This window comes from Lactuca serriola, chromosome 3 (genome assembly GCF_051521515.1).
Source record: "Lactuca serriola cultivar US96UC23 chromosome 3, Lser_US96UC23_V15, whole genome shotgun sequence".
NCBI classification, from domain to species: domain Eukaryota; kingdom Viridiplantae; phylum Streptophyta; class Magnoliopsida; order Asterales; family Asteraceae; genus Lactuca; species Lactuca serriola.
The window spans coordinates 247,005,355-247,077,443 of NC_136410.1; the positions used below are offsets into that span (position 1 = coordinate 247,005,355).

The following is a 72,089-nucleotide window of genomic DNA, read 5'->3' on the forward strand; positions in this document are numbered from 1 at the left end:
TTTTAGCAAATTCCTGAAATCTGTCCAGCTCACCAGATGCACTATGACCACAAGGTTGTCACACTACGCCCATAAGTAGAATGATGTCTTCTGTTTTTTTTTTATTTTTACAAAATTTATGCTATTAACTAAAACCATTTCCGCTTTGATACCACTATTAGGGATTATTAACATCAAGTACCCAACATAAGGTAGCACGGACAATCAACAAGTTTACCTAAGTTCACATGTATCCTGGAATCTAGGTTTTACTAGTTATGGACAGATACTTTAAGAATCAACAAAATAAAGAAACTACTAACCTCTTTACGGCTAGATTGTGATCTCGTGACTTCCAGTTCGCTACAAAGATGAAGGATCCAGTGTAGCACCCTCTAATGGAATCAGATGCACAAAAACAAAAGCAAATAAAAGAAACCCAAAACTAGGTTTTATATGAAAATCACCAACCCTGGGAGAGATTTTGTGGTTTTTATCCAAGGAGAGAGAAACAGAGAGAAAGAGAGAGACTAGGGACGATTCTGTAAAATGAATAAGCAGCTCTATGGTTTACCCCGAACAGACTATTTATAGACTACATATAGAATCCTAAAAGGAATCAAACTCTATAGTTTATCCGTATTTGATTCAGATAAGCCTTATCCTTATCATAGGGAACATAAAACTGCACATCATGGAGCCCCTATAGGCTTCTGGAATATTCCAAATAGTCACTTTGATAAATTAATATTCAATCCTTTTAATTAATTAAAACATTTTAATTAATTATCTAAATAATTCCTAATTTTTTTTAATTCCTTAATAAATTAACAACTTATCTATCTCCATTTCCTTCTTCTATATGGGTCATGATGCCAACCCAAAAGGACCCTGATATTATTATAAATATTGTTAAAATAATTGATAAAGTTTGAAACTATTTCCAATAGTCACCCACTTAGACAAGTCCTTAACTTTTCAAGATCTAAATATTTCACTAACAGTCAATAGAGTGTTGTCATCCATTACAACTGTCAAATTATGATTAGAAATTGGTCCTTAGAGAAGTGATTAACTTATTCATTTGTTCTAGATACCTCTATGAACATGAGCCATGGATATGAGTCAATGATAATGTTCAAAATTTAGTTTCCCAATTAACGATTTCTAACATTACATTTGACTACCAAATTGAACGCATCAGTTTAGTTAGGGCTCGGACAAGCATTGTAGATGCCAGAACCAAATCATTGAGGGCTAATACGTATCGCTTCCTAATTATGATAAGGAACAAATAAACTTTGATTACATAGTTTCTACTTACTTGCCAAATCATACATGGAAATACCCTTTATAACTACAAGTTATGAATAGTGTTGGAGCACACCAATACACAACTGATTTTGCAGATAAAATCCTAATTATTTATCTTAGTTTGATGAATAAAATATATTTTCATCTTAGAATTACTTGTGACTATATCCATGCAACAATCTATATGTACGAGGTGTTCTAATACTTAAAATTTCTATTTTCAACTACTCAAATAGTGTTACTGCACTCTTTATGCAATGTCTAATCTCGTATAGTCCAATATACTAACATTCATGACATTCTTGAATCACCCACCCACTTCCTAGAGCTTGATCTACATTGGAAGTCTAAACATAATGAAAAATTCTAGAAGTAAGGTTTTAAACATGTAAAAACGAAACACATTATTTAAATTATTACAACCACGCTAGCATCAAAATCTCTTTATTAAAACTCTTTAAAATAAAGAAAAAAATGGTTATAAGTCATACTGTTATATGATTCATAATAATTCAAACTACTAACTAAAGTATTACATCAAATCACTATCAATTCTCATGCCAATGTTCCTTGATGACCATCATGTTTCTCTTTTGATAGTGGATTTATCAACAGATCAATTGAATTCTCCTCAGATGATACCCTATTCACGAAGATGCCCTGTCTTCAACTCTATGTCAAAGTAATCTTAGTTTCTTAGTATATGTCTTGAATTACCGTCGTATTTGATGCTTGGTACAACTAAAAGATCACCAATGAAGTTCTTTAAGCAAGTAGCCTGCTTTTCTATTTCACACACTATAAAATACCGAGACTTACATGTCGAGTCTGCCACCTTCTTTTATTAGGAAATTTTCCACATAATAGCTGCCCCATTCAACAAAAACACCTAACCTGACTTTGAGCACGAGTTATCCTTATCGGTTTGGAAACTTGCATCTGATACCATATAACTTGAAATTATTTTCTACCACCGTATACCAAGAATATATTCTTTTTTCTTTTTAGATACTTGAGCATGTTTATTAAAGATTTCTAATGACTAACACCGGTGTTTTCTTGATATCAACTCACAATGCTCAGAGCCTATGAGATGTCATGTCTAGTACATGTCATGACATATATGATCGATCCTATATTAGAAGCATATAAGACTCACCCATCCTTTCCAATTCCTCAGGTGTGTTAGGTGATTAATCCTTTCTCAAACTTATGTCGTTTTGCATGTGTAGATACCCTTTCTTAGAATCTTTCCTTTTAAATCTTTTCAAAACCTTCTCTAACTATCTAGTTTTGCTTAGTTAAATTAGAAGTTTAAATCTATCACCATATATCCTAATGCCCACTATATAAGCTGCCTCTCCTAAGACATTCATAGCGAAACATATTCCAACAACTTTTGACACAAGACAAGGTTGTCGTATTGTTTATTATATGGAGTATTTCATCAACACAAAATATTAGGAATACAAAATTACTCTCACTGGCTTTAACATATGCATAAGAGTCATCCTCACTTCTATAAAATCCGAACACTTTTACCATTGTATTAAAGCATAGATTCCAACTACGTGACAATTTTTTAAATCCATAAATAGACCTCTGAAGCTTGCACAATCTATTGGGATATTTTGGATCAATGAAGCACTCAGGTTGTTCCATGTAAGTAAAACCATAGGAAAGTTCCTAATGGGTCCCGAATGTTTGTTTTCATAAATCGCTTCTTACATGTAAAAGATGTACCCTTCAAGAAATGAGAATTTCAGTGTATAACAACTGCTTAAATTTTTCCGATAAGAATGTTTATCCTTTTATTTTATTATATTTTATATGGTGTGCCTATTTTGAATGTTTTTTTTACTTTCTAGTTATTTATTTGAATCACCTAAACTGATATAATACAAAAATTCTACTTATGAGAGTGATGTCAGAATAGTCAAATTGAGCTTGGTTGTTGGAGTTTTCCAAAGATTTTATACTAAAAGGATCATACCTCCTGACTGTCTTTAATGGACGTTTTTTATAGTCAACATATTATATTAAATCTTATTGACCGCTGACATGTTTTTAAAGGTTTATTTTATTTATTTAACTTTTTCTCGTCATCAAGATGATTCTTTTGCTCTTTTATATTTTTGCAGAATATTTTGACACTTAGTTAGAACCTGCAAAAACATCAATGATTTGGATGCATTTGGAAAACTCATAAAAGAGCAGAGGTCATGGAGAATATTTACAAAAAAATAGCGTGCAGTTGGCAACATATAAATGAATGCTTATTACTAGAAGAAAACTTACAAAGAAATGGAGGCACCCTTAAGTTTGGTTTGATTTTCTCTTTAATTTTAATCTATCACATGAAGATTAATCTATGATGAATTTATAAAGTTTGAAGGGTATTTTAAAAGTAAACATTAATGAAAGGAAGAAGGAAATCACAAAAGAAGGTGGATATGGAACTCATACATAAAATGGAAGAATTCACATTGAGAAAGACCACAAACTTTAGAAAATGAAATTCTATCGCAATTCGTGACACAAACGGTGGTGTGTCGAGTCGAGGTTTACAGTGTAACTAGGTTACATCTTCTGAAATTTCTCTGTTATTTTTCACCATTCTCTAATTCACCCTTACATCCTCACAAACATCTGTCCAAGTCAAAATTCATTGCATGCCTACTTCGCATCATCAAATGTATGATTATACAAAATCTCTTATACATCATTGATCATTTAATGAAGAAATGTTGATTTTCTCAAATATTTGGTAAAAGAATGATTTCTCATTAGTTTATTTTTTTGGCAAAAACAAGTTGATTTTAATGAAAAATTAAAAACCCTAATAAGCGGCGCTATTTTAAATTTTAATTTTTTAATCTATTGTTGGAACGTAAGTTGCACCACAACTATCGTCCAAAGTGCAACGATTTACAACCATATCAGATTTTAACATTTGATTTATTTGAGTTTAATACATAAAAATCTTACAAGATGTCTGATCATGACTTTCTAAAGTTTCCTGAAGAACACTCCACAAAATATTAGATATATTTACAGTATAAAGATTAGTAATCTTTCAAAAAGAGAAATTCTAGCTTTAAGGGTTTGGTCTGGGGTACATTGGCTTTACCAGGCATTGATCCTAAAGTTTCTTGCTACTTTACAAAATCCATTGTCTCATAAGAAGATGATATTCTATTTTTGTGGATTTCATGGTTAAGTATTTTTAAGCTAAAGGAAGTTATTTGTAAGGATCTAATTTAATAATTCTACTCAACTATGCAATTTGACTATGAAGTTTATGACTACCACAAATAAGATACAATTCATTTCAGGCTATGAGGAAAGAATATAAGTTGCACTATGCTTGAGCTAGCATTAATATGTAATGTATATGACATATAAGTAACAATAAGAAAAATATGTCTTATAACACCCAAGTTTAACTTGTTTGAGTTTTAAGATCTTATAATTCCCATGGATCACGACATACACACCATGAGTCACTCTACACAGGATGCGCCACTTGTCATGTTGTGATACCTTGCTTTAGCGTCGAGATGTCGCAAGGGACAAAAACCCCATATTTTATGCTTTAAGCCTGATTCGAAAGATGTCATGGCGAGGGTTTCCTCTACGATCAAACACCACCATCTTTAGAGAGACCTTATCTCTCCCCTCCTTGTAATATGACCCTCTTTGCTTGTTCCTGCACTTTAAAGGAGAAGTAAATGCATTGGCGATGAAAGGAAGCAATAAGCATGCCAAATCCAACCTTCTAGCACCTTCTAGACCTTTGTATGTTTTAAATCTTGAAGCTTTATGAGTTATTAGTGTATATATATTGTTTATTGCATGTTTTAGTAGTTTGGATGTGGTTTGGTTGGAGTTTGGAGAACTCTAGCCTTAAAAGTTACACTTTTATGGCCCTTGGACCCTTAGTGGTAAGAAACTAAGGAATCCATCTTATCATTTGGTCCATGCACAAGAATAAGAGCGTTTTAGTCCCATTTTGACCTATACTTTGATTTGTGGTGTTAAGTACATGCAAATGGATAAAGTTTGGAAACTTTATCCATTAAGACTTCACTTTTACATGATTTAGTATTTTAGGGCTTAGATCTTAAAGGATTAACTCCATGGAAGAAAGTTGGCTAATCCGCTAAGATTGTGTCGTGAGTTTTGATTTTAGCAACATGACTTTTGGGTAAATCATGACTATTGTTGCCCAGTGGTAGTGGTGCAACCCTGTGTTTTTCATGGCAAGATGATGTAGACTATTGAATTTTTGACAAAGTATGATTTTTGGTCAATTATGTAAGGCTTGGGTCTTGGAAGGGAAAAATGGTATTTTTCCCATATAATAGATTTATTTGGACTTAGACTCAATAAGGAGGTGTAAATAAATGTTTTACCTTAATTAAAAAAAGTAGGGTTATTTATTGTATAATTTGGGGAAAACCTAATACCTATAGCTTGGATTATTGATGTCATCTTGTCTTCCTTTCAAGTGAATTCTTAGAAACTTTGTTACTATATGGACTATGTGATTTTATTATGTACGACCATGAATAGCCTACTAGAAGTTAGTGTGGTGGGGATGATTGACCAAACTAGAGAATAGGCGCTTAGGGAAAGTTCTAATTGTGTCATGGTTGTCTGTATGATGACGCATAACCTCTTAAAGGGAAGTGTGATCGGATGATTTGTGTTTCTAGAGAATAGCATCTTCAAAGAAAGTTGTGGTCATAGTGGTTAGGAATACGCTAGCATATAATATTTGATACAGTACAAAATAATACGTGTTTTTTCTTGATATCATGTTTTGGATGTGTTTTGCATATGATCCATATAATAAGCAAGAATTGTGTTACTCAGTAAGCCTTAGGCTTATATATGCTACTTTATCTTTTTAGCTGCAGGCCCTTAAGGTTCGAAGCGCAAGAAGCTGACTTGATTAGGAGATTTGGACATTCTCGGGGGCGAGTAATCTATTTATGTTACCTTTTGTGTTTTCATATTTAAAACAAGACTTAGATTCCGCATTTTTATGATGATTCGATGATGAAACTTTGTTTTAATGTTATGTATGAAATCACATTTTAGTACCTCTACTCTTTGAGGTGTTTTAAAAGTTATGGCTAGTTTTTGCGAAGCTACAGGTTAGTATCAGAGCAATGGTTTCATAGAACTAAACATAGTCCCTTTTGTGTTTAGAAACAAACAACTGCTGATTTACAAAATAATTGTTTTAATAAACTAAATTAAGGGGACAAGTTTTGAAAATATAAGTAAAGAGAAATGTCACATGCCTCGAATAAGAGAATGCATATCTTCTAATCATTTGAGCCCTATGGTTAGTTAGTATGTAATGAGGTATGTTATATGATGTGAAATCGAGTTACATGCCTTATATGATGCGAGTATGCAAACAATATGTTCATATATGAGATGACGTAGTTACTTCCACTAGATAATTTGTAACATATAGATTACATCATGGTTACAGAAACCGGGATTAATCGGTGATTAATCGTGGATTAATCGTTTGGCGTTCTCCAACCGTCGAGGATTAGGGCATTAATCAGAAATTTAGGATTAATCGGGTTTAGCGGGATTAATCGGTCAACAAAAGTCAAAATAGTCGAAAAAAGTCAAAAAAAAAGATCAAAAATATTTTAAAAAATTCAAAAAACCAACTTTATTTTTTTACTCCAAAATTTTCAAATTTTCAAAATTTCAAATATTATACCAAAATGTTCATATTTTCGTATTTCCAAATTTCCAAAGTACAATTTTTCTTATTTTCTAATTTTGAAGTACTTGTTTTTCTTAAGATATATTAATATTTAATTAATTTTAATATTTTATTAATAATCTATAGTCCCCGATTAATTCTTAATTAATCCCCCCAAGACCGATTAATCCCTTAACACCAGTCGGCCGTCGAGCTACCTTCAAGCGATTTTTACAACCTTGGATTACATTTGTACATGATTAGCATTACATAGGCTCAAAAATCTTGATATGGACATATTTCCTTTTCCTTGTTTGGTTGTGGCCTTAAGGTAGAGTCAACCTTTCAAATACATATCTATTTTATATGATTATCTATAGTTGTATGTATCAACTATACTTTATCTGGTGTCATGATAAATCTCGATAGGAGAGGGTTGATACGGCTGTATGTAAGTAATAATTAACAAACATCTAGTAAATAGGGTTAAGTGGTTGGATCTGGAGGAATCGCGAAGGAGTCTGAAGTACTAGTGCAAGTTGGAAAATGATAAAATACAATCCAATAAAAGATAAGTAAGAAATAGTCATCCAAAATGATGCATAAAGAAAATTGTTTCCATATGGTTGCCACTAAAGAAGGATCCAAATCCCGTAGACCTGATGATGTTGAGACTCCTGATTTCATGACGTAGTGATCTTGATGTTTCAGAGGAAGCTCAACAACGTCATTCTAAGTTGTTGACTCAGATCATGACTGGGTTGTTGGAGACTATGACGTAGAGGATTGTTGAGGTTACTTCGGGAGCTAGGTTAGGGAATGCCTGAAAGACAGGATATTGAATTTCTTTTCATGCCATCCATTATAGTTTAAGGGGGAAGAAGGACCCTAATGCTAGCGTTAGGTGGATTTCTAATGTTAATGATACTTTTCATACCATCAACTGCCTTGATGAGGCCTAGGTTCAATATGATACATGCCTTCTCAGACACGAATAAAAGGATTGGTAGGAACTAGTGGTCAATGCCCATTTAGCTTAGGGGATTAAGGATATGACTTGGTTGATTTTTATGATCTATTAAGGGAGGATTTTTTTTCTAGCCTTTGAAGTTCAATAGCTCGATTAGGAGTTCATTACTTCGACTCAGACTATGGAGACTATGAATAAGATCAACGTATTGTTAATTGAGAAGTCAGTGTTCTATATTGATTAAAAGGATATAAAGGGTATGGATATGTCTAAGTATGGTACCATGTTAAGAACTGACATTCGAGAGGGTTTTGATGATCTAGGTTGCTCGCCTTCGGGAGATTGAGCTTAAAATACAGTCAAAGCTAAAGACGCCAACCCTAATAAACAGACAATCGGTCATCCATTGAAGAAGTTTAAGACATTTGATGGAAAGGGGGATGGTGGGAAGTCTACATCGAAGTACAATAAGTATAGGCAAAACCATGACTCTTTGTGTTACAGGTGTTGGAAGTTGGGGCGGATCAACAAGAATTGCAAGGAACCTTCAAGGTTGTACTTTGGATGTTACCAAGTTGGACACATCAAGTCAAAGGGTCATAATAGGACCAGAAATTAGGTTCAGGCCCCTACTACTGCCACACAGAGCATTATCGATAGTGGATAGAGGGAGCCCGAGGATGCGAGGCCTTGAGGTAGGATGTATCGGCTTTCTACCATAGAGGTTGTCTCCTCCCTATATTCCCTGACATGTAAATAGTATAACTTACACTCTACATAATTGTTTGAAGTTGTATGCTTATTATGTGTTAGCAAGAACATTTTGCTGTAAATTCCATGCTTGTACTTGTGATTTTTTACTCGGGAGTGAGTAGATATTTTGTGTCTCTTGTGTTTTGCAAGAATTTGAGCAGTACTCCAGGGACACTTGACTCACCGATGTTAGTTGAGATTGTTGATGACAAACTAGTGTGGGTGTGATCAATTTCATCATGGGTAAGGAGTGCTTGTATCCACATTATGTGTTGATAGATTGTAAACGGAAATTGGTTCGGGATCAAAGCCTGAGTGGGGGAGAACTAGTCACTTCTAGTGACAAAAAGAAAGAAATTATGGTTATTTGTTCTGCAACTAAGGCTCATAAGTACTTACAACACATATGCTCTAGATATTTGGCCTTTGTTGTTGATAGAGGATTAGATCAAAACCAGTTATCATTTGATGAGGTCCCTATAGTCAAAGTGTTCCCTGATGTGTTTCATGATATTCCTCCTGAGCAGTAGGTAGAGTTTTGGATTGATGTTATTCCAAGCACAACGTCCATTGCTAGAGCACCTTATCATTTGGAATCTCCAAGGATTCATTCGTCTCATCAGATCCTCTTAGGGAGTGCTCATCATGTTTTGTTCAAAAGAAGGATTGATCCCTCCATATGTGCATTGATTATCGAGATTTGAACAAGGTTACTATCAAGAACAAGTACCGTCTTCGAAAAATCAATGATTTGTTTTTCCATTTGCAGAGATCATCTTGGTTTTCTAAGATCGATCTATGCTTCGGGTATCACTAGATGAGAGTCAGAGAGGAGGATGTTTCCATGACTGCATTTTGTACACAATATGGGCATTATGAGTTCGTAGTGATAACCTTTGTCCTGAAAAACACCATGAAACATTTCTGGACTTGAAGAAAAGAGTATGTCGGCCTATGTTTGACAGATTGGTGATAGTGTTCGTAAACGACATCTTGGTACTTTAGAAACCCCGCAAAGAGCATTAGGGACATTTGAGCGAAGTACTGAAGACCCTATGGCATGAGAAATTATATGCCAAGTTCAAAAAGTGTGATTTCTAGTTGTTGTAAATTCAGATCCTTCGTAATCTCATCAATTAGCAAGGGATTTTGGTTAACCCGACCAAGTGGGCAGCCGTTTTAAGTTCGGGGCTTCCAAAACCTCCCACCAAGATTAGTATTTCCTTAGGATTAGCTGGATATTTACGCCGATTCATTCAATATTTTTCAAAGATATGAGTTCCTTTGAAGAAGTTGAAAAACAAGGTTATTGCTTTCGATTGGGGTGATGATCAACAACGAGCCTTTGAGACCTTGAGACAGTAACTATGCGAATCACTACTAGGCGTGCATGATATGACTATCCATTATAATGATTCTTTACTTTGTTTGTTAAGTTTTGTGTCGATAGACTACAATTCAAGTATAACAAATAAGAACAAAATTACTAAGCAATTAAAGAACAGAAAAGTAAATAACACAAAGGATTCACCAAATTGTCTTTCACCGAGAAAGGGGTTGTCAAAAAGACAGTCACCAATACGATTACGACAACAAGGCGTAGGTTACATTAGGGTTTCACCCTAATGTTGAATATATACTAATTCATACAAGCATATCCCTTAATTAAATGGATTGTATCTAATCTATACTTAGAATAACTATCATCACGATGACACTAATAGACTTGATATTCTGATGCAGATGGTGATTTAGAAGCTGACACTGAGAGATAGCGTGTAGAGTATTTGACTCATCAGATCATAAGGTGCGGCGTTACAATCTCCCCCCCCCTCCAATCTGATGATGTCAAAACTAAACTTCTTCTTCAGATTCATCAGAAGAACCATTGTAGAACTTGTTAGCTTCTTTTAAGATCTCAGGCATAACCCATATGAATTTATCAATTTGAAGCTCTTCCAATCTTTTACTAAGTTGCACAGAGATCAGCACATGACATCTTCTTTCAAGTTCAAAATGACTAAGTCCTTCCAAGCGAAGATGAAACAAATGTTCAGTGGAAGCAGTTGGAAGATGATCATTGCGTTGAAAGCACATGTGATTTTAACTATCAAGATAGAAAATACCATGCCGTAGTTCTCGAATGAATATATACTGAATTGGTTCAACACTGATGGTAGTTCTTTTTTGATGTACCTAGTGCCATAAGGAAGAAGAAAATTGGTATTATTGGACAGTCTAGGAGCACTTATTCTTCTTGAGAAGTATGGTATAGATGGACCAACTGACGACACAAGGTTCAACTTCCTGAATTTGTTGAGTAGTTGCTGAAATGCCAACTTCACCTCCTCGACATGAATATCCTTGTACTTTTCAATAATTTCTTGAATTTGAATCCACTTGCTACACCCAAATTTCACTACCTCATAATCAAATACAACATCAGTGTATTCATATTCAGTCTTCTTTCTAACCAAGTAAAGCTTTAGAGACTCGTTCCTTGGTTTGGTGCATATCACCCTGATAATGGGATCATGATATGCTCTATGAGTCAGAACGTCTCCAAACTTCTTTCTGTCGATCCGGTCATTCAGCACTGAAACCCTGTGTTGTTTCTCCATACTATTATTGAAGAGCTGAATTTTCATGACTTGATCATTCATGCTTTGAACATCATCACTTTTTTCAGTGGAAGCAAGAGATTAAACAAATTTGGCAGATAGACGTTCTTCTTTTCTATCTCTTTTATTCTCAAATTGGAGCATTATTCTCTGTCATGATTTCTCTCACTTCGTCAACAATTATAGCCCATACTTTAGCCACTTCATCCAAATAAAAAATGAGCTTTCTTTTCTTGGAAATAGGAGGTGCTGAAGGATCACTAGTAGAAGAACTTCCAGTTTTAGTGTTATGAGCCCCCCCCCCCCCCAGAGAATGAAGACTTACTTTTTTGTGGATTGAGATCTCCCTGAGGATTTAGCTCATCAGCATCAATGTCACTATTAGTTCCTTTAGGAATCTCCTCCTCAAAGTATGAGTCAAGGTAAATGACATTCAAAGGAACAACAAGAACAATAGGTGGTGGCATGAATCCTAGATAAGAAACCCTTCATATTCATCGTTCCTGAATGATCCCCAGAGTTTGGAATGGGACGATCATCAGTTGTTGCATCAATGTCTGGAATGTCGGCAACAACTATTTCCTTTTGAAGGTCAGCTTCACCTCTTCAAGATTCAGGCATCTTAGGTTGAGATGGATTGGTAAAATCACCACCATTTTCATTTGTTTATCATGACTCTATTGATTATTCACCCATTTTTGGCATCATCGAATTTGGGGAGGACAACCAAATGGTGGAAGAAGATTTGTAGATAATGGAGTTAAACTTGATGATAAGGGTGGATGTGGATTTGATGATGGTGGTGGAGGAGGAGGATTATCACCTAGAGAATTTGGTGGGGTGGTATCAATAACCATATCATCAGAATCATCATCTCCCAAAGGTATAAATCTATTCATATCAGCCACATCCTGTTCAACTTCAAACAATCTTTCTCCCATCAATTGAGTCATCTTCACTGAATAGGTGTTGATATAGGAGGAACATTCTCAGCTTGAGAAGAAGGAAACTATGGTCTTGGGGATACCTCATCTTGGATCAATGGCTCAGCAGTTACCACTAAAGATTGAATTGTTCAACATTTTGTAGCATCACCTTTAGATGGAGTGCATGAAGAAGTGGATGAGAATCAAGTGTGCTTGTTCATCCTTGGAGGAGAGTTTATTACCTAAATAAAGTATTATATGTCGGTGACAGGCTGATCTACATTAATCTCGGCGTCCTCCTCTTCATAATCAGTGCTTTCATCACCATCATCATTCTTATCCTCTTCTTCAGAGTCAGAGGATTCAACTGTTGGAATAGTGTCTAAGGCTACAACTATATTAGGCAAGTATATGACCCGGTTGAGCATGGTCCTTTTGGGTTGCCTTCACCATAGCAACTTGACAGGATGATTTATAATGAGAGAAGGAATATTATTAATATATTATAAGAATAATATAAGGAATAATAATATTATTATTTGATTAATATAAGTCATAAATTAATTAGGAATTAATTTGGTGACTTAAAGAGATTAATTAAATAAAAGGGTATAAATTGTCAATTGTTTGCTAGTTGCACTTTGGGCTATATATCCTTTATAGATAAGGGGTGGACGAGATCTAGGGCTAAGGATAGCCATAAAATCGTCCAAGGCTTATCATGGAAAGGATTTGGATTGCTTAGGGCTTAAGTTATCCAATTAGGGTTTAAGGGTGAAACCCTAGGAGCCTTACAAGTATAAATAGACCCCTAGGGATGAGGGAATTCGGTACTCTTGTCTCTAAGGAAACCCTGGCCGATTTTTTCCTCTTCTCTCCTCTCTCCTAAATCATCTTCTTGCTAGTTGGTGTTTGTAAGCCATTAGAGGAGTGACAATTGTGACTCTAAAGCCTCAAGGACAACAAGATCAAGCAAGTGATTCAAGGTAAACTTCTAATCTCTGATTTGATATTGTTGTTATTGTATATTAGCCATTAGAAGTCTTTGATTCAATGTATGATCAATTAGAGAAACCTAAATCCAAGCATTAGGGTTGCATGTGCACATAGGGATGTTCATATGGCTAAAACCCATCAGTGGAATCAGAGCCTAGATTGGTTTCTATTGAATTCATACTTTGATTGCTTGTTTGTTGCTGAAAAAATCATTTTTTTGTCCTCTGGCTTACGAACTCGGCGAGTCCCATGATGGTACTCGGCGAGTAGGCTCAACTCGGCGAGTCCATCTGTGTACTCGGCGAGTTCGAGCGTCAGAAAGAGGAAACGTCGGGATTTCTTGCTGTTTATCTTTGAGATACTTGCCTTAATCACATTAGATCAATATAAATCCGATTTTATGATATATATGAGTATATTCTTGACCTAATTGAAGATATTTATCAATTAATAAAATATTTTTTTTCCTTATGTGATAATTGATTAATTATTTTAATTTAATTGGTAAATTGTTTTGCAAGAAATCATTAAATAAATCTAATATGGATAATTATGGAATTAATTGTTAATTTAGATTATTTGTTATTTGATCCTCTATGTTTTAAAAGTTTAAAACTTGCCTTCAAGTTTTGAAATTTATGATTAAAAGTTTAATTTAGACAATTTAAATTTCAATCCCTAGAATTTTACAAGTTTAATATCCAACCCTATACTAATATAATATTACAAGATTAATACATATATGTATAATTAAAAATGCTAGTCTTACCGTTAGCAAGCCTCATTCACGAAGCCGGTCCATAAGGTGGGTATAAGGTTGCTGCCTATAAAATGGCGCTTAATGGGTGTACACTCACACCCACTGCTTGCTTGATCAGTGGAGGGTCGTTAGCCGAACGGGTAAGATAGGGTAACCTCATCTCTTCATTAAAAGTATAATATGAAATACAAAGTAACTACATGTTTTTCAAAAATTTCCCAATCTTAGTTACTTTAAGAAAAGTGAATTGATACAATCCCATGAAATTACACTTTGCACCCTTGCTAAGAAGTTAGTGGAGCGTGTGTGGTTTACCGGCACACTAGTTAGCTCTAAGCAAAGGTGGAAAAGGGTGATTCATTGTTAATCATAGTTCGATGGAGCATGTGTGGTTTACCGGCACATCGAATAGGTGATCGTTACAATGAAGGCACCATGTAAATTTGCATGGTAATTCACACCCACTTTGTGATCCTCGGTATCCCAGTCACAAACGAGAGGGGCATATCGAGATTTAAACATGACATTGAAAAGTTTCAATGCATCTCATCCAAACCTAGGAATTCTCAATACATTTAGAACTTATAGTTATGTTTTCATGGTGGAGAATTAGTGAATCGTCATTCACTTACCTTCAAATTGTTTGCATGTTAGATTACGGCATCCCTTTTCTAATATGTAAATATTGTTGTTGGATCCTAGCCCTAATTTTCTTATTGGGTGATAATTAGGGATTCAAATTCTAATCTATCTCTGTCCTTTCTATTTGTAGATGTCGAATGCGAACAACGCTGCTGCTAGTTCGTTCACATTGATGAGCCTTTGCCAAAAGGTGACTTTCGATGGAACGAACTTTAGCGAATGGATAAGATACATTCGCACAATTGCTCGCTATGAGGAGAAGGAGTATGTCCTCGATGAGAAGCTCAAGAAAATCAACCCTGAAATCGCTACTCCGGCGGAAATGACTACTTTTGAAACTCACGAGCGTGATGCAATGAAGGTACATTGCATCATGATAGCCACCATGAATGCCGAATTCCAAAAGTCCTATGAGGACATGTATCCGTATGAACCAAGACTTGTTGGAGAGATACCACCAGAACACGAGGCAAGAGCGTTACGTGATTTTCACTAACATGATTTCCGCTAAAATGGGTCATGCAGAATCTATTATCGTACACCTGCAAAAGATGCAAAGGTATGTCGATCGTCTTCGCAGGTTGAATGTTGACTTTGGGGAAGACTTGGCAATCGACATGGTGCTTCACTCTTTGCCTCCGTGTTACAATCAATTTAGGATGACCTACCACATGAACAAGGAAGAGATCTCCCTAAGCAAGCTCCAAGGTCTCCTTAGGGTTGCTGAAAGCAACCTAAAGGACAAGTCTGTTGCACCCACTCCCAATCCATCCACTGCTCCTGTTTTGGCCATTGGGCAAGGAAGAGGCAAGAAGAGGAAGGCTCCGTCTAAGAACCACCGCAAGGGAAAGTCCTGAGATGGTTCCTCTTCTAGTGGGACCAAAGTTGATCCTGATAAACCCTGTCCTAACCCTAAGGAGGCAGAGTGCCATCATTGCCATAAAATAGGGCATTAGAAGAGAAGCTGCCCAGACTACCTGCAAGCCATAAGGGATGGAAAGATCAAGCCATCTTTCGTAGTTATATACACAATTAAATCTAACTATTCATCTCATGCTATTTCTTGGGTCCTTGATACCGGTTGTGGTTACCATATTTGTTCTAAATTGTAGGGACTAAGAAGAAATAGGGATGTGGAGCATGGAAGAATAAATCTAATCATGGGGAACAGAAGATCGTCTCCTGTGACCAAGATTGGAGTGTACTCTTTAGTGCTTAGGAATGGTTTATCTTTAGATTTGAAAATTGTTGCTATTCGCCAGAAATGGCTAGAAATATCATTTCATTTCATGGTTTGTTTAGACAAGGTTTTAGATTTTCTTTTAATAATGAGAATGGTTCTATTCTTACTTATCTACACTACTAGAAAAACAGCCTTTTACGACGCTCATTGCGCGTCGTAAAAGGCTCAGACGACGCGCAAATGCGCGTCAAGGAAGGCCCTATCATAAAGAAAGACGACGCGATTTTGCGCGTCGTCTATAGACGACGCGCATTTACGACGCTCATTTACGACGCGCATTTACGACGCGCGTTTACGACACGCAATGCGTATCAAGGAAGGCCCTGTCATAAAGGAAGACGATACGCATTCACGTGTCGTAACCTTACGACGCGCGTGTTAATGACACGCAATGCGTATCAAGAAAGCCACTGTCAAGAAAGGCCATGTCATAAATGAAGATGACACACATTTTTGCGTATCATAATTTTAAATGTTCAAAAAAAAATATTATTTATAGATTTTCTAATTTTCAAATTAAATAATACATTAAAAATCTCATAATACAAAATAAAATACCATAAATAACAAAGATAATTCATTTCACTAATATGTCAAATACAAATAACTATTCCAGTAGTGAGTAAATGTTATAAAAAAAATAAACTCATTTATATACAATTGCATTATCTAGCTTCCTATGTGCCAAGAACTCTCTGTACAAAATGTTATCTTTGGTATGCATGTCTAAATACCTACTAACTCCTCCTATTCAAAAGATAGCCACCAATTTTCTCAGCAAAGTGTTGAAAAGGTACCTGCAATACAAAATCATTAACAAACATAATATATTTTAATTTTTTATTGAAGTATATGAAAATTGAAGTAGTTAGTTTAGTTAGCTACCTCATTTTCCTGTTTGATATCATGTGTAAAGAATTGTTACATATACATCCTATACAGAGTAATAAAGTAGGAGGTTATTTCCTGTAGTTTACCCATAAAAGAAAGGAAAAAAAAAACTTACAGGTTCTGTAATATAGACACGTGCCAGGTCCTTCAAAAGGTGAATTGAGAGAAACAAATACGTTTGCAGCATTCATGAGATTAATACTTAACCTCCTTCCCATAATTATTCTTTGCATTTCATTGTACAATCTGTTAATCAAATTTATATGTAAAAGGGTCATCAATTTGAACTCACGTTCCAACACCTTCTTTGAATAGATGACTATAATTTCTAGCCACAATTCAACTTATAAAAAGGAAAGAAAACAACAATCTAGCTTATAAAAGATTAATAAATAGAGGGCCTGAAATTGCTTAAAGCTCAACACCAGTAATCGCTAATCAATAAGATAATACTTTGTTTTTTTAACTTCTCCAACCATTAGTGGTTGTTGAGTTGACCCGACATCTTGTTGGAAAAATCAGGGCTTCCTTCAACTTCTCTCACTTTGTCCATAAGAAGGGATGATGGGCTTACTTCCTTCAAATCAACATTCAGATTCTTAAACAAAACCTAAAAGGCCACAATAACAATAGTGAATATAGTATATTATCGGAATTGATGTTATAAACTTTTTGATTATGATGTGTGTAATATGATGTGTGTGCAGAAGAGTAGGGATCTTGCTGGGTACCATAGTTTTCAGCATAAGTAACCTGAACAGGAAGGGTTTGTCCGCTTGCAGCCCCACCGTATGCATGGTACACATCCACCACACCATGTGTGGCTGCAACTGCAACTGGTTGTGCATACGAATCTTGACTGTTCACCATTGTCCTGCAACCTATATATATATATATATATATATATATATATATATATATATATATATATATATTACAACTGCAACTGGTAACACTGTAACTCCTAGGCACCAAGAAGGGTATTTTTGGAAATTGTAAAAGATCAAAAAGGGTATTTCAGGAAAGTGAAAAACCCAAAAGGGTATGTCTGGAAATTGAGATACCTGAACAAGCTCTTCATTTTCAGTAGCACAATTGGGTTTATCTTCATTTTCAATAGCACACTTGCAAAAATTTTAAACTTTTAAAACCCATCTTAGAAGGACTAAAGGTTAGAAAGGAGAAGTAATGAAGCTATGAGTTGAGAAAAGAGTAATCACAGCAAGGTCTCTAAAACAGACCTGCTGTTCAAAACAGATTTACTCCAAAATCTAAAACAGAAACATAGCTTTAACTAAATTTTATAGAAAACTATGATTGTTCAGGATTCCAGAACTATAAAGAAGTCCTTCTAACTCCAAAGGATGAATTAAATATGAATTTTACAAAAAGGTGTATCACTTTTATCTCCAACAAGACAGTCAAGTGAGGTTGGCCAATTCTACCCAACTTGTGAGTAGAATTCGTCCATACCAAAATTCAGAGAAGTAAAGGACATACAAATGAAAGTCTCAGAGTTGGAATTGAATGAAAAGCATTTCCCAAGCTCCGGATATAAAATTCACATTGTGGACAATCACAACACTAGTAAAAGCTGGTGACTGCCCACTGATCTGGAGTCTGGATCAATTCTAACCAATTTATAATCGGAAATAACACCCCATCTGCTCCAGATCTTAAATTCATAATATCAGGAACATATAGAAACTTGGAATCACTCTGGATCCTTTTCCAAGCCTTATAAATGATGAAAACAAAATGACATATCAGAACAGACCCGGATCAGACCTAACAGCAAAGATTCCATTCTTGCACATAGATAAAGTCCTTACCAGTGAAGTTTGGCTGCTTAAGAAAGTTAGCCAACTCAATTTGTGAACTTTGGGAACTGGTTTGGGGTCCGTTTGAGTTCTATAGCTCAAGGTATGATTTTTACAATATGACTATAGATCTGATGGAAAACAGAATCATAGCCACCCGTGATTCCTTTTTGGATTATCCATCCTTCTCCATTGTTAAAAAAAAGTTCTACTAAGAACTGATACAGATACAAGTTCGAACAAAATTACATTATTACCCTCATGCTAAAAGTAATGGGAATTTAATAGTGATTTATTAAAAGTAAAATTCCAACACTCCACCAATCAGCGGCCTTATCATGGCCCCTCCCTTGTACAATTTCAGGTGTCATACCTTATATTTAGTAAGGAATGGAATATGGGATATGGGAAATATACCTTATATTTAGTAAGGAATTGAATATGGGAAATCATTTCAAAATCTTCAGTGTCTGCAGCCATCACTACAAATTCAGAAAACCCCTATTCAGGTCCCTTGTAACTGTTTAAAAAAAAGAAAAAAGAAGAAGTTAGAACCAACATTAAGAACAAAATATCAAAAATAAATATCAAAACAAGTCAGAATAATATTCACAAATTTGATAAACTTTGGTTAAGAAAAAGAACAAGAAACATAGCCAATTTAGTTAGGCATTGAAACAAACCTGAATAATATCAAGCATTATGCAACTCTGGGAAAAGATAAGAACTTTATGGCCTTCCGGAATAAGATTACCCTGTAATTGAATAAAAAAATCACATTGTAAATTTGTACCTGATGTTATGAAACACACATTCAACTGATTAAGATTTTCACTGCTGTTATGAAAAATCTACATTTGTACCTGATGTTAAGAAAAATCACATTGTACATTTGGATGACCTAGAAGCAAAAGTTTTCACTTTATGTAGAACCATGAACTATATAACAGTGTATGGCATGACCAAGAGAAACTTTATGCTGCAAATCCTTCAAGGATGGTTGGCAACAATCATCTTTCATCTCATTATCAGACCGACTTCCAGCAGCAGCAGCTGGCAAGGAGCTCATTGATTTCTTCTAATAATGGGCATTGGAGTGAAGGTGAGAATGGAAATAATGATATGAGACTACTGTGACCAAGGGTATGATTGTCATTTTCTAACACAACATACCATTTTCTGTTTTCACCTGGAATTAATTTTCACAAAATAAAAAAAAAACATATAAGGTTTTCTCAAGTATCAACTATAAAAAATAAAAACCAATTTCCACTAATCTCGATTGATGTTACTGCTATTCAGATGAAAGAAGAAGAGGAGAGAAGTAAAATAGAGAAAGGAAAAGAAGGTGCTACTGTGGATCTTATGCAAGTGCTTCTTGCCAGCACTAAAGAAGTTAAGGAACAAAATGATGGGTTTGTTGATGTGGTGAAGAAAACCAAAGGAAATAATGGAAATTTGTTTTCAAAAGAAGCTACAGGGGGGGGAAAAACAGTTTTCGAGTCAGGGGCATCAAGGGAATTTCTCGAAAAATGAAGGTTCAGGGGTTTTTGCTGGAAACCGCAAGCAGGGGCAAAAAGGGAATTATCCGAAAATTGGAAATTCTGGGGCTTCTGCTGGAATTCGCTATCAAGGGTATGATGGGAATAATCAGGAAAATTTGGAATTTAGTTTTGATAGAGGTGGGAAGACAGGAGGTAAAAATGGGCAGGGGTATTATGGGAATATTCAGCTAATGAAAGGAATGTCTAATGATTCAAAGATTGAACAGGGGCAAAGTTGGAAAAGTAACAAGGTTATGGGAAAGAACAAGGATGGGGGTGATGTTTCGGAAGTCAAAGGATTTGTGGGGAATAGTTCTATTAGTCGGCCTGACCAGGAAGCTAAAAAATCAGAAGCAGGGGTAAATTTTAATGGTAACAGGCAGGGCTACATTCCGAAATCTGGGGCTCGATTTCAAAATCAATATTATGGCTTGCTTTTAAAATCGATTTCATTAATATTATATAAGAAGGGTACAGCTGACCTAATTTTATATAAGAACTCTAGACCTGATACGTACCTTTCTCTTTGATAATTTCTTTTAAGATGACTATTGTTTAGGGCTATCAACAACACCGTCATCTCCGCTACCATAGTGTAATAAACAAAGCACCTTTGAAGGCCCTTCGATGGGAGAGGAAATGAGTCGCCAATAAGAAATCTAAAATCATAAAATCAGATGGGAAGAAATCTGTGAAAAGAGTTGAAGTCGTTTGAGATACCGATGTAAATCCTTAGAAATCTCATTCGAGAAGAGAATGGAGAGCCGCTTCTTTTTTTGGCGCTGAATCGTTTCACCACCGGTCGATCACCACGGAAACAGGAGAACTGGAAGCTTAAAATAAAATAAAACCCTACACATATTTGTAATCTTCAATCGTCGGATCTAGGGCAGAAGTAGATGGATGATGGGAAGTAGAACAGATGTGAAAATAACCCTCAATCGCTAATAGGCTATGGAATCGTTAGCTTGTGAAAATTTTGTGAGGCAGTGGATGTGGGTGAGAGGTGGAGACGATGTAGGGTAGATATGAGAGTCATATGGAAATGAATGTAGGAGAAGAAGGCGGGTGTTTAAAAAATTTGGGGATTTCATTTTCCCTCTTAGAGACGCGCGTTTCTTAAAAAAAATATAAAACGACATTCACAGAGGACGCACGAGTGCCCTCCGTGTTTTTAATTTTTTTACATGAGACTATTTAAGGGCACGCAATAATGCGTGACCTAAATCCTTAAATTTTTTGAATAGACGACACTCTTTTAATGTCACTCTCCTTTGCGTAACATAAATCACCGAGTGTCGTGGTTTGCACGTCGTAAAAGGCTATTTTTCTTGTAGTGCTAAATGGTGTCTTATATTTTGAAGCTATACCATGTAATGGAATTTATGAGACTGTTATGATTGTAGATAACTTAGGAAATGATTTTTTTATGCATGGATTCTTTCAATGGTATGGATAGAGCATCCTTGTGGCATTGTCGTCTTGGACATGTCAACAACAAGCGCATAGCCCAACTCCAAAAGGATTGAGTGTTCGAGTCATTCGACCTTATGGAAGATGACACATGCGAGTCTTGTTTCCTTGGAAAGATGACTAAGTCACCCTTCACAAGTACGTGTGAAAGGGGTGAAGGTCTATTGGACCTAATACATACCGATATATGTGGACCGTTTAGATCAACCACGAAGGATGGGAACTGCTTCTATGTGACTTTTATCGATGACTATAGTAGATGTGGGTATATCTACTCAATCAAGCAAAAGTCAGAAACATTTGAAAAGTTCAAAGAGTTCAAGAATGAAGTGGAGAATCAATTGGGTAGGAAAATCAAGATGCTTCAATCCGATCGAGGAGGAGAGTACCCAAGTCTTGAATTCCACGATTAACTCAAGGAGTGTGGAATAGTTTCACAATTGATGCCACCTAGGATACCGCAGTTGAATGGTGTGGCAGAAAGGCGTAATCGAACCTTGTTAGACATGGTTCGTTCTATGATGAGTCGTGCTTCACTACCTATCTCTTTTTGGGGGTATGCCTTAGAGACATGCCGCCCATATCCTTAACCGAGTCGCTACTAAGAAGGTTGCCAAAACACCTCACGAGATGTGGATAGGGAAAGCTCCCTCGTTGGAACATATCAAGGTTTGGGGTTGCGAGGCTTTCGTAAGACGAGATACTCACGACAAGCTCGAACGTCATAGTGAGCGATGTATTTTCATCGGCTACCCGCAGAAATCTATTGGATATCTCTTCTATAGACCGAAGGACAATGTTGTCTTTGTTGCAAGGAGAGGAGTTTTCCGATAGCAAGAACTCATAAGCCAAGGAGACAGTGGGAGGCAAATCGAGCATGAAGAGATTCAAGAGTCGATAGATGAAGGAACCTCTACCGCTGGCACTCAACCCGAGGAGGAAACATCGGTTGAACCAATTGACGAGTCCTTACCTCTTAGACGTTCCGAAAGAGTTAGAGTTCAACCCCAGTTTTATGGTTTTCATATTACTACCGAAGGGGACACGTATATTAGTGATGGTACACTAATAAATCTAGATGAACCTAATAGCTATAAGGAAGCCATGGCAGGCCCGGAGTCTGTAAAATAGAAAGAGGCGATGGACAGCGAGATCCAGTCCATGTATGACAACCAAGTTTGGAATTTGGTTGATAATGTTCCCGGACGTAAGACTGTTGGGTGCAAAGGGATCTTCAAGAAGAAGACCGACGTGAATGGAAATGTACACACATATAAAGCGTGATTGGTTGCGAAGGGCTTTACTCAAACTCCCAGAGTTGACTATGATGAGACCTTCTCACCAGTTGCGAAGATAGAATCTATTAGAGTGATGCTAGCTATTGCCGCATTTCATGATTATGAGATTTGGCAAATGGATGTCAAAACTGCTTTCCTTAATGGGAAGTTGGCCGAGGATGTTTACATGGCTCAACCAGAGAGTCGATCTGAAGCATCCGAATAGAGTGTGTAAGCTTGAGAAGTCCATTTATGGACTTAAGCAAGCGTCTTGCAGATGGAATCTTTGCTTCGATGAGAAAGTCAAAGAGTTTGGATTTGTACGAAGCGAAGATGAATAATGTGTATATGTCAAAGTCAGTGGGAGTATAGTAAGCTTCCTCGTTCTGTATGTCGACGACATACTACTCATAGGAAACGACGTCCCGACTCTGCAGGAGGTTAAGTCCTGGCTCGGGAAGTGCTTCGCTATGAAGGACCTCGGAGAGGCTTCCTATATTTTGGGAATAGAGAGCGAAGTAAGAGACTAATAGGACTTAGTCAGAACACTTACTTAGATAAAGTACTAAAACGTTTTAGTATGGAAAACTCGAAGAATGGAGAATTACCGATACAAAGTAATGCCAAGTTGAGTAACACTCAAAGTCCGAGTACTGAAGCTGAAATAGCAGAAATGAGCCGAGTACCATACGCTTCCGCAGTTGGCTCTATCATGTACGCTATGACTTGTACTTGCCCTGATGTAGCCTTTGCTTTGAGCATGGTTAGCAGATATCAAGGGAATCCTGGCAGCGCCCATTGGATTGCGGTTAAGAATATCCTTAAGTACCTTCGGAGGACGAAGGAATGGTTCTTAGTCCTCGGAGGAGTGATGACTTGAAGGTGCGAGGGTATAGTGACGCCAGCTTTCAGACCGACAGGGACAACTACCGTTCGCAGTCGGGCTGGGTTTTTACCCTGAATGGAGGAGCAGTGACTTGGAAAAGTTCCAAGCAGGAAACCGTAGCTGATTCAACGTGCGAATCAGAGTACATTGCAGCGAGCGAAGCGTCAAAGGAGGCAATATGGTTAAAGATCTTCATCGGTGATCTTGGAGTTGTACCTGCCATAAAGGAGCCCATGGAGATTTTCTGTGATAATGAAGGAGCGGTTGCCTTGACCAAGGAGCTGAGGGATCATGGTAGATCTCGACATATCGACAGAAAATATCACTTGATTAGACATCATGTAGAAGAAGGACAACTCGTAGTGAAGAGGATATCATCAGAAGATAACCCAGCAGATCCGCTTACAAAGGGACTGAGTAGGGTTAAGCACTTGCAGCATGCTAGGAGTATTGGGCTGAAGGATGATATTAGTATAGATTAGATAGTAGTAGAAATGTGTAATAGATAAATTTAATTAACATTTGATGATTAAATAAAAGAGTATTATTTATGAGTAATGTTACTGTCTTATGTTAATTGTTTAACTATTGTTTCATTTTGCATGTTTTGACTTCCAGAATAATTGAGTTTATTAACAATAATCGAATTGTTCAAATTATCCACAATCGTTCATATGTTTGAAGTAGGTATGAATGAAGATTGTCATGAATTGGTGTGTAGATTGTCTAAATGGTATTAAACATAGCAAAAGTTTGTTGCAACGTTCATGAGTGCTTATGAACTAGTTTTGAGCATTGGAACAAACCCGCGCTTGCTGGAATCACCTTATGGAATATGATAAAAGGGTGATCGCAAGACGATAATATCATATAGTCTTAAAACCAAGATATATGGTTTGTTATTTGTTAATTGGTTCTACATTGATAATGCAAAAGCGCATCAGTAACTTGATGTTATAAAATGCATTGTTGAGTATAGTTGATTAATGAATAAGTAAATGCAGATAAGTCGAAGTTTATCTGTTATTTTATTCCAAGAGGGTCAAAGCGATATCTCGGCCGCTCGATGATTTGATTTGACTTATGTGTCAGGCCCGGTCAGAACTGAATTGATGTGTTCGCTTAAGTTCTATGTCAAATGAATCAGAGATCGAGAAACCAAATGCTAGACAAATTGTTCCATAGAATTGTCAACATGATATCTAAACAGAGGACTGTACGATCCCTTATCTGAAGGACAAGATTGATTAGATCGGACTTTGATAGCGTCTTTGAGAGCTACAATTGCTAATCGGAATATACTTGTATATATAGTTACTAGACTTATCCAAGCGGGAGACTGTTGGAATAGTGTCTAAGGCTGCAACTATATTAGGCAAGTATTTGACCCGGTTGAGCATGGTCCTTTTGGGTTGCCTTCACCATAGCAACTTGACAGGATGATTTTTTATGAGAGAAGGAATATTATTAATATATTATAAGAATAATATAAGGAATAATAATATTATTATTTGATTAATATAAGTCATAAATTAATTAGGAATTGATTTGGTGACTTAAAGAGATTAATTAAATAAAGGGGTATAAACTGTCAATTGTTTGATGGTTGCACTTTGGGCTATATATCCTTTATAGATAAGGGGTGGACGATTTCTAGGGCTAAGGATAGCCATAAAATATCTAATTAGGGTTTAAGGGTGAAACCCTAGGAGCCTTACAAGTATAAATAGACCCCTAGGGCTGAGGGAATTCGGTACTCTTGTCTCTAAGGAAACCCTGGCCGATTTCTTCCTCCTCTCTCCTCTCTCCTAAATCATCTTCTTGCTAGTTGGTGTTTGTAAGCCATTAGAAGAGTGACAATTGTGACTCTAAAGCCTCAAGGACAAAAAGATCAAGCATGTGATTCAAGGTAAACTTCTAATCTCTAATTTCTTATTGTTGTTATTGTATATTAGCCATTAGAAGTTTTGGATTCAATGTATGATCAATTAGAGAAACATAGATCCAAGCATTAGGGTTGCATGTGCACATAGGGATGTTCATATGGCTAAAACCCATCATCAACCACATATGGTTTGTCAATCCATCTTTGCATCCTTACAATAATATGCAAATCATCTTCAGTATGAGCAGAATTAATGATATTAGAGGAGAGAGCATGAATTAGAATGATAATCCCATGACTTTCAACATAGCCTTCCTTGCAAGCTAAAATTAGTCCAGGCCAACGAGGATAGGGAACATATACTGGTTTCTTGTTCTGAGTGATGCAATCAATCACCTACTCAAGAGAAAGCTGAGCAAAATCCAATATTTTGTTGTAAACAATATAAAAAAAAATCCTTTGTCAATCACCTACTTAATAGAAAGCTGAGCAAAATCCGATCTTTTGTTCTAAACAATATAAAACAAAATCCTTTGCTAAAAAAGATTTAGTTGATCCAAACTCCCAGTCTTGTGTCCAGGACATTTCCCAATAACCCTAGTTTAGCACTTCCATCCTACACCAAAACACTGACGAAGAGTGTATTTTTTCGGATCACAAGTGGTGCCCTTAAGATTAAATATGAAACCTAATCCTTCACGGACAGACTTGCACCTTTCTTTAGAGGGAGTTTCAGAATAATTTTCTAATCGAGGAAGTCGAAGAGCAATTCAAAAAGATTCTACATCAATAGTAACGCTATATTCAGCATCTTCAGTGGTTCCTGTAATGGTTTGAGTATCAGAATCAAAAGAGCATGAATAATAGAACTTACATACTTGTTTAGGGTACAATGGATCTACGAAATTACAAAAGGCATATTGAAGGGGACATCTCTTGATATAGTCGATGAAATCTTCAATTCCCGAGTTTGCTAACTGCTTTGGGATGTCATCAAATAACACCATATTGTTTGCTTGAATGATGATGGGAGAGTCAAGGTCATTCGGACTATTGATAACATTAGAGTTCGGGGAAAACTCGTACTGAGGCTTTGACATGGTCAAAGCTTGTGGAAGATGATAGTTGAGAGAGAGATAGAGAGGGAGAGGGGGGGGGGCAATTTCTTGACTAGCTTGTAAAAGTTACGTAGGATGGATAAATCCAAATTTAGACCAAAAAGATTCTTCCTTTTTACATAATCATGACTGAAAAGATCGTCGCCGAAAAAATCTCGTATCCCAAGATGTTGAAAGATATATATAATCATTTTACAAAATTTACCGTTGCGATAGGGAGGTTACATCAATGAGACATAGCATCATCGACAATGAACATCAGCGTAAGTGATAAGCAAATGGCTTGTGACGGTTACCTAGTAAGTTTGTGATGTCTCCTGATGGTGTAGGCTTAAACTATCATTCATTAAGATAGTATTTTGAGATCTCATGAGCATGTGGTTTCATACACTAACTCATCAATTAGTTTTATTAGAATAAAATGGCAAGAGTGGTATGATGCGTATAATACATTCCAGTATGAAATGTACCTATCGGCAAAGAGTGTTGAAGTTTTATCAGTATATGGCTAATACAATGAATTATTAACTTTTTAATAAAAGAATTGTTGGGAAAGAGTAGGTAGGTGCGTGTAATGTATCACAGACAATGATGTACCCATCGACACATATTTTTCGAATTTTAATTAGTGTGTGCTATCATACGGTGAATCATAAAATTATAAAGAAGAATTTATGGAAAGAATGGATTGTTTCAGTCATGTTGAGTCAGAATCAGCGTGAATCATCATTAATAATAACCCATTAGCAAGAGATGGTTCATTCCTTGCATCATAGAGTTATTTATAGTCTAGAATCAAAGATTCAACGTCAATTCATTATGATACCATGTCATACCTTAGATTAGGAGATCAGAGACATGAATAACCCTTTGTCTTAAAGGACCAGACAAGTAACATTTATGTTGATTACTATGCAATCACGGTAAGCCATTAGGTTATGCTCAACGTTTCAATAGAACAAGAGACTTGATGCATATGACAAGCATGCTTCCAGGGAAGAAGTCAGGTAAGAGACAATCAACTAAGAAAATAAAGACCCAAGACTTATAATTTTGTTTTATGATTGGGACTAGGCAATATCACTTTTGAAGGTTTAAACAATGCTAGACAATCAACGTTAGTGAGTGTGACAACCGTACAATTTGAGAGAGTTCTAGATTTGAATAAACTTAGTTGCACATATAGGAACGACACATACTAGACTTTGTAACTAGATGCTAAGTTATAACCTACTGAAAAGTAGGAAACAAGTAGAGTCGATGGATAGTGTACTTAGATTTCACATTGATATGTGGATTCTACAACTACTTAACTGTAGTGACTATCCTAATTCGGATCACCCTTTGACTCTAACAGCTTTTCATGATTCATATACACACACCATCCACTTGACCTAGTGGGATAAATTTGGTCCTAGTCTCGTAGGAACTTAATTCAAAGTTGAAAACTAGGACTAGTATACTTGATTCCTCAATTTTGCTTGAATCTCGGAATCACTACATAGAATGCCAATAAACCAATAAAAATAAATTACAAACATGATTTCTAACTTGAATAAGTGTTAGAAAACACAAAAATAATTTGAAGTCTCAAAGATTCAATTTATTTTGATATCCAAAGATGTATTAAACTCCAAAACCCTAAATGCCATAAAAACTCATATTTAAAAACTTTAACCTTAAAAATCCTAGAAAAATAATTATGAACCTTATAATATTATCTTATCATAATAATTATTATGAAATACAATCAAGGAAAATAAAAATTAAGTTATTAACATTTACCCTTGATTTATAAGTCAAAAATCAAGAGTTTTATGCATAAAAACATCGCTAGGGTGCACATTTTATAAAAAGTTTGATATTTTTATAAAAGATTTGAATTTTTATAAAAGAAACAAGAGAGAGGGAACCACTCTCACCCAATATTTCGGCCTCCCCTCTCCCAAGCCACTCCTTCTCTTCCCAACACATACATAATCAAATTTTCTTCTCTCTCACACTCCAACTTCTCCTTTATTCTCTTTCATTTCTCTCTACCTTCACCACTCCATTTCTCTCTTCTCCACCCTTTAAACCACAAAATTTCCAGAAAATAGGACCCAAGAACACTCCCCAAACTCGAAATCTTCATCATCTTGTCATGTTCTTGAAGGTAAAATCGATTTCTACTTCACTATTCCTTCAAGTTTACTATTTTTTTCTTGGATTTTCTCCATTTTCTACTCCATTCTATTGTAAAATCATGAACAATTGCTCACACTCACGGTCTTGATGATGATGGTGGTAGGATTTCACCCAAAAACAACATGCATGTTATAAATGGTGAAATCCAAGTACCAAAACCTAAGTCAAAATCAACATAATGCACTTTTCTACAAGTTTTGGGGGGAAAATCACCACATGCACCCTAAGTTTTCTTTTAAAAATGATTTGTGACCATATAAAACTCATGAATGGCCTTCAACACAACATGCATGTGATGATCTTTAAGCTTAGATGCTTGATGATCAAAGTTTGTTGTTAAAAGCTTTCAAATTGGTTCATAAAGGATTTACTCCCAAATAAATATCAAAAACTTCTTTTCTGAGCAAATCCGATTTTTCCTAGGTTTCCACCAACAAAATAAGAACTTCTACAAATGTTCAAAAAATAATTCATTTTTCTCGAAATATTATAATTATTGCATGAAAATAGGGTAATAATTCATATAAAATAATTTATGAGATCAATAAATTGTAGTTAAATTTGTGGATAACCCCTAAAGTAAATGATGACATCTCAATGAGTTTCATCGACTTTTGTTACTGTTTGGTATGGTTTTGAATTTTCTCTTTGTTTAATTCAAATAAATCATAAAACCACTTTAAGAAATGTGAAAAGGCTATATAATATATTTCACAGATTCTACCTTGTGTGGAATACTTAGAAATACATTTTCAGAATTTGTCATTATGCATACCTATTTTTTCCTGATTTTTGTATTCATAGTGGACTAATAATGGGAAAAAGACTTCTACTCATCCAAAATTCATGAAAATTTACCAAAATACCTTATAATATATTAGAGCTCTAAATAAAAATTTGGATCATTTTTCTATTAAGTATGCTAGTTTTCTCCTATTTTCTAAGATTAAATATACTTAAATCCACAAAATTGGATTATTGTATATAAAAATCATCGTTGGTATTTTTCCCAGATTATGTATACTGCAAATGAAGTATAATTTTTTTTTTGTTAAATTTACTTTAACTGTTTGATAATTATTAACCAATTACTGATTATTCAAGAGACCAACCAATTCTAAATTGAAAAACTAATTGAAAAATATCTTTTATATTCTCACAACTTCTATATGTATAATAACAATCTTACAAAAATTTTGGGTGACTTTGGAAACTGTCTTCTATTTATTTCCATTTTTGTTAGAATAAATGTACAAATATAATAAAATCGGGTTAAACTATTTAGAAACCCATTTTTATATTTTCCCAGTTTAAGTATATTTAATGACAGTATTATAAAAAGTTTGGGAATTTTAATCATCTGGATACTATTTTTCAAGAATTTATATTTTTATGAAGGCTTTAAAATCTGGAAAAATTGTTAATCACATCAAAAATTCAAGGAAAATTTTCTGGAAGACCTCTACTATATTTGGAACGAAAATGTAAAACTTGATGAATTTTGGAAACTGTTTAATAATATTTTTGGATTTTTAGGAGTTTAAAACACCATTAAATATATTGAAATACCCTCAATTAATATTACAAAAATCTGGAAAACAATATCCCAAAATAATCTTAATCACATGAGTTATAAACTTTCACCATTTCAAAAAAATGTTTGTAACTTAACAATATTAATTTTGACGCAATATTGACATAATTCTATTATAGTAGTAAGTATACACTAGTGTTAGATTTCGATTAGAGACTCACTAGTGTATACCATTATTGTAGGAATCGGTAGTGGTACTAGTGGAACGTGTTTCAAGGCACCTTTTGCATCATCTCAATGCATTGTGAGTATTCACAAATCCCCTTATTTTCGGTTTTTAAATGTTTTCGGATGGAAAAGCATGTCGTAAACTATTTATGTTCGTTGTATTTATTTTGACTCGTATGAAACTTGGTTTCTATATTTTGTATGTATGTATATGTTACTTTAATTCATGAGGACTGTATCGCGGTTAAGTCCCTGGAATCATTCGACACAACTCATTAACTCTTTTGAGCCTATGGTTATTATGGATAGCAGTATCAGGAGGTAGACGACTCCTCACTCACATAATTTGCTTGAGTGCAATTTACCATTTTATTCTCTATGTTTGCGATACACATAGTAGTCAATAGGGTACGATTCGGTCATTAGGCTTGGGTTGTGAACTCATGAATGGAAACTTGATGCACATACACATCTTACATCACATTTTAGCAACGAAACTTGTATACTCATTTTGGTAATGAATCTTGTATACTCATTTTAGCAACGAAACTTGTATACTCATTTTATCAACGAAACTTGTATACTTATTTTAGAAATGAAACTTGTATACTTATTTTTGCAACGAAACTTGTATACTCATTTTGGTAATGAAACTTGTATACTCATTTTAGCAATGACACTTGTATACTCATTTTATCAACAAAACTTGTATACTTAGTTTGGTAACGAAACTTGTATACTCATTTTGGTAATGAAACTTGTATACTCATTTTAGCTACGAAACTTTATTACTCGTTTTAGCAATGAACTTCTATTCATGAAAACTTATTTACTTATTTTAGTAATAATTTTTTTGGAAACAGTTATCAATATTCCGATTTTCATGATTTCAAACTATACTATGTTATAAACCTGTGAGTATTCACCAATTATTTTTATAGTTGATGCTCGTTTTACATGCTTTTGATGGTTTTTATGCATAAGAACAATCCTATGTGCTCATACAAACCCTAATGCTTGGATCTAGGTGTCTCTATTGTACATGCTTTGAATCCAAGACTTGCAAAACTAGATCTATCATATATAATTCGAAATTATCATTAAGAAAACAGATCTAAGTGTTTTACCTCTTTCAAGTAGCTTGAATCCTTGTAATCTTCTTGATCTTGAGCTTAGAGTCACAATTGTAACTCCTCTAATGGGTCACCAACCCCACAAGCAAGAAGGCAATATAAGAAAGGGTGAGAGATGTTGAAATCGGCCCTAGGGTTCTCTTGGAATCAAGTGTAACTGATTTCCATAGCCTAGGGGTCTTATTTATACTTGTAGGCTGCTAGGGTTTCAGCCTAAACCCTAATGGACAGCTTAATCACCAAGCACCCCATAGAACCTTCTAGATTAGGTTCCTTAGCCCAAACCTCAACATAATTTTGTTCCCCCTTAGTCCATTAGGTTCCCCAGCCCAAACCTCAACTATCATGCATTTGACAGTTTATACCCCTTATTTAATTAATCTCTTTTAGTTATCAAATTAATTCCTAATTAATTTATGACTAATACTAATTAAATAAATATGATTTCTCCTTTAATATATTATTCTTATAATATATTAATAAACCATAACTTCCCTCTCTCTCCTTAAATTACCTTGTCAAATTGCTTTAGAGAAGGCAACCCAAAAGGATCATGCACAACCGGGTCAAGTATGTACCAAATATAGTTACGGGCTTAGACATTAATCCAACAGTCTCCCACTTGGATAAGTCTAGTAATTATATCTCACATATGACTTCAGAATCCGATTAGCAATCATAGCTCTTATACTTCGTTGTCAACTCTAATCAGAAAATTGTCCTTCAGATAAGGGAACGTATAATCATCTGTTCTGGATATCATGCTGAAAATGCTTATTGTCTAGCATTTGTTCCTCGATTTCCGATTTGTTTGACATAGAATTTAGTTGAACAGATCAACTTCATTCTAACTGGGCCTGGCACATAAGTCAAACCAAATCATCAAGTGGCCAAGATATCACTTTTATTCTCATAGAATAAAAGGAACAGATCAACTTCGATTCATATGCATCCATTGTTCACTAATTGAATTATGCACAACAATGTGTTTCATAACATCAAGTTACTGATGCGTTTACACATCATCAATGCATAACCGACCAACAAACAATAATCATATCTCTATGTTTTAAGACTATATGATATTATCGCTTTGCGATCACTTATGGTGAAATACCACGAAGTGATACCAGCAAATACGGGTTTATTCCAATGCTCAAATCATATTGATAAGCACTTATGAACTTTGCAGTAAACCTTTACTATGACCAAAACCTTTTAGACAATCTACAAACAATTGATGACAGTCTTCACTCATATCTACTTCCAAAATATGACCGACTATGGACTGTTTGAATAATCCTCTCATTCAGGAAGTCAAAACATGCAAAATTGAAAAGACAGATAAATAACCAACACAAGATAGTAGCTTTACTCATAAGTAACACAATTTTATTTATTTATCAAATGTCAAGTACAAACTATCTATTACACGTTTCCTATCTAATCCAAACTTATATCATCCTTCAGCATAATGCTCCTAGCGTGCTGCAAGTGTTTGACCCTACTCAGTCCCTTCGTAAGGGGATCTGTTGGGTTTTCTTCTGATGATACCCTCTTCACAACGAGGAGTCCATCTTCTACCCGATGTCTGATAAAATGGTATTTTATGTCGATATGTCGAGATCTACCATGATGTCTCGGTTCCTTGGTCAAGGCAACTGCTCCTTCATTATCATAGAAAATTTCCATCGGCTCCTTTATGGATGGCATAACTCCAAGGTCTCCAATGAAGTTCTTCAACCATATAGCCTCCTTTGATGCTTCGCTCACCGCAATGTACTCTGATTCTCACGTTGAATCAGCTACAGTCTCCTGCTTGGAACTTTTCCAAGTCGCTGTTCCTCCGTTTAGGGTAAAGACCCAGCTTGACTGCGATCGGTAATTATCCCGATCCGTATGAAAACTATTGTCACTGTACCCTCGTATCCTTAAGTCATCACTCACACCGAGGACTAGAAACATACATTGGTCCTTCGTAGGTACTTAAGAATATTCTCAACTACAATCTAATGGGCTCTACCAGGGTTCCCCTGATATATGATGACCATGCTCAAAGCAAAGGCCACATCAGGGCGAGTACAAGTCATAGCGTACATGATAGAGCCTACTGCGGAAGCATAAGGTACACGGCTCATATCAGCTATCTCTGCCTCTGTACTCGGGCTCTGAGTCTTACTCAGCTTGGTATTGCTTTGAATTGGCAACTCCCCTTTCTTGGAATTTTCCATACTAAAACGCTTTAGGTACTTATCCAAGTATGTATCCTGACTGAGTCCTATCAGTGTCTTTTCCATGTTTCTTACTATTCTTATTCCCAGAATATAAGCGGCCTCTCCGAGGTCCTTCATAGCGAAACGTTTCCTAATCCAGGACTTGACCTCCTGCAAGGTTGGGACATCGTTTCCTATGAGTAGTATGTCATCGACATACAATATGAGGAAGCTCATTATACTCCCACTGGCTTTGACATATACACAAGATTCATCTTCGCTTCGTAGAAAGCCAAACTCTTTAACTTTCTCGTCAAAACAAAGATTCCATCTGCGAGACGCTTGTTTCAATCCATAAATGGATTTCTCAAGCTTGCATACTCTATTTGGATGTTTCGCATCGACAAAACCCTCTGGCTGATTCATGTAAACATCCTTAGCCAACTTTCCATTAAGGAAAGCGGTTTTCACGTCCATCTTCCATATTTCATAATCATGAAACGCAGCTATTGTGAGCATCACCCTAATAGACTTTATGTTCGCAACTGGCGAGAAGGTCTCATCATAGTCAACTCCAGGAATTTGAGTAATGCCTTTCGCAACCAAACGCGCTTTATAAGTATGCACTTTCCCATCCATGTCCATCTTCTTCTTGAAGATCCACTTGCACCCGACTGTCGTACGACCCGGTACATTATGAACCAAATTCCAAACTTGGTTGTTGTACATGGACTGAATCTCACTGTCCATCACCTCTTTTCATTTAGCAGACTCCGGTCCTGCCATGGCTTCCTTGTAGCTGCTAGGTTCGTCCAAATTTACTAGTGTACTATCACTAATAAATGTATCCCCTTCAGTAGTAATATGAAATTCATACAACTGGGGTGGAACACTAGCCCTAGTGGAACGTCGAAGAGGTAAGGACTCGTCAAAAGTTTCAACAGGAGTTTCCTCCTCATGTTGAGTGCCAGTGTCAGCGGTTCCTTCATTGCTTTGATCTTGAATCTCTTCAAGTTCAATTTTCCTCCCACTGTCTTCTTGGCTTATCAATTCCCTTTCTCGGAAAACTCCACTTCTAGCAACGAAGACAACATTGTCACTCGGTCTATAGAAAAGATAGTCAAAAGACTTCTACGGATAGCCGATGAAATAACACTTCTCACTACGAGGTTCGAGTTTGTCATGAGTCTCTCGTCTTACGAAAGCCTCACAACCCCAAACCTTGATATGTGCAAACAAGGGAGCCTTCCCTATCCACATCTCGTGAGGAGTCTTGGTAACCTTCTTTGTGGGAACTAAGTTAAGGATATGGGCGGCAGTCTCTAAGGCATACCCCCAGAAGGCTATAGGTAATGAAGTCTGACTCATCATAGAATGAACCATGTCCAACAAGGTCCGATTACATCTCTCAGCCACACCATTCAATTGTGGCGTCCTCGGAGGCGTTAATTGCGAAACAATTACGCATTCCTTTAGATAGTCGTGAAACTCAAGACTTAGGTACTCTCCTCGTCGGTCTGACTGAAGCATCTTGATTTTCCTGCGCAGCCGATTCTCCACTTCATTCTTAAACTCTTTGAACTTTTCAAAGGTTTCCGACTTTTGCTTGATTAAGTAGATATATCCATATCTGCTATAATCATCTGTAAAAGTCACGTAGAAGCGACAAGCATCCCTTGTGATGGATCTAAAGGGCCCACACACATCGGTGTGTATGAGATCCAGTAGACCCTCACCCCTTTCACAAGTACCAATAAAGGGTGACTTGGTCATCTTCCCAAATAAACAAGACTCACACGTGTCATCGTCCCTAAGGTCGAATGACTCCAACACTCCATCCTTTTGGAGTTGGGCTATGTGTTTCTTGTTGACATGGCCAAGGCGACAATGCAAAAGCATGCTTTGTCTAGAATAGTAGACGAATCAATATTCATAACATTATTTCCTAAATTATCAACAACCATCACAGATTCATAAATCCCATTACAAGGTAATGCATTGAAGTAAAAGACACCATTCAAATAAACATTAATAAAACCATTACTATTGTCAAAAGAATATCTGAAACCTTGTCTAAACAACCCATGAAATGAAATAATGTTTCTTGCCATATCTGGCGAATAACAGCAATTGTTTAAATCTATCCCTAACCCATTAATCAACACTAAAGAATAAACACTGACTTTGGTCACAGGCGACGATCTTATGTTTCCCATAATCAGGTTCATCTTTCCATGTTCCACCTCCCCACTTCTTTTTAGGCCCTGCATATCAGAACAAATGTGGTAACCACACCCTGTATCAAGAACACATGAAGTATCAAATGATGAGTTATCAGATTTAATAGAATATATTCCTGCAAAGGTAGGCTTAATCTTCTCATCCTTTATATCTTGCAGATACAGAGGGCAGCTTCGTTTCTAGTGGCCCTTTTGGTGACAATAGAAGCACTCTGCTTCCTTGGGATCGGAGGAGGGTTTAGCAAGGCCTGATTTGGTCCCACTTAAGGATGAACCATCACGGGGCTTCCCCTTTTGGTGGCTTTTACATGGAGCCTTCCTCTTTTTACCCTTTCCATGACCTATTGCTATCACAGGAGAGGCCACAGCAGGGGAAGATGCAACAGATTTGTCTTTGAGTTTCTCTCAGCAGTCCTCAAAAGTCCTTGGAGCTTGCTCAAGGAGACCTCTTCCTTGTTCATGTGGTAGGTCATCCTAAATTGGTTGTAGCAGGAGGGCAAGGAGTGGAGGATTATGTCGATAGCCAAATCCTCATCAAACTTAACATTAAGCTTGAGAAGACGATCAACATACCTCTGCATTTTCTGCAAATGAGAGGTTAGAGATTCTCCACTCCCCATCTTACTGGTGATCATGTTAGTAATGATCTCATAGCGCTCTTGCCTCGCGCTCTGGTGATACCTGTCCAACAAATCCTGATGCATTTCATACGAATACATGTCCTCATAGGAATTTTGGAGTTCGAGGTTCATGGTGGCCAGCATGATGTAGTGAACTTTCGTGGCATCACGCTCGTAGGCCTCAAAGGCGGCCATCTCTTCTGGAGTAGCAACACCTGGGATGATCTTTTCAAGCTTTTCATCGAGGACATATTATTTGTCCTTGTAGCGTGTGATCATGCGAATATACCTCATCCACTCGTTGAAGTTTGACCCATCAAATGTCACTTTCTGGCACAGGTTCATCAACGAGAATGACCCAGAAGTGTTGTTGTTGTTGTTGTTTGCAGACATCTGAAAAAGAAGGGAACAAAGTTTGATTAGAAATGAATCCCTAATTAAACACCCAAATGAGAAATTAGGGCTAGGATCCAACAACATTATTTACAACTTAGAAAGGGATGACATACTCTAAAAGTAAATAACTTGAAGGTAAGTGAATGACGATTCACTAATTCTCACCATGAAAAACAGAAAAAGAATTTAGGTTTTAAATGTATTGAAAACTCCTAGATCTTTAAGATTAATTGAACCTTTCAATGGCATGTTTAAATCTTGATATGCACGTCAAATTTGCGACTGGGATACCGAGGATCACAAACAAGTTATGAATAACCATGCGAATCAACATGGTGCACTCAATATCTCTATCACCTAATCAATGTGCCGGTAAACCACACACACTGCATTGATCTATGACAAACATCGATTCACCCTTCGCTACCAATGTCATCCCCAAATTAGTGTACCGGTTAACCACACGCGCTCTGCCAACGTTTGACAAGGGTACGAAGTGTAATTCCATGGATTAGCATCATTTTCACATTTTACCCTAATGTAACAAAGATTGGGAGTTTATAAAGCATGTAGTTACTTTGTATCTTACATTATACTTTTAATGAGGAGAGGGTTGGCCTATCCTACCCGTTCGGCTAATGACCCTCCACCAGTCAAGCAAGCGGTGGGTGTGAGTGTACACCCATTAAGCGACATTTTATAGGCAGCAACCTTATACCCACCTTGTAGACGGACTTCGTGAATGAGGCCTACTAACGGTAAGACTAGCATTTCAAGTTATACATATATATATATATATATATATATATATATATATATATATATATATATATATATATATATGTATATATATATATATATATTAAGCTTGTAATAATATATAATAGTATAGGGTTGAATTTTAAACTTGTAAAACTCTAAGGGTTTGAAATTTAAATTATTCAAAATTAAACTTTTAATTACAAAATTCAAATTTCAAGACTTGAGGGCAAGAATTTGAACTTTTCAAAACAAAAGGGATCAAATAACAAATAATTTAAATTAAACAATTAATTTAGTAATTATCTATATTTGAACTAATCCAATTTTAGTCATAAGATAATTACCAAATAATTTTAAATAATCTATATTTATCATATAAATAACCAATATTCAAAAGATTTGAAATTATCTATTGTTTTGGCAGGGATAACCATTTAATTAAGGTAAAATTCGGATTTTAACTTCAAAACACGATTTAGGTATCAAATCCATGACAAAACAGCAACTAAATCTCGAAATATCCTCTGTCTGACGCACAAACTCGTCGAGTCAGACCTGGACTCGCCGAGTAGGGCCAACTCGCCGAGTCCACATACTAACTCGTCGAGTTGAGTCGGGCAGAGGCAAGAAAACTTGATTTTTCAGCAAACAAACAGTTAAGCATCTCATACAATTGAAACCAATCAAGGCTCTGATACCACTAATGGTTTTTATGCATAAGAACAATCCTATGTGCTCATACAAACCCTAATGCTTGGATCTAGGTTTCTCTATTGTACATTCTTTGAATCCAAGACTTACAAAACTAGATCTATCATATATCATTCAAAATTATCATTAAGAAAACAGATCTAAGTGTTTTACCTCTTTCAAGTAGCTTGAATCCTTGTAATCTTCTTGATCTTGAGCTTAGAGTCACAATTGTAACTCCTCTAATGGTTCACAAACCCCAAAAGCAAGAAGGCAATATGAGAGAGGGTGAGAGATGCTGAAATCGGCCCTAGGGTTCTCTTGGAATCAACTGTAGCCGATTTCCATAGCCTAGGGGTCTTATTTATACTTGAAGGCTGCTAGGTTTTCAGTCTAAACCGTAATGGACAGCTTAATCACCAAGCAGCCCATTGAACCTTCTAGATTAGGGCCTTTAGACGAAAATATGATGACTCCCCATCATAATTTCGTTCCCCCTTAGTCCATTAGGTTCCTCAACCCAAAACTCAACTATCATGCATTTGACAGTTTATACCCCCTTATTTAATTAATATCTTTTAGTCATCAAATTAATTCCTAATTAATTTATGACTAACACTAATTAAATAAATATGATTTCTCCTTTAATATATTATTCTTATAATATATTAATAAACCACAATTTCTCTCTCTCTCCTGAAATTACCTTGTTAAGTTGCTTTGGAGAAGGCAACCCAAAAGGATCATGCACAACCAGGTCAAGTACATACCAAATATAGTTACAGGCTTAGACATTAATCCAACAGATTTTTCAGGAATCATCTAGTAAGAGGCACGTAGAGACATAACACTTGTAGGAGCACTTGAATGTGATGACTTTCAAATACATTGTAATTTATTTTACAAAGTTGTTCAAACTAATTGTAAATTGTAATGCTTTTTAATACTATGGTTGGTGTTGTCTTTTAACTTTTGCTATGAAACCCTTTATACTGCCACCCCTTGTATTTCCACTTTAGCAGGGTGCGACAGAAATGGTATCAGAGCCGAAGGTTATAGAGAATACTGGTGTAACAGCCCGGAATTTCAAATATTGATATAATTATGATTTTGGGGGTGTTTTAAGAGGGGACTCGGCGAGTCGGAGCCTAGACTCGCCGAGTAGGATCGCAGACCGGGTTACGGGTTCGCGACTGGACTCGACGAGTCCAGATACGGACTCGGCGAGTCTGCGCTGTTTGGCGAAAACCCTAACCGTTCAGGTTTGGGACGTATAAGAGGCACTTGTAGGCCGTCATTGTCCGTCTTTAGTCGACTGAGAAGAACCCTAAATCGATTGGGTGCATCTGGAGCAAAGTTAAGAGCCATTGTTGATCTTGGAAGAGTTGTTGTGCAAGGAAGAGAAGGGCTTGGCTAAAGGAACAGCAAGGGAGTCACGTTCTGAGGATTTGGGGACACAGAGGGCACATTATTCAGGTAAGAATTCGAGTTATGCTCTGCTATGTTGATGTGTTTTTGGAATTAGGGTTTGTGGAACCCTTTTGTGATTAGATTGAATGCTACCCTAGTCCCCCAAACGACTATAACCCTGTATTAGGACCTTAGAGGTCCAGAAGGTCCCATGCTTGTGTATTTCGGGACAATACTTATCTCAGGAAGCAGTTTGATCGACTGCATGGCATGGACTCGACGAGTCTGATGAACAGACTCGGCGAGTAGCTTGAAGAATAACTAGGACTCGGCGAGTTGTTCTTCAGACTCGGCGAGTTGAGTCGGGGTGGCCCCGCGATTCTTCCAGGAGGAACTCGTCGAGTAAAGAGGGGATACTCGACGTGTAGAAAAGGAATCTTAAGGAATCGGTGAGTCAAGGGCGAGTGGACTCAGAGTCGTTGAACTCGGCGAGTCTTGGGGTGACTCGGCGAGTTAGGTCGCGGGTTAAGTGAAGTTCTGAGTATGGGGACTCGGCGAGTCATAGGATTGACTCGACGAGTAGGGTCAGTCAGGGGTTGACTTTGATCTTGTCTTTGACCAAGGATTGACCAGTGGTTCCAGGGGTATTTTGGTAATTGTTGTTTATTGTTTGAGTTCAGTGTATTGGTGACTGTCTAGAGGTGGAGATCGTATCAGCGATCGGAGCAGTTTGAGCTATCTGTTCAGTCGGCAGTTTCGAGGTGAGTTATCCTCACTATATCGTTAGGGTTTATGGCACCAAGGCCGACCCTTTTATCGGATGGAAATCCGAGTAATTGTCATTTGTTATATGTTATGGGCCGGAAGGCAATACATGTTATGGGCCGGAAGGCATTACTATGTGGACCGGAAGGTCATGGCCTGGAAAGGCGTATGTATGCATTTAGTATGTTGACTGATTCATAGGGTAATGTTATGATAGTGACCGGCTAGACCGGTATCTTGTTAGAGTAATGCTATGATATGTAATCTGTTGTTCGATTGTTGACTATGAACTGCTATATGATTATTCGTTATGTTGTGTATGCATTTTATGCTTATGGGCCGGAAGGCAATATATGTTATGGGCCGGAAGGCAATATGTTATGGGCCGGAAGGCAATATGTTATGGGCCGGAAGGCGATTATGTTGTGTGATGGACCGGAAGGTCGGCGTGGGTAAGACCGGAAGGTTTACCCAGTAGGGACGGAAGTCCCCTGAGACACATAGACCGGAAGGTCAGGGCCTGGAAAGGCGTATATGTGGTTGGTATTCTGGGGGTATCTCACTAAGCTTTCGGGCTTACAGTTGTGGTTTTATGTTTCAGGTTCTCAAGAGTCTGTGGCAAGGCAAAGGCGTGATCGTACCGTTCCTCGCGTTGGTGTTTTATGAATTGAACCTGGGAAATACTCTGTTAAATAATGTATTGAAAACCTTTTTGTAACAACATTATTAAAATGAGTGGTTTTTGAAAAGTTTTAATTGATTTGAAATTTTGGATGTTACAACTGGTTTTCTTTTGGAGAACCACAACTATAGCCAAAAAAAATTCAAAATGTTTTTAAAATATTGAACATACTACTCGTATAACTAATTCGAGTACGCATTATTGGACTTGAATTAAGGATAGCCTGGCCAACTATGCTTAATTATGGATAGTTAATGCGAGGCTGGAAACAGTTATAGTAGAATTATGTTCAAAATGATTTTCAACTCAAACTTTTGAAAAATAAAATTTTTTGGTGTGCGTACGGGCATTGTATGTTATAGGCATTCATCTAGATACACTTAGACACTAAGTGCACTTTTATAACAATGCCTTTTTTTAGAAATATTTTTTTCCCTCATTAAGTGATAGGCCTACCAATTAGGTTATATCACCACCCATTCTAGGATAAATCCACTTAGTACTTAGAACGAGTATTCCTTGGTAGCTATTGACTTTAGACGCTAGGTTAGTAGTTAGATAGGCACTAGTAATCATCCTACGTCGAAACCAATACCAATTACACCTCAGTTGAATACCATTGACACATATGAGAATTGGAGCATTGCGTAAGGAGGTGGATGAGCCGCCACTAGTAATCACTAGAATACCATTGGCGAGCATTCCCGATTTCGACTAATAAAGAGACACAAAGGTTTAAACCATTGCTACTGATACGCGAGGCTTCTCTTCTACATTACGATTTAACTCTAAGTTGTTTCCACCTTAAGCTTATCACTTAACAGAGAATATCCCTTTGACCTCTACAAAAGCTCGGAAACTGCATTGACACCATAAAATGTTTTACAAACAAATTTTCTTGTCCTTTATTTTGGGGAAAAGACATCGGTATTTGCCTTATACTAGCCTTGTACTCGCCTTAGTATTTAGGTACGATCAGCTACACTAATCTACCAATCCCTTACTTTTAATCTTAAATCAAAAAGTTATTTTGCTTCATTCGTTTTGTTTATCATCGATAAAATATTTTATAACCACTTCATACAACTTAGTAGACCTTTCCTAACAATGTAATCCATATTCTTGCTAAAATCTTTTGACAACTTTCTTTAACTTAACACTTTTCTTCAAAACTCAATTAAACCAATATTGGTTTTTAACCTTGCTATTTCAATTTCATTTTAAGTTCATTTCAATGGATAGCTGTGCTTTTAAGGGCATATAAACCATTTTAATCCTTGCTTACCATTTTGGCACGCTTTCGAAAAACATAGAAACATTTTCTTTTATAAAGGTTTTAAACTGTGTGCTATAAAACTTAAATATACAACATTAAAGTTCATATTACGTGTAAAAGCTTCATCGGATCTTCAAACCACTTTTGTTTTAAGTCTTTTGACTACTTTCTCATTTAGGCATTGTACTTTACTTAAATGTGTTTTCTTAAAACCCAACATGTTTCTAAGATATCTCTAATTCCTAAATTTCCAACACACCTCATTTGTTTGTTTTATTTCAAATTAGTTTTATAATATGTGTTTATTAAACTTATAGCATTGCTAAATTTAGTGTTCACTTTTAAACTTCGAGTGATACACTTTTTACAATGAGTAGTTATTCATCTAAATATGTTAAGTCTTTACCTTATCCATTTTAACCATTGATGGAACCCAGTCAAAAAGGTCAAAATTGTCAGATTCTCCATTACAAGTTTTAGTGTTTCTTCTTGTTCACAAATGGAGTTTAACATAATATATAACTCATGATTTATAGCAAAGACTTTAAAACTTCCACATGTCTATTTAACCATCAACATACATCAATTATTGAAGATTAAACTATATCTCAACCTAAGTTTTAAATCTACATATAATTATTGATCTTAAAATTTAACAATAGCAATCATCGCTGCTACCTTCCTTTTCTTTCCCCCACACTTAATTTCTTGCTCTCCTTATGATTTTACGTCTCGCACACCAATAATAATAACATAATACAATTTCTAAGTTTGTTTCTATCCATTTTGCTTCTCTTGGTACCATGTTCATGCACATACAGACTAGAAGTCTACCCTTTCATTTTGAGCGATTAATATGTGTATAGTCATGTGACATAATTTTGATTTAGTCAAATTTGATATATTCAATTATGCCTTTTATCACATACATTTTATTTTTATTATGAAATCTACTATAAACAAGTAATCCTTATTTACATTTTCTCTTTCATACTAAATTCAGAAACTTGATTTAAAGTGCAATTTTCATTGTATTTTCCTTACAATTAATACACAAGATGAATACCATTGTTCTTATCATTTTTCTATATCCATAAAATATATGTGAATGATATGTTTCTTCTTTTCTTTAAATACATCAAAAGTTTTGTATTTTACTATTATTATTCTCTAAATGACTGTTTTTGTAGAAACACTAAATTAAGAATGCACTATTTTCAATGATCGATATTTTTACACCTTTCTTAAAATAGCATTCTACTTTGTAATTTTCAATGAGTTCCTAAACTCTCAACGTTGTTTTCATAAATATTCTGACTCGTAAGCTTGAATTTGTCCTGACTTAGACAATTAGACAATTTTTCAAAAGAGTAATCAAAATATTTATGTATAAATTCCCTTATTGATGAATTAAACCTGTAACCTTAATTAATCTTTATATTATTTTACTAATTCGTTTGATCGCCACACATGTATCTTCATTATCTTGGAATTATTATGTATTTTGATAATAGTGAGATAATATTTGATGGGTTTTGGTCATAAGACATCCTATGTGCTCATACAAACCGTAATGCTCGGATCTAGGTTTCTCTATTGTACATGCTTTGAATCCAAGACTATAAACCCTAATTCTAGCATATGGAAATCAGAATTTACATGTAAATAGGTTTAAGAACATACCTTGATTGTTATATAGCAATAACAATCTAATTCCTCCTTGAATTGACCTTGGAAAGCTGAGAGTCACAAGTGTCACTCCTCTAATGGCTTACAAATACCTTAAGCAAGTGGAGAAGGTATAAAAAGAGAGGAGGGAGGTTGGAATTCGTCCTTAGGACCTCTTGGGAAGGGTTGGACGAATTCCTAAGCCCTATGGGGTTTATATAGGTGTAAAGATTAGGGTTTTAGTCCTTATCCTTATCTAGTTGCTTGTCCACCAAGCAACCATAAGATAAGTCCTAGAAATCCTTATCATAGTCGAATTCTAAGAGATTTACACCTGAAATTCGTTCACCATATATATAAGATAATCCTTACCTTATTTTGTAACTATCACATAATTACAATTCAGCCCCTCTAGTTTAATTAATTACACTTGATCACAAAATTAATTCTTAATTAATTATTGACCAATATTAATTAAACAAATATGATTTCTCCTTTAATATATTATTCTTATAACATATTAATAAATCATAATAACCTCTCTCTCTATTTATTTCTCCAATCAAGTTGCTTTGGTGAAGGCAACCCAAAAGGACCATGCACCATCGGGTCAAGTACATACCAAAATAGTTATGGACTTAGACACTAATCCAACAGTCTCCCACTTGGATAAGTCTAACAGCTATTCTGCGTATGACTTCGGATCCCGATTTGCAATCGTAGCTTTCCAAAGCCGCTGTCAGTTCTGATCATATCAAATACGCGTGTCCTCAGATAAGGGATCATATGTTCCTCCATTCTAGATATCATATGAGATATGATTTCAAATCATTCTCTTTGTACTATATCTCGATTCCGATTTATGACGACTGACTAATTGAACAAATCAAATTAGCCCTAGCCCGACCGAGCATTTACGTTTGTCATCACTAAACCATCGAGGGGCCCAAAGATATCGCTTTTATCCTACTTTGGATAAAAGGAACGGATAAACTTTGATACAATGCTTGCTTGTACTCACGCACCGAATCACACACAACAATATGTTTTATAACACCAAGTTACTGGTGCGTTTACATATTATCAATGTGCAACCGATTTGCAAGATACAACTCACACATCTCGGTTTCAAGAATATAAGATGTTATCGTCTCACCAATCACTCGTGATACAATCCATGGGGTGATCCAAGTGAGCGTGGGTTTAATCCAATGCTTAAATCATATTCGTAAGCACTCATGAACATTGCAACAAACATTTTCTTATGTCTAATACTTTTCTAGACATTCCACACACCAATTCATGACAGTCTTCATTCATATCTACTTCCAACATATGAACGACTGTGGCCCGTTCGAATAATTCGATTATTCTTAATAAACTCAATTATTCTGGAAGTCAAAACATGCAAATGTGAAACACAAGAATAATACTAATCCCATATGGCCTCAACCCTTTGAGCATAAATAAAACACCTTTTATTTATCACCATATTGATTACTCATTATTTGTCGTTTCGGGTAATCAACTTCTTACTTGAATTACAACACTTGTCCCATGCTCCTAGCATGCACACAATGTTTACCTATTGTTCTTACTTTGTGAAATAGATCACATTGAACACATTTCCAATCATTCTCATTTCACCACTCCAAATCCTTTTCATAAGTGAAAGAATATCAAATTCTTGCTACTTATATAATATGCTAGATTCTAACATTTTATGCAATGATCTCTTTTGTAATGTCACTGCACCAAAGTCACAAAGACTATTGCCAATGATATTACAAAGTCTTCTATCGGAGATTGTTACAAGACAATTCCATAGATGTGATGTCTCTCACTGAAAGTACATTCTTTGAACATCCTTTTGCATAGAAGTTTCTAATCTAATCATAGATTTCTCAATATTCAATTCCCAATATGGACACACTTCCATATGTTCCATATGACAACTCATTCTTAATAGAATCTTATCTATTCGTAATGATGTCGATATAGTCCATCCAATATGGAAACATTTCCATATTTTCCAATACCATACTTCCAACTACTCACAAGCGACCAATCCTCGGAAAATTTTAGTTGTTTAATTATTTTAGTCTAAACCGATTCTAGTCCTTTTTCCCTCTAAATGTGCTAGACATTCGGAAAATTTTAGAATGGTCAAACATTAAATCATTTGCAATCGATCCTATACCCGAAGCGTATGGGACACGACGCATAATGTTTTATTTGCTATGTTCTCAAAATTCGAATTGTGAAGAGGGATGCCGTAATCATAATCGAAATTTTAAAAACACACTTTGTACCTTTGACTAAATTTTATTAACATTTCTCAACCTAAACCTTTAGATTTGAAATGAAGCATAATATTCTCTCCCTTAATTATAGCAAAACAACTCTTCAACTATTGTGACTTTGCAAAGTATGACTCTTGTTTTCTATAATTAATATTGCTAATCTTGCAATACTTTCCTTAATAATCATACAATCATAACTTTTATGCTCCCATTATCTTGATGATTATTATAAAACATAACACTTATGCTCCCACTAGCTTCGACATGTATTCATAAACATCTTAACTTTCAGAAAACAATGCTTATTGAATTTCTTAAGTTCATGTCTCTAATACTTAGTGCTTTGATAATCTTTTATCAACGTTTCTTGATATTATACACATTTGCCTTCGATAGTTCATATGTGTGTCTAAACAATTAAGACTAATTGCCAAACCTCACAATTCAAATTATGGAAAGGGATGCCGTAACCATAATTGAATTCGAGAATGCAATTTTACAATCACTATCTTCTTAAAATCTGTCTTAGTGAAAGCATTTTCTCACAATCATTTTCATGAAGGAGGAAATCTTATGACACTTAGATTTAAACAGTGTATTTGTTCCTATCCATGTGAATTTGTCAAAATCAAGGTTTACGACAAATTCAAACTCTTATGGATCGAACTTTCTTGATCTCGATTTCTTGCCTTTATGGTAGCACAGCTGCCCACCATGTCTTCCAAGTAGTTAAGCAGCTCACCTTTTCCTATCAATGTACCTTTCATTGATTAAGGTGCTTTGCCTTTTATGCGTTCAAAATGAGAACTCATAGAACTCACATGCATAATTAACTTGATTGGATTGGCACAGAATCAAAATAATGTCAACACGATAGGTTGTAAACCTCAACTCGTGTGCTAGTGATGATCGATAAGGTTTATTTGATTTGTTCTTGAAACCTTTCAAGACCATTAAGACTCCCACTGACTCCTTGACATATAAGATTCTCTTGTCAATAACCATTTCTTGACAAAAAAATATTCAAGAGTTAGTGTAGCTTTTATCAAAACACTTCATAAATTGGTCCTAGTTGGTCTTTGTCTTATCCAAGACATCACAACTTTCCACATTTAATGAAAGTTACAAACCTTCTTAATACCTTTCACTCAATGTCACAATCTTAACTTTAAGACTTGTTATTGGAACGAAGTATGATTGACTTATTGATTTAACCATTTCTTCAATTCTTGATTCCTCTTCTTAGACATACAATTGTACTAAGACTCATTTAGAGGATCAATTGAGATATGGTTCTTAATCATTAAGACCTATCATAAGCATAAAAGGTACTCTCCCATCTTCTTAGAATGGAGAAACTTTTATCTTTCTGCCTACTTGATTCTTCTTATTCGTTCTGCTATTGATCTAAACCCTTTAATCAATTCAGAATTACACTTAATCTTGTAAGTATAATCATATTTACTAAACCTTTAGTAAATCATGACGAATATCATTGTTACTCTTATGGTGGACTTGATCAACACGCAACATTGTGTGCTCGATCTCTTAGCCCTTCACTTGACACTTTGTCAATGAATTTGTCTAATTTCCAAATATGAAATTTCTCATTCATCGTGCAACCAAGTTGCGTGATTCCAAATTTCAGTCCAATTGAAACTTGGGCGATGAGAAACTCTCCCTATTTGGTAAATTCTTGACTTTCCATAACATAATAAGAACCAAATCCATTATTGCTAATAATAGAAACATTTTAACATCAATTTTTCATACACGCCATTGTAAGGATAAATAAATAAAACTTAAAATCAAAACTTATTTTATTGCGGAAAAATTTGTCCTTACAATGCAACTTATTGAAAAACTTATGCTAATACATCTTTCTTAGCAATTTAACTCTAAGTAGTAGCTCAAGAATCTAATCTTTGAGAAACGCGATCGAAATCCATTCCTTCACGGTTAGATTCTGCTCACTTCTTCCCTTAAGCTTCCTTTCTTTTTCTTTGATCCTAGAAAACATGAATTGTAATCTTATCACATTATGTATTAAGAATCTAGAATAGAAGCTTAAAAGAGTTAGTTAATGGATTTTACCTATCTTAGAGCCATATGTTTTGACTCTCCCATCTCTTAGATCTCTTAGGTAAATGGGGCAGCTTCATCTCCAATGCCCTTTCTCTTGGCAATAAAAGCAAATTGACTCTTTTGGAACAGGACATGGAACTACTTCAGACATCGCCTTTCTCTTATGATCAAACTTTTCGATCATAGCATGTCTTTCGTTGCCATTGTCTATATGCATAGAGGTCTTGAAGGCAGATTCACCAATCAACTTTGCTTTTCTATTGTGCCAAACCATTCCTGATTCAGCAGCAATAAGCATGTAGGTGAGATCTATAAGGGTCACGTCGTGATTCATCATATAGTACTCTCTTACGAACTCACTATATGAGTTGGGAAGTGACTGAAGAACCCAATCAACAGCCATTTCCTCACAGACAACGGATCCCAACATTCTTAACCTATCAATGTGTGACTTCATCCCTAGGACGTGTGCACACACGGACTTTCCTTCTTTATGTTTACTTGCCAAAAGGGCTTGAGTGATCTTGAATTTTTCAAGCCTTTGAACTTGTGGGTTAGGGAGAATAATTGGAGGAGGTAGAGGAAGTGAAGCATGATTTCTTGTTCCTCAATCGAATCGTGGAATATCATCTTCATGTGGGATGCTTGTTCCACGGGATTTGAGAAGACCATAGTTGTCGAACTTTGACATCTACAAAACGGGAGAAAAACGAATTCAAGTTAGTTGATAGATTGAGTCCTTAGTAAATCACCCAAATGAGATACTAAGGCTAGGACCCAACACAATATTCTACAATTCGGGAGAGGGATGTCGTAACCCTAATTGGAGAATATTTGAAGGTAAGTGAATGACGATTCACTAATTTCCACCACGAAAAAGAAATTTAAGTTTTAAACCTATGAAAACTCCTAGATCCTTTGAGATTCATTGAACTTTCAATGGCGTGTTTAAATCTCGATATGCCCCTCTTGTTTGTGACTGGGATGCCGAGGATCACAAAGCGGGTGTGAATAACCATGCAAACTTACATGGTGCACTCACATGTTACAGTCACCTATTCGATGTGTCGGTAAACCACACACGCTCCACCGAACTATGACAAACATTGAGTCACCCTTTGCTACCTTTTCTTAGAACCATTTAGTGTGCCGGTAAACCACACACGCTCCACTAACGTCTTCGCAAGGGCACAAAGTGTAATTTCATGGAATTACATCAATTCACTTTTGCCTAAGTAACTAAGATTGGGAATTTTATGAAAACATTTAGTTACTTTAGTAATTCATTATACTTATAATGGAAGGTTTCGTCCTATCCTACCCGTTCGGCTAACGACCCTCCACTAGTCAAGAGTGTGGTGGGTAAGAGTGGATACCCATTCAATCTCCATTTTATAGGCAATTTCCTTAAACACCCCTTATAGACCAGCTTCGTGAATGAGGCTTACTAACGGTAAGACTGACTTTTAGTTATACATATATATAATGTTAGACTTTTAATGTTATATATAGTATAGGGTGTATTTTATACCTTTAAAATACTAGGTGGTCTAATTTAACAATTATGCTTTTAATTCAATTAAATTGTAAACCTAAACTTTTATGGATTTATTAAACCTCTTTTAATTATACACCTTAATTAATTAATAAAACCATAAGGGTGTGATTTGAACTTTTTCAAAACAATACTAGAGTTTTAGAATTTAACATTCCTAATTAAACTTTTAATCAACTTTTAAATTCCAAAACTTGAGGGCAAGTTTTGAAACATTTCAACACATTAGGTTTTCGAATTTAAATATACATCAAAATTAAACTATTTAATCAAAATTTAAATTCCAAAACTTGAGGGCAAGTTTTGAAACCTTTTTCAAAACATTAGGGTTGCAACTATTTAAATTTCAAAACAACAAAACTTTTGGGGTTCAAATTTAAACTATAAAACCTAAAGGGCCATATATGAAACTTTTCACAACAACAAGGATCAAATAACAAATAATTCAAATTAACATTTAATCACATAATTATCCATATTTGATGATTTCTAGCAAAACAATTTATCAATTTACTTAAAGTAATTAATCAATTATCTTATAAGGAAACAATTGTCTTATTAATTGATACATATCTTCAATTAGATCAAAAATATAGTCAAATATATCATATAATCGGATTAATATTGATCTAACATGATAAGGTAACTATCCATAAGCAAAAACAGCAAGAAATCCCGAGATAAGCACTGTCTGACGCACCGACTCGCCGAGTCACCCTCTGGAACTCGCCGAGTAGGGCTGACTCGCCGAGTCCAAGAGTGACTCGCCGAGTCAGGTCGAACAGTGAGGCCAAAACACGATTTTCAGTTACATCAAGCATCAATACAATAGAAACCAATCATGGCTTTGATACCACTGATGGGTTTTGGTCATAAGACATCCTATGTGCTCATACAAACCCTAATGCTCGGATCTAGGTTTCTCTATTGTACATGCTTTGAATCCAAGACTATAAACCCTAATTCTAGCATATTGAAATCAGAATTTACATGTAAATAGGTTTAAGAACATACCTTGATTGTTATATAGCAATAACAATCTAATTCCTCCTTGAATTGACCTTGGAAAGCTGAGAGTCACAAGTGTCACTCCTCTAATGGCTTACAAACACCTTAAGCAAGTGGAGAAGGTATAAAAAGAGAGGAGGGAGGTTGGAATTCGTCCTTAGGACCTCTTGGGAAGGGTTGGACGAATTCCTAAGCCCTATGGGGTTTATATAGGTGTAAAGATTAGGGTTTTAGTCCTTATCCTTATCTAGTTGCTTGTCCACCAAGCAACCATAAGATAAGTCCTAGAAATCCTTATCCTAGTCGAATTCTAAGAGATTTACACCTGAAATTCGTTCACCATATATATAAGATAATCCTTACCTTATTTTGTAACTATCACATAATTACAATTCAGCCCCTCTAGTTTAATTAATTACACTTGATCACAAAATTAATTCTTAATTAATTATTGACCAATATTAATTAAACAAATATGATTTCTCCTTTAATATATTATTCTTATAACATATTAATAAATCATAATAACCTCTCTCTCTATTTATTTCTCCAATCAAGTTGCTTTGGTGAAGGCAACCCAAAAGGACCATGCACCATCGGGTCAAGTACATACCAAAATAGTTATGGACTTAGACACTAATCCAACAATATTCACCTCCAAACACATATTTTGATAACAGTGAGATTTTTATCACTTCTAAACACTTAAAATGCTATCTATACAATGTGATTTAAAATATTATAAACTTTCACCGCCTTCATTAGAAATAATGACTCTCTAATTATATATACTCTTCGAATATAGTTCTATTAATGTAAGAGTAACCATAGTAGTAATTATAACCTCGAAGATCCTCAATCATTTCATAGCCTTTACATTTGAGATGTACCAAAACTTCATTGCCTACCCTTAGTACGTATTTTTAGGAACTTACCCTCGATCGCCTCCCTTTCATTCCTGCAACCCCTTCTTATTTCGGAATATATCTTTTCCAGATATAGTAGCCAACCGGGAACTAAACAAATTGTTCCTAATCTCTTCTTTATTAGGCGAAAAATTTACACTTAGTGCTAATTTAGAATGCAACTTAAGGATCAATGCATATTTAACGATCAGTGTAGTTGGTGCTTCAGCAAAATTTATAATGCACTTTTAAGTTAGATAATATCTAACTAGATGATCTTTTCAACTAGGTCTCCATGGTTGGATCATGATTTCCATGATCCTAATTTCTCGCAATCTAGACTATAGAACTCGAATTAAGGAAACATTACTTTGATTATAGCTAAAGAATTGTGCTCTTCCCTTGAGGAATTAACCCAAAATAATCAAAGAGTTCTCCAAGTCACCACCTCTCCAACTATACAATTGTAGTTGGCTGAGTTCTAATAGAATACGTCACAAATTGAATTTCGAGACGAAATTCTTTCAACCGAGGGAGACTGTGACAACTGTCAAATTTGAGAGAGTTCTAGATTTGAATAAACTTAGTTGCATATATAGGCATGTCACATACTAGAATTTGTAACTAGATGCTAAGTTATAACCTACTAAAAACTAGGAAACAAGTAGAATCGATGGATAGTATACTTAGATTTCACATTGATATGTGGATTCTACAACTACTTAACTGTAGTGACTATCCAAATTCGGATCACCCTTTGACTCGAACACCATTTCATGAATCATATACACACATCATGCACTTGACCTAGTGGTATAAATTAGGTCTGAGTCTCGTAGTAACTTAAGTCAAAGTTGAAAACTAGGACTAGTATACTTGATTCCTCAATTTTGCTTGAATCTCGGAATCACTACATAGAATGCCAATAAACCAATAAAAATAAATTACAAACATTATTTCTAACTTGAATACGAGTTAGGAAACACAAAAATAATTTGAAGTCTTTATTTCGATATCCAAAGATGTATTAAACTCCAAAACCCTAAATGCCATAAAAACTCATATATAATAACTTTAACCTTAAAAATCCTAGAAAAATAATTATGAACCTTATAATATTATCTTATCATAATAATTATTATGAAATACAATCAAGGAAAATAAAAATTAAGTTATTAACATTTACCCTTGATTTATAAGTCAAAAATCAAGAGTTTTATGCATAAAAACATCGCTAGGGTGCACATTTTATAAAAAGTTTGATATTTTTATACAAGATTTGAATTTTTATAAAAGAAACAAGAGAGAGGGAGCCTCCCTCACCCAAGATTTCGGCCTCCCCTCTCCCAAGACACTCCCTCTCTTCCCAACACATACATAATCAATTTTTCATCTCACTCACACTCCACCTTCTCCTTTATTCTCTCTCATTTCTCTCTACCTTCACCACCCCATTTCTCTCTTCTCCACCCTCTAAACCATGAAATTTCCAAAAAATAGGACCCAAGAACACCCCTAAACTCGAAATCTTCATCATCTTGTGGTGTTCTTGAAGGTAAAATCGATTTCTACTTCACTATTCCTTCAAGTTTACTATTTTTCTTGTATTTCTCCATCTTCTACTCTGTTCTATTATAAAATCATGAACACTTGCTCACACTCACGGTTTTGATGATGATGGTGGTAGGATTTCACCCAAAAACAACATGCATGTTTTAAATGGTGAAATCCAAGTACCAAAAATGCACTTTTCTACAAGTTTTGGGGGAAAATCACCACGTGCACCCTAAGTTTTCTTTTAAAAATGAATTATGACCATTTAAAACTCATGAATGGCCTTCAAAACAACATGCATGTGATTATCTTTAAGCTTAGATGCTTGATGATCAATGTTTGTTGTTAAAAGCTTTCAAATAGGTTCATAAAGGAATTATTTGCAAATAAAATATCAAAAACTTCTTTTTCTGATCAAATCCGATTTTTCCTAGAATTCCACCAACAACATGAGAAGTTCTACAAATGTTTAGAAAATAATTCATTTTTCTCAAATTATTATAATTATTGCAAGAAAATACGGCAATAATCCATATAAAATACTTTTCGAGGTCTATAAATCGTAGGTAAATTCGTGGATGACCCCTAAATTAAATTATGAAATCTCAATGAGTTTCATCGACTTTTGTTACTGTTTGGTATGGTTTTGAATTTTATCTTTGTTTAATTTAAATAAATCATAAAACGAATTTAAGAAATGTGAAAAGGCTATATAAGATTTTTTCACAGATTCTACCTCATGTAGAATACTCAGAAAAAAAATTTCAGAATTTTTCATTATGTGTACATATTTTTCCCTGATTTTTGTATATATAATGGATTAATAGAGGGAAAAATACTTTTACTCATTCAAAATTCATGAAAATTTACCAGAGGAGCTTATAATATATTAGAGCTCTAATTAAAAATTGCGATTATTTTTCAATTTAGTATGCTATTTTTCTTCAATTTTCTAAAATTAAATACACTTAAATCCACAAAATTAGATTACATTGTATAAAAATCACCATTGGTATTTTTCCCAGATTATGTATACTGTAAATGAAGTTTACAAAAATTTTGGTAAATTTACTTTAAATGTTTGATAATTATTAACCAATTAATGATTATTCTAGAGAATAAAACAAAGAAAAATAGAACCACTAATTGAAAATTATTTTTTGTATTTTTAATGGAATCTGTATGTATAATAAGAGTGTTACACAAATTTTGGGCAAGTTTGGAAAATGTTTTTTATTTATTTCCATTTTTGTTAGAATAAATGTACAAAAATCATAAAATCAGGTTAAACAATTTAGAAACCCATTTTTATATTTTTCCCAGTTTAAGGACACTTCATGGCAGTATTTTAAAAAGTTTGGGAATTTTTATCAACTGGATACTATTTTTCAAGAGTTTATATTTTTATGAAGGCTTTGAAATCTGGAAAAATAGTTAATCACATAAAAAATTCAAGGGAAAAATTATGGAAGACCTCTACTATATTTGGAACGAAAATGTAAAACTTGATGAATTTTGGAAAGTGTTTGATAATATTTTTTGGATTTTTAGGTGTTTAAAACACCTTTTAATATGTTGAAATACCCTCAATTAATATTACAAAAATCTGGAAAACAATATCCAAAATTATAATAATCACATGAGTTATAAAATTTCACCATTTCAACAAAAAAATGTTTGTAACTTAAAAATATTAAATTTTGACGCAATATTGGCATAATTCTATTGTAGAATTTTTATTAAAGACTCACTAGTGTATACCATTATTGTAGGAATCGATAGTGGTAGGCGGAACATGGTTCAAGGCACCATTTGCATCATCTTAATGCATTGTGAGTATTCATGAATCCACCTATTTTCGGTTTTTCAATGTTTGGGGTGGAAAAGCATGTCGTAAACTATTTATGTTCGTTGTATTTATTTTGACTCGTATGAAACTTGGTTGTTACATTTTGTATGTATGTGTATGTTACTTTAATTCAAGAGGACTGTATCGCAGTTAAGTCCATGGAATCATTCGACACAACTCATTAACTCTTTTGAGCCTATGGTTGTTATGGATAGCGCTATCAGGAGGTAGACAACTCCTCACACACACGATTCGCTTGAGTGCATTTTACAATTTTATTCTATATGTTTGTGATACACATAGTAGTCTATAGGGCACGATTCGGTCTTAGGCTTGGGTTGTGAACTCGTGAATGGAAATTTGATGTATATATGAATCTTACATCACATTTTAGCAACGAAACTTGTATACTAATTTTGGTAACGAAACTTGTATACTCATTTTAGCAATAAAACTTGTATGCTGATTTTATCAATGAACTTGTATACTTATTTGAGCAATGAAACTTGTATACTTATTTTATCAATGAAACTTGTATACTCATTTTGGTAATGAAACTTGTATACTCATGTTTGCAACGACACTTGTATAGTCATTTTATCAACAAAACTTGTATACTCATTTTGGTAATGAAACTTGTGTACTCATTTTGGTAATGAAATGTGTATACTCATTTTAGCAACGAAACTTTATTACTCGTTTCAGCAACGAACTTCTATTCATGAAAACTTATTTACTTATTTACTTATTTCAAACTATACTATGTTATAAACCTATGAGTACTCACCAACTATTTTATAGTTGACGCTCGTTTTCCATGCTTTTTCAGGAATCATCTAGTAAAAGGCACGTAGAGACACAACACTTGTAAGAGCACTTGCATGCAACTAATTGTAAATTGTAATGTTTTTTAATACTATGGTTGGTGTTGTCTTTTAATGTTTGCTATGAAACCCTTTGTACTGCCACCCCCTGTATTTCCGCTTTAGCGGGGTGTGATAGTGAGTGACTCAAATTTCTTAGCAGATGGTCTTGCCGGTGAGATACTTAGAGATATTTAGTCAGATATAGTACCATGATTCTAGGGCCAACAATTTGTCAATAGTTACATACTTGGTTCATGAATTACCGCCATCAAATCCTTTAAAATAAAGGTACAAAATAATATAATTAATACAAGAACACAAACAAAAGAGTTAGTCAAACAAGGAAATATTATAAAAGCGATATTTCTGCAGCTTTTTTAGAAGCATGATAAAGACTCAATCCATCAAATATTTTGAATTGAATGGCCATAAATGATCAACCACGTCAAACAGAAACACAATTCATAGTAAATAAAGAGAGGGAATGCCTTTAATCATTGAGGTTTTGCAGACTGCTTCCAAGATTCATGTTCTCTAAGAACAAGATAAGAATATGAATCCATCTTTGTAACAAACAATTTCAATGGATCCAATCTTTGTAACCTTCGAGTTATGAGAGTCATCAAGACAAGACTCGAAGGTTTCGTTCGTTGTGATCCTTGAAGCAAGAGAAGGTGGGACCACTGTCATGTTGAAGACGCCAATGAATTTCATATCGTAGTTGGTGTTTTAGTGAGAGAATATATGAAAATAGATGTGCTATGATACCTAAATTCACCTCATTCTATTTCAACGGAGATAGGTTCTTCAAGAAGGAAGAGATGTATGCCAAGAAGAACACTTAGTGTCATAGTTCTCTCCTATCTGGTCTCATCCATATGAAGCAACTAGTCGATCAACGTAAGTATCAACATTATGGAGAGAATGGTTGGCATTGAAGAAAAGATCTAGAGTCAGTGTCAACTAGCTCTACAAGGAAGGTGATGAATTCAAGGAATGACACGTTGATCCTTTCAAAAGGATCAAATCGATTAAGATCACTATAGATAGAGAACATATAGAGGCAATGTTAGTATATAAATGCACCATGTATACTCCTTTGGTAAAATCAAAGTCAAAGGAAATTTTGAAGAAATTTTTTTTAGTAAATAAATAAGTCTAGTAGCTTATGTTTAGAAATTTAAAAGTAGCAAAACATAAAGTAAAAACAAACAAGGTAGCGATGTCTACACAAAGAAAATCAAACCATATAAATGTTGTTGACCTGAGTCCGGTAAGAACAATTTGGTTCTCAGAATCGAAGACCTTTCCTTCATGGCAATCGTAAAGAACTTTATAGCTAGTGTCACAAAGTTGACTGATGGAAATAAAATTGCCTTTTAGACCCTCAACATAAAGCACGTCATTTAGCTTGATCTTCATACGCTCAAATGCTTCAAAACCCATAACAGCTCTTCCACTATTGTCACCAAAAACTACCATTGGACCATCCTTCTCTGCAAAACCTATTTAGAGAGACTTGAGATCAGTCATGTGTCTAGATCACCCACTATCTAGGTACAAAGTATGTCCTAGATTTAGACTTGATCCTTAGACAACGTGAGAATTATCAGTGTCACACATATTGAGATAGTCATCATTAGAATCATTAATAAGATCCATCAGACGCTTAACATTCAACCCCTCATCTTCAAATGCCTCCTCTTTTTCTACCCATTGTTCATGATACTCTTGTTTTGCAATTCTTGGAAAAAGGTGCAGGGATTCCACAGTTAGAGTAGTTACCTGAGTTTTTCTTTTTTGAAGTGGATCCTCTCGCTGAATTGCCTCCCTTCCATTGAGCTGTTTGACTCCCATTTGATCTTCATTCTTTATAACGCTTGAAAATAAGTGCAGCGCTGGCAACAAGTTCATCAGTGAGATCTTGATCACCATATTCATCTTGCTCTGAGATATCTAAGTCACTGATGTGATTTATTGCTTCATTTCAAGAAACCAAGGCTACAAAATTTTCCTTGATTGAGTCATTCATGATGTCTTTACGAAGCGCTTTGGTCTGTTCATAATTTTGCAAATTTCTAAACAAGGAGTTCAGATCCATCGAATTGATCTTTTCATTATTATTAAGGACAATAGCATGATGTACCCAGCTTTTCCCAAGAGAGTTGAAAAACTTCAGAACCAACTGGGATGAATTCTTGACAATTCCCAACCTGCACATATCATTAACCTAACAGTTAAAACCTGCTGAAGGTTTTGTTATGTCACTCACCTTGTTGAGCAAAGAAATGCTCATATAGCTGATAGTGGTTGTTTATGGTTGTGGCTTGGACTTCCATGGTGCCTTCATAAGCCACTGTCAGCGTATCCATCATCTCTTGATCTAAATCATAGTTATATTCAAGATGATACACGTGATAGGGATGATAGGTTCTTAACGCACCCCTGGCTTTCACATCAAGACTAAGAAGCTTCTTGTTATCATAATAATAACTCATCTCTAGCTATTGCTTCAAGGGACAAATAGGAGCACTATTCACAATTGGTTGATATATAGGAATGATAGGACTTTTTTCAGCAATGTTGCACATCTCATAGTCCATGGTTTCAAGAACAACCATGACTTTAGTTTTTCTACATGGCGAAGTTGTGCTCATTGAATGGAGGAATTTTCTTAAGACCAAAGGAATTGAGATTGCTGGAAGTTGATATGATTCCTTGAGTGTATCAAAAACCTGATCTGATACCAATTGAAGGTTTGTATCGATCGAATACACTTCACGTATAAAAAAAAGAACAAAATTAATAAGCGATTAAAGAAAAAAAAGCAAAAAACACAGAGGGTTCACTAAGACGATTTTGAAACCAAGCCGTAGGTTAGATTAGGATTCCACCCTAATGTTGAATATATACTAATCTATACAAGTATAACCCTTAATTAAATGGATTGTATCTAATGTATACTAAGAACCAATTTTCATCACAAAGATATCGGATATGTTATCTATTATATACTTATCTGAATTATTACCTGATATACAAAAGATTACAAAGAATAATTATCATCACGCTGATGCTTATAGAGTTGATATGCTGAAACTGATGGTGATGTAGATGGTGACGCTGATAGATAGTGTGTAGAGTGTTTGACTCATCAGATCATCAGGTGTGACCTTACAGTTTGGGGGCAGTCCTTATGTAGAGGGGTAAAGTTGTTACATATACGTCTCGATAGTTGAAGCCGCACGAGACTAGTTACTCAAATTATATTTTATATCTTAGGGTTGTGACGTTTACCCTAAAAATTTTGAGACACTACGTGATTGGAGAAAGGTGCATAATATATACAGATCATAAGAGTCTAAAGTTCGTTATGGATTAGTCAGAGTTGAATATATGGCAACTATGATGGCTTGATGTACTGAAGGATTATGAACTCGAGATACTTTCATTACCACCTTGTTAATGCGGATGTTATAGCAGACTCAGTAAATCACAAGAAGCAAACCTTTTCGGCAAGATCAGGCAGGCTCAAGAACTTGCGATGAAAAATGTTGCTAAGGATAGGATTAAGGGGTAGATTCATAATTTTTGCGAGAGACAGTTGGGGGTTGATTACACCTCATGGAAGTATTTGGATATCATTTACTTGGGGATGTGAGGCAAATACTTATGGATGAGGCCCACAATTCGAGGTTTTCTATTCATTCGGGTGCTACCAAAATGTATAGAGACTTGATAAGGGATTATTTGTGGCCGAAAATGAAGTGGGGTGTTGCTAAATAATTAGGGGTGTGCTTGACATGTTTAAAGGTCAAGGATGAACATCCACTATTACATGGCAAGTTGAAGCCTCTTGAGATTTCAATTTGGAAATGAACATATCATGATGGATTTTATTATGAAACTACCCCATACCCTTAGGAATTTTAATACTATTTGGGTGATAGTTGACCATCAGATGAAGAGTTCTCACATCATCTCCATGAAAGTGACTTCATGTGCACAACAAATTGCAGACATATACATGAATTAAGTAGGTTCTCAACATGGAGTGCCAGTTTTGGTAGTATCTCATAGAGATATTAGATTCACATCTCCTTTTTGGAAACGGATTCATAAGGATCTGGGTACGCTGTTGAGGTCCAGTACAACGTACCACCCTCAGGCAAGCGAAGCAACAGGACCATTCATACATTGGAACACATGTTACGTGCCTGTGTGATAGATTTGGGAGGTAGTTGGGATACCATCTTACCACTAATTGAGTTCTCTTACAATAGTTGTTATCATGCCAATATTAGGGTACCTCCATATGATATTTTATGTGGGAGGTGATGCCAAATCGGTATTTTTTTGGGGGAGCTAGGGTAGCACGATCTTGAGAGCACTAAGGTTGTTCAATAAACCACTACATGTATTCATCATACCAGAGAGCACCTAAACACCGCTCAAAGCTGACAGAAGAGTTTTTCTAAAAAAAAAAAGGAGGCCGAACTTGGAGTTCCAAGTTGGGGATTAGGTATTGCTAAATCTATCTCCATGGAAGGAGATCATTTGCTTTAGAAATCATGGGAGGTTGCGAACCCGATCAGTCAGACCATATAGAACTTTAGCTTCAGTTTTGAAGGTCACTTATGATTTATAGTTTCCTACAGAACTCCACCATAACCACAACACCTTCCATGTTTATCAATAGAGGAAGTGTGTTGCAGATGATATTGTCGTGGGGCCACTCGAGGCTATTCAAGTGGATGAGAGAATGAATTTTCTAGAGAGACATGCATATATTTTCAATCGTAAGATGAAAAGGCTTCAAGAAAAGTAAATTATACTAGTGAAGGTACGATGGCAGTAACAGAAAGGATTATAATGGAAATAAGAACCAGAAGATGAGATATGTAGTCAGTATCCTGAGATGTTTGATAAGGCAGATTATGGGGATAAAATCCAAATACGAGGGGGAGAATTATAACACTTGCTTTCAGATTTGAAATAACCTTTAAAGATTATCTTTTTTTAGTTTTAAGATTTGGAGATTCTTGAGGATTGCACCATGAATACCTAGAGTCGCGTCATGAAAGATGCAACGCATGTTGCACTGTGATTTCTTGGTTAGCGTCCCAATGCCACCAGGGCCCAAAACTCTAAATTCTAGGTTTCAAGTAGTATTTAATGGATATGATGGCTAGGGTTTCCTCCACCCTGAACCTCTATCACCTTTAAAGAGACCTTATCAAACCCTAGTATTTCCTCCTTATACGAGACTCTCTGATTGTTCATGTACTTTAAAAGAGAAGGAACAGAATTGATGAAGCAACAAGTAAGCCATTCTCAAACTTTTTGAACAAATTAGAAATGTGTTTAAGTGTTGAAGCTTGAAGCTTTATGGGTCATTAGGTCTAGATCAATGGTTTATTGCATGTTTTAGAAGTTTAGATGTGTCTTGGTTGAGTTTTGGAGAACTCCAACTTTAAAGGTTGCATTTTTATGCCCTTTCAACCCTTAGTGGTAACAAACTATGAAACCAATGTTGTCATTTGGTCCATGTATAATAATAAGAGCCTTTTAGTACCATTTATTACATTGAGTTTGATTTGTGGTGTTAAGGACAAACAAATGGATTAAGTTGGAAACTTTATCTATCAAGACTACATTTTGACGTTATTCGGAGGTTTAGAGCTTATATCTAAAAGGATTAAGATCTTAGAAGAAAGTTGGCTGATTTGTCAAGATTGTGCCATGACTCTGGATCTTAGCTCCATGACTTTTTGGCAAATCACGAATATTTTTTCGCCCAAATGTAGCGTCACGACCCTATGGTGGTCGCAATAAGATGACGTGGATCGTTGACTTTTTTTACTAAGTTTGACTTTTTCTGAAGTGTGAAGGGTTCAGGTCTTGGAGGGGCAAAATGGTCTTTTGCCCATAGAATAGATTTATTTGGACTTAGACTTGATAAGGAAGTGTAGATAAATGTTTTACCTTATTTATTAAATTAGGGTTATTTATTGCGTAGTTTGGGAGAAGACTTGATACCACTAGCTTGAGTTGTGGATTTCATCTTGTCTTCCATTCAGGTCGGTTCTCAGGTACTTGATTATTATGTGGTCTACATGATTATGTTATGTATGACCATAAACAACCTACCGGAGGGAAGTGTGGTCCGGATGATAGGTCTAACTAGAAAATAGCCTGTTGGAGGGAATTCTAGTTGTGTTGTGACAATATGGATGATCATGAATAGCCTTTCGAAGAGATATATGGTCGGATGATCAATTTTTCTAAAGAATAACCTCTAGGAAGGAAGTTCTAGTCACGATGGTTAGGAATTTGCTAACATTTGTTATTTGATAGGATGCAAAGTAATATGTCATTTATTGCTTGATATTATGTGTTGGATGTGTTTTGCATATGATATGTATAATGAGAAACTATTATGTTTATTCACTAATCATTTAGCTTACATATGCTATTTTATGTTATTAGTTGCAATTCCTTTAGGTTTGAAGGGAAAGAAGGCAACTTGATTAAGATATCTAGACATTTTCGGGGGCATGACATCTATTTATGTTATATTTTATGTTTTCATTTTCAAAACAAGACGATCCGATGATGAAACTTTGTTGTTATGTTATGAATGAAACCCCTTTTTTGAGTAACTGATTAAAAAGTTATGGTTGGTTTTTAGGACGTTACAAGTCATGAGTATAACTTTAAGCTACATATAGAAGATGAATAAAAAGATTCAATAAATTTGTTAAAGTGTTGAAAAATCAAAAGGAAGCATAGAGGGAATTTAGGAGATTAATATAATTAGAGCTTAGAATAAATATTAGATGATGAAAGGAGTTAAAAAAAAATACAGTATATGAGTGGAAGAAATAAGTGTATTAGCTAAGATGATTGACTGAGCCGTATGAGGAACTGTTGAGCTGAAATTTAAAAATGATGAATAACTCCAACAGACACTAAAGATGTTGATTGTGAAAAAGATGAGAATAATTATAAAATGAAGTAAATAGTGATTATCTATTGATATATCAGACGATGATGATTTCATGGAAATTTTTAGTTTAATTTTTTTATTACTTCTATGCTAATTTTATTATTTTTAATTTTCAATATTTCGTTATTTTGTCAATGATGCTCCTAGTTGTTCTTATTGTAGAAATGTAGTTTCTTAGTCGGAAAAAATGCTAATGAAACAAATTACCTCGAAAATATGCTTTTTAATCTTTGTATACAAAGACAAAGATAACACAAGTTAAAGTGAGGGGTTATATCAACTAATACACGAGAATAGAAGCTAACGGAGGAGCAAAAATATGCTTGATCAACACTAGTCAACCCAAAGAAAATTTTTGAAGAAAAAAGGCATTACACGAATCGCGTCGTAGTTACCTAATGTGCACTGCGAAAAATGCTCGAAATTGAAGACGTATTACTTTGATGCAAAATTGCACCACGACTAACCAAAATCTCGTTGAGATTTGTATATGATGTTTGAACACATGACTTTCAAGTACAAATATATGGTTCTACATCCCGATAACACCCCACGAAGAATAGAAATACAAAATGAAGAGTTAAGGATAAATAAGGAAGCTTAAATGAAGCATAAGGAATGAGTGTTTAGCAAGACAAGTTGAATCCTTTTTATTCATGCAAATAAAAGAGAGTATAATACTGATTAGAACTATAGAGAAAGCTCAAAGAAGAAGACGAAGATTGCATTTGGCCAACTCGAGTCAAGTCTAGCATTTATTTGAAAAGGAAAAAGTATGAAGCTCACTTTATTCCACAATAATTAAATAAAGGAGATGTCACCTCTCACATACACATATGAGACACAAACGTTCCGACAAAGAAGACGTCCAAATTACTCAAACACCTTCAATGATAATTCCAACGAACCAATGAAAACAACTTCCAAAATTTAAGAAATTTTCAATAATAGTAAGATGTCCTCAAGTCAAATATTTATCTACCCAGTTCTATCTTAATGGAGTCCTTTCCAATTCTCTTTCTTATTTTCAAGTGCATACGGCAAGGACATTGTATTATTAACTTGGCGAAATTTAGTTATAGAACTTAAATGTTAATATGTTAGAGAAAGTATGTTAGGAAGATAATGCTTAAGTTGTGCTTCTTCATTTTGCATATTATTTTTGTTCTTTGTAGGATTTCAAGTGAATTTGCAAATTGTGAAATTAGCCATATATTACTCAAACACCTTCAATGATAATTCCAACGAACCAATGAAAACAAGTTCCAAAATTTAAGAAATTTTCAATAATAGTAAGACGTCCTCAAGTCAAATATTTATCTACCCGGTTTTATCTCAATTGAGTCCTTTCCAATTCTCTTTCTTATTTTCAAGTGCATACGGCAAGGACATTGTATTATTAACTTGGCGAAATTTAGTTATAGAACTTAAATGTTAATATGTTAGAGAAAGTATGTTAGGAAGATAATGCTTAAGTTGTGCTTCTTCATTTTGCATATTATTTTTGTTCTTTGTAGGATTTCAAGTGAATTTGCAAATTGTGAAATTAGCCATATATTACTCAAACACCTTCAATGATAATTCCAACGAACCAATGAAAACAAGTTCCAAAATTTAAGAAATTTTCAATAATAGTAAGACGTCCTCAAGTCAAATATTTATCTACCCGGTTTTATCTCAATTGAGTCCTTTCCAATTCTCTTTCTTATTTTCAAGTGCATACGGCAAGGACATTGTATTATTAACTTGGCGAAATTTAGTTATAGAACTTAAATGTTAATATGTTAGAGAAAGTATGTTAGGAAGATAATGCTTAAGTTGTGCTTCTTCATTTTGCATATTATTTTTGTTCTTTGTAGGATTTCAAGTGAATTTGCAAATTGTGAAACTAGCCATATATTAAGTTAGATATCTATGAGTTTTTCATAAATGACGTAATGTAACCCTTAAAAATCTATTAACCAACATAGGGTGAGTTGAGTTTACAAGTAAATGAAAAGGAAGGAACGAAAGAAAAGTTCCAAATACGAAAAGTGTGTAATATGAAAAAAAAAAATTATGGTTGTGGCCTTTACTATTTGAGATAGAAACCCTTAAGGAATTATAGCTACATGGATTGTATTGAAAGTCATGGGCAAATTTTAGTGGCGTTTGGAAGGAGAAAAAATCATGTATCAAAAAATCTTTAATAGGAAGTCATAAGCTAAATCTAGTAAATCTGGTACTACAGATGGGTAGTGCATGCTGGTAAAATAATAGTTGAAAGGGTTCATTTTGGATATATTTTCATCAAGTATTGAACAAAAAAATTTGGATTTAGTCATGAAAAAAACCGACAATCCTAAAGATAATTAGCCAAAATTTATTTCGCCCTATAATTTCCAATGGCAAAATTTAATTCGATTATGAAAAGCTATAAAGAGAACCCCAAATATTTGAATCAACCTTTTGTTAATATAAAAGTTTCATAAATCTATGACTCTCTTTTTACCATGTTAAACTGTTCAAAATAAGTCATAACAATCTTATGAAATCTAGTACAAAAAATCATAAAGCCATAGGCTAAACATTTGGCAGAACAATATATCTTTTGATCATATGAATAGTAGCAAGGGCATGATATTCATGATCAACTTTGCTTCTCCTTGGTCCGGTCATTCTTACTCTCTTTAATGTAACACTCGGTTTTGAATTTGCTAGATTATTCAGGGTTGTGGCCAAATCATCGGTTCTCATGAGGCTTAAAGCCTTGGGGAAGGAAGGATTTGGCACTTTTCAAATGTGAGTGTTATGGCTTAAGTGATCCAATTGTTCGATGTTGTTTTCGGAGTCCAAGGGTATAGTCGTAATTTGATAAATCGGTCCTTTTTGAATTTTGGGTTTTGGTTCAGGAAGATTTAAGGCTATGGTGTGTTGTTAGAAGCGTATCTTTCCACCTTTTCTGTGGATATAATGTTCGTTGTAAACGGATCTATGATGAGGAAGTTACGGTAGATTGAAGTTTTTGGCAGAAATAGCCCCTAATGGGTAAGATTGGCGAAGCGGTCTAACGTGTTCTTGTTGAGTGGCACATACCTGGGTGAGTACGCCGAACGTAAGCTTGGGGTACGCCCAACGTAATGATCAGAGTGACAAACCCTAATTTTCAGGATTTGGTCATTATTAAAACACCCTTATAAGGTCAAGGTTCTCTCATTTCTCAACCTGTACTGGTCTTAGATCCTCATTTCCAACCCTAATCCCCTTGGTTGTGAATTCTTCAGCTTAGAGGTGATTTTGAAGGGTTCTTAGTGTTATTTCATGGAAATGGATCTTGGTGATCAAGCTTGGTGTAGCCTAGGGGTTATAGATCAAGAATCTTCACACTCTTAGGAAGCTTTAGGAGGTAAAAAGTTCTTATCTTGACTTCTTCTTATGCTAGTTTGAGTTTAGGGCAAGGTTAAGGGCTTTATGGTGTATTAAGTTCTCCTTGTGAGTTTAAGCCACTCAAGGAGCTTGGAGTGATAGATCTTGTCTCTTTTTGATGTTGTTAGTTCATAAAAATGATTGCTTGATGTTTAAGAATGGTCCATGCATGCTCTATTTGGATTATAATCGGTCGAAAGGGATTAAGATGGCTGTTAGGTCATAATAAGTCATGCAAATGCATAAAGGTGTCAACTTTATGCATTAAGAGCATTATTTCAAGGTTCCCTAAAGTTTGGGTGCAAAGGGCTTCAGTGGTTAAGTCATAAAATCAGTTTTGGAATGAGTCAAGTTACGCCCCGCGTAACTGATGGTACGCCTTGCCTACTTTATTTTGATCGCCATCTGGATTCACCGTGCACGCCCAACATTGTTGAACGTACACCCAACATACGGCGCTCATTTGAGCTTGGGCTTGTTGTGCTTTGGGCTTCGCATCTTTAGGCCTTTTGGGCTATCTAAGATCAACTTTTTAGGACTAAGGAAATTATTGGGCTTTAGCATAACGCCCGTATGGGGGTTAGGCCCAATTTAGAAAATTAGCCCATAAGCAGGCCTTTATGGGCCTTTGGTTTTGGGCCTTGGTGGGCCAATGAGTTTGGTCCATTAGTGGGCCTTGTTTGTTGGGCCATCTTTGGACCTAGTGCTAGAGTTTAGCCTTGTTTAGTTATTGATTATGGTGTTGGGTTTTTTGGCTCAGTTCGGGGGCTGGTTCGTAGCAGCAGCAGCGGTGTAGGATTATTTGCATAGCGGTTGAGGTGAGACTTCTCACTATATCCATGGGTAGAAGGAACCAATGCCAGCCCATTATGTCTTATGTGGTATGCTAGTTTTCTCTGGGATACTTACATGGAATACCCAAGGGTAGCCTGCGGCACTTGGATGTCAGACCATAGAGGGAGCCAATGGAATTCCAGATAAAGACCATGGGGGGAGCCCATGGCTTTCCAAATAAAGACCATTGGTGGAGCCCATGACATTCCAGATAAAGACCACAGGGGAGCCCATGGTGACTATATATATGTATGTTGCATGATAATATGTGGTTGTATGTTGTATGTTGTATGGTATTTTGGGAAACTCGCTAAGCTTTGTGCTTACGGTTTTCATTTTATGTTTCAGGTACTCTGTTTTTCAAATGGGTGGACTCGGGATGATTATAGTGCATACACCACATGTTTCAGCATTCTGTGAATTACTCTGATCTGATGATGTTTTGTTAGAACATTTTTACCTGTGTTTTATGGGAAAGATATGTATTAACGATTTATTAATATAAAAAAAATCATGTCATGGTTTTTGGGTCGTTACAAGTTGGGATCAGAGCCTTGGTTTTAGGGATTCAGACATACTCTCGAGTGAACTCAAATTAAGGATTTGGTATAAATTTAAATAGAAAGTTATTATTAAGAAAAGAAATTTTCTAAGACAACAAAAGGGTGTGGTGCAAGCAATCAGCCGAGCTCAATTAAGTTTTCCCAAAACACCCATACATGTTATCAGATATGATTTTATTTATGAATATGTGAATCAGATGCTAATTTGGGCTAAGGACCTGCTCACTTTTTGCATCGTAGAATACTAGGGGAGATTCCTTTGTATGTCTATGGTTTGAGCCGGTAGACTAGCATGCTAGAGTCGGATAGTCAATGATAGATTCGCTTGATATGGGTGATGCTTTGTAGTCTTGGGAGTATTGAATGTTATGCTTTAATGGAAAAATCTATTGGTATCAGTAATGATAAGTGTATGCTTTAAAAATTGTATACGGTTAGGATCTTATAGCCCTATAATAAATGATTTGGCCTTAATTCCTATTCCTTGTCTGGTTGTGGTTCTAGGGTAGAGTCTATTATTTGACAGTCTATTTGATCCTGTTCTGTGTATAATTTGCATGCACAAGGCAACTGACAGTAAAGGTGGAAATTTCTAGCATGAGTTATATAGTATGTGGGTCGAATATTTTGTGATCATTTTTTTTATTGGAGTGTTATTACATGAATGTTGATTGCTTGTACTTTGTGGAACTCTTTGTAATGGGAGTTAGCCACTAAGTGAATATGAATCTATTGATGAGCTCAGTGACTGGCATTATGGGGGTTCTTCACCAGCTGAAGGTAGGGTGAGGTCGGGAACCTAGGAGAACCTATGAAGTGCTTCAACAGATTTTGTTGCTCTGTTTAGTAAGTTTTAGGTGCATCGGTTTGAGAAGGTGACTTAGAGGATTCGAGCTGATTCTTGAGGAAAGTACGCATAGGTGTGGAAGCTAGTATTGGGCCAGTACTACTGAAAGCAGAAGATCCATACTCAAATCGAGGAGAGTCTTGGAGAATCTAAGGAGCTCATGGGAAGAGGATTATTGGGTATGTCCGATCATTTTGCATGTTGTGTTTTAGTTTGGTGATGATCTTCCTGGCAGGAGGTTCAAGTCCTGGTTCCAGATCAGGTGAGGGTACTGGGTACTGAGCCGATTAGCGAGCAGATGCGGGAATTCATCTTGTCAGGGATTACCCATGGTAATTTAAAGCATACTTCTATGATCATCTGTTTAGTTAAGGAGGGGATTTTGGAGAGCTTTGATGAGCGCTTGGGTGCAATTCGTGCTAAGGTTATGGCCAACGTTGGAGCTCGAACTCTATCATTTTGTGAACAAGGGATCGACTTGGAGCACCTGGGAAAGAGGGGGTCAGATTAGGTGCAGACAAGGGAGGCTCTCAGGAAAAGAACCAAGACTTTGGATCAACGATTAGAAAGCCAGCAGGGCAGGGGTCAGTGTCGCTCGTGCGGGAAACTTCACGATGGATTTTATCGTTCCAGGGGCAGGGGTTGTTACAAGGGTGGCAGGATTGATCATGTCAGTAGGGATTTTCCTTGGGGGCAAGCTCGTTATGTTTTATATGTGATCTAGTGGGTCACAAGAGGGTCATCTTTCCAACAAGGATGGGGGAGTACTGAGTGCACCTGTTCTGACTATTTTGTGGATCTCTAATTGTCGTGAAGGTAGGGCAGGAACCCCAACAAAGAGGAGTGTCCATTGCAGTTTCAGACAGGGAAGGTCCATGCTTCAACAGGTGATTTTACCGGTATGTTATCTTTTGCGTTCCTTTCGGATGTTATTATTATTTTGTTGATTTGATTTTTAAATTGGTTTGGGTAAGAGTTATCTTTGTTTAATTCTCTGATAGTTGGGATATATCTTCGATATTTGTTTCATATCTTTTGCATGCCTTGAATCATTAGTGTGTTATTGAGGGGTTGTATATCGTGTAGAGGGTTCCATTGTGTTCGGTTGCTAATTTGTGTTCGGTCAATATCGATTCAGAGGTGTTATGTGGAAGATCTTTGACCAGGATTCAGCGGGATAGTTCCCTAGTATCGTTAGGGTTCAGTGGTTTTGTATTTTCGCAGGTAGGAATGGCAGTTGCTTATGGAAGAATTGTGGTATTTCAAACACTATCGTTGCTAGGAAGGGAGCGGTGGCAGGGAGTCAATGGTGTCAGTTGTGTTAGATGTAAATCATGAGAAATATTAGAAGAGTTTTATATTTTCTCACGTAGCAGTCGACTAGAATTTAAAGATTCTTCGAGAAAGGGAGCTAGGATGAGGATTTGTTAGTTCAGCACAAGGGGTATGGTTTTCTGTCACCAACATAAGAAATTGGAGAACTGGTATGGTATCGTGGGAGGTAATTCAGATTATCAAAATGGCTAAGGTTCAGGAGCATCCTTCAGGGTTCAAGAGTTGGGTGATCATAGAGTTTGCTACCATCGAACATTAGTATTCATTAATGTAGGTCATAGACGGTTCATGCTATTTATGGTAAGCGGGTTAGAGATCCATCACTATTAAGAGGTGAGAGTGAGATTCGTCGAATCCTAGTGGGGGAGAATCGATCGGGATTCCCAGAAGTTTGGAAGAGCATGGAACTAGGGTAAGTTTCATATCCTGGATAAGGGGAGAGAGGTGACTCAAGTGGCTGTTCAGATTGAGGTGGTATCGATGGGAGTTCAGGAAACTTCCAACCATGGATTGACGACTCCTTTAATATGCATAGTAGTTGTACATCCGTTGGGATGTAGTTGTATGCAGTTTGTAGCTCGAGATACGTGGAGTGGTGATGATTAGGGTGTGGCAAGGCCATGGTTTGTTATAGGTGTTGTAAGACTGAAATAGGATTGTAGCATTCGCCAGTTCGAGGTAGATTATCATTAAAGGTGGTCATGAGTGCAAAAAGGGGAAATCATTTCGTGCCTTGGGCACGCCGGCCAAGATTGTTGACGAGTATTTTTGTTTAATATTGAGCACCATGGGGGTCCGAGGCGGAGTCAGGCCTGAGTAGCCCTTGATGGGTGGGGTCGTGGGTAAGGCCCCGTGTGTTTATGGCAACATAGGTTGGATCTGGTAGAAACCATTAGGTCAAGGTCTTGGATCTTGAGTTGTAGGATCAAGTGGGTGGTTAGTGTGAGGCACAGAGGGGTTTATTGGCTGGGTCACCATGTTGTTTGGACTCTTGGGAACCTGGTTGATGGACCAGGTATGAGACTTGTAGTCTCATAGTTGGTTTGGGAGCATTTATATCGGTCCGGTGAGGGGTCATCGGGAATCAGAAGGATTTGGTGTGAAATGCAAGTGCAGATTTGTGGATCTCGGGTTGTAAGTTGTGTATCGAGTTGGTTTTCGGTAATATCTCGATTCGTGTATCGGGAGTGCTTTGTGTAGGATTTTTGATTCAGTGGAATAAGTATTTGGGTATCTATATGCCAGGGGCATCAATCGCAGGGTTCAGGAGTAATGAATGGATTTAGTTTTGATGATAGAGCAAACGGGTATGTTTGTTTCTTGGGATGGTTC

At 35.7% G+C, this 72,089-nt stretch overlaps 2 long non-coding RNA genes across 2 annotated transcripts; both read right to left on the minus strand.

Annotated features, from left to right (window-relative positions):
* Nucleotides 1-16,603: 16,603 nt before the first annotated feature.
* On the minus strand, nt 16,604-17,259 carry LOC145094860 (uncharacterized). Its single transcript, XR_013703610.1, has 3 exons — nt 16,948-17,259; nt 16,827-16,875; nt 16,604-16,738 (listed from the first exon to the last, which is right to left on the minus strand). It is a non-coding gene; the product is annotated as an uncharacterized LOC145094860 (long non-coding RNA).
* Nucleotides 17,260-19,069: 1,810 nt separating this feature from the next.
* Nucleotides 19,070-19,653, minus strand: LOC145094861 (uncharacterized). The gene is made up of 3 exons (XR_013703611.1): nt 19,516-19,653; nt 19,336-19,407; nt 19,070-19,172 (listed from the first exon to the last, which is right to left on the minus strand). It is a non-coding gene; the product is annotated as an uncharacterized LOC145094861 (long non-coding RNA).
* Nucleotides 19,654-72,089: the final 52,436 nt, after the last annotated feature.